The sequence below is a fragment of the Phytophthora infestans genome, genomic scaffold (assembly GCF_000142945.1).
Source record: "Phytophthora infestans T30-4 supercont1.2 genomic scaffold, whole genome shotgun sequence".
NCBI lineage: Eukaryota > Oomycota > Peronosporomycetes > Peronosporales > Peronosporaceae > Phytophthora > Phytophthora infestans.
This window is the reverse complement of record NW_003303757.1, coordinates 1,718,663-1,790,265: the sequence shown is the minus strand read 5'-3', so window position 1 is coordinate 1,790,265 and position 71,603 is coordinate 1,718,663. Positions and strand designations below refer to the sequence as shown.

The window sequence follows — 71,603 nt, the reverse complement described above, 5'->3', positions numbered from 1 at the left end:
GTGCCGCTACGATTTATCGGCAAAACTGTATGAGCTGCTACGCGCTTTGTTGTGAGCAGGACTGATCGTCTTTTCCGGCAGTCCATGGGCATCACCAATCGTGATTGTGATGAAAACGAATGGGCTGGACATCCGGCTCTGCATTGATTACAAGATGGTGAATGCTATCACCGCAATCATGGAGTATGCAATGCCGCTAGTCGACGATCTGTTGACCGATCACGAGTGCTACATATGATTCTGCTCGCTGGATGCAGCAAGCGGCTTCTAGGCGGTCATGATGACCTTGCGAGCACGTAAAGTGTCGGCGTTTGTCTGCGCACTCGGACACTTCGAGTGGTTACGCATGCCCTTCGGGTTAAAGAACGCGTCGATGATCTACCAGCGCATGTTGACAACGTGCTCTGGGGGTTCGTTCAGCCAAAAGGAGGTTGGGTTGAATACTCGGAGATGACGCGTTTAGCTGAAGAACAGACCAAGGAACGTCGTGGGCCAAGCACCGAGGGTTCGGTTCAAACGAACTTCGCGGAAGACCGCAAAGCACCAGTGGAGGCCGACCCTGTACTACAGCTCGTCAACAGTCGCTGACATGTTTACGAACGGAGAATCATACGAATCATCGCTGGTACCTGTGTTTGGTCGACGATCATTTGTGGATGACATTTGCTTTGGTGGCGAGGATTTCGACGGCTGCCTGGCGACGCTGGACCGATTGCTAGCAAGAATTACACAGTGTCGGATCAGCATTAGCTTCACCAAGAGCATCTTCTGCCAACCCAAGGTGGACTTTCTGTCGCATAAAATTTCGCCAGAAGGTATCAGAGCTGACCCCAAGAAGCTTGCCGCTATCACCGAGCTTTCGTTTCCAACGAGTAAGAAGGGCATGCAGTCGTTTCTTGGAGCGGTTAATTACTACAGCCGCTTCATTCAAGACTTCGCGGTCTACGGTGCGGCGCTGTATCAGCTCAAGGATGAGGACTTTGCCGTTGAAGGTTGCCTTTCTGTGGCACGTCGTTCCTTCGAAAAATTGAAGACGAGTGTTTCACATTCACCCATCCTCAGGCACTTCGATCGGTCGAAAGAAGTTCACGTCATGCTCTTTGCGAATGAATGGGCGTCGAGCACTACGCTAATGCAAGAACATGAAGGCAAGCTACACCCCGTACGGTTCCTCGGTCGGGTGCTCAAGGAGGCCGAGATGAACTACCATCCTGCTGAGAAGGAAGTTTTGGCGTTACTTCTGCTGTTGAAGATCTGTTACGTCCAGCTGGCAGGAAAGACGCTACATGTCTATACACGATTCTCGACGTTAGAGTGGGTACATAAGTCGAAGTCTCTCTTCGGACGCGCGGTCCAGTTCGCAGTGCTGCTATCGCAGTGGCACCTTAAGGTACAGCGCGTGAAGGAGAAGGATGTCGCCTTCGCACAGCTCCTCCAGTCAAGCATCACGAGCTTCGTCGACCTGGAAGACTCGCTCGCGCCGGTGGCACCTCCACACAAGGGTTCCTCGACTATTCGAATGGACCCCGCGTTGCTGTACGCCAAGCTTTCCCGTAATTACAGCGGATTCGTCATGTCTTTTGACGGATCAGCGAAGACAGAGAAGTACGGTGGCTACGGGAGTTGTTCATGGGTGCTGTGGAGCCTTCCTGAGTGGAAGGTAGTGATTGCTGCAAACGCTTATCTCTCGGCCACCACGGTGAATGAGGCAGAGTACACAGGAATGATTAACGGTGTCAAGGCTGCTATTGCGCACGGTGCCGAGGATTTAGTCATCGTTGGTGACTCAAGGCTCGCGAATCAGCAATCACTAGGGGTGATCGCATGCAGGAAGGAAACTCTGCTAGCGCTGCTGAATATTCACAAGGAACTCGCGGCCGAGCTTCGATCAGTAAAATATCTTCACGTTGTACGAGAATACAACGCTGCCGCGGATTCGTTAGCCACTGAAGCGCTGGAATCAAAGGTCAGTCGTGTCATCTTAGCTGAAACGTGCAAGTCGAAATTGGCGTCGCTGAATCGCATCCAGGAAATGATCTACGAGCCGGATGAAGACTCGGTAGATGTTTCGTCACGTGGAGCAGAGCGTCAAGTACATGTACTGTCAGGCAGCGAGTCTTCAAAGTGGAAAACTTTCGAAAATTTCGTGGTTGGTTACAGCTCACCAGAGCGCGATTATGGTAATATTGCAGTGATGACTAGGCGACAGACGAAAGCCAAGAAACGCGTCAGGTTTGCGGATGAACACTCGCAGGGGGTCTCAAAAGCTCAAGAACAGCATGAAGAACGACGAGAGACGTCCACCGAAGATTCAATCGGCGAAGATTTGCCAGACCATCCTCTCAAGACTGTACCAGCGGCATTTCCCGATGCGGAAGATGTTGACCCGGTAGTAATACAGCGGGAACGGCGAAGATGGATAATGGCAGCACAAGAGGAGGAGCAGAAGTGGTCTAACATCAAGAAGGTGCTTCAGGGCCAAGCAGAAGAGCTGAATTACAAAGAAGCTCGAGATGCCTGGAAGTATGCTGACCGGTTCGTGTTATGAGAAGACGGGGTGCTTCACTATCTTGGATTGAATCGTCGGTACGACCACGGTTGGCAAGAAGAGACCAAGCTGCGGCTTGTGGTACCGACAACGAAGATTCAAGAGGTCTTGCAGAACTGTCACGACTCGCTGGAAGGTGGACATCAAGGTGTGGTTACAACGTTCCATCGCGTTAAGTCCGATTATTATTGGATCGTCTTGTACGCTGACGTGGAGAAGCATGTGAAGTCATGTCCGGATTGTAGCTCGAGTAAAAGCCGTCCGCAGCGTCGTGGATACTCGCCTGGCAACGTACTAGCTGAACGACCGTTCCAGATCGTCTCGATGGATTTTGTGATCCCGCTACCGAAATCTCGCAAGGGCAACAGAGCGTTGCTCCTATTTCAGTGCTCGTTTACGGGATTCGTTATTGCCAAGGCTATGTCAGATACAACGGCGCTGAGCGTTGCTCAAGTATTCGAAGAATGGGTGTACCGACGGTTTGAAGCCCTCATCATTGATCAGGCACGACCGCGACCCACGCTTCATGAGCGAGGGGTTCCAAGCATTCGTGGAGATGATGCAGTCAAGGTCACGAGCTACTTTGAGCTATCGGTCACTAATGGACAGCAGGAACGCTCGGTGAAGTCGGTGATGGGCTCCGTACATGTGTACGCGGAAGGTCCTCTACAGCAAGACTGGGACGAAATCACCGAGAGCTGGTGTTCGCTATTAATACTCCTCAGGACACTACGAGGAAAGAAACGCCGTTCTACCTCGTTCGCGATTGGGATGCGCAGTCGACGTTGCGGGCGATGTTGTCATCACTCAAACGAGGACTCGGTAGACAGCCTGATGCACTGGCGTGGCGACGCGAAAGCAATCGACAACACGAGGTTGCCCTCACTATGGCAGAAGCTTATCAGGCTGTAGAAATGGTGCGACGGGCAAAAAGCCTAATGATGCCCTGGGTCCACTGCAAATAGCTGCTGTACCTCAACCAAGTGAAAACGGACACTCGTTGGATCCTCCAGAAGCTTCAGAAGAGATGGAAGATCCTGCAAGAGCCCCACCGAGATCTCTTTTAGAGATTGGGACCCGGGCGTGGTTGTACATGGAACGCGTCAAACCGGGCTTGACGAAGAAATTAGCTCATCGGTGGCATGGATCTTTTCGGATCAAGCATAAGGTGGAAGAGTTTGCGTACGAGCTGGAACTGCCGGACCGAAGTGGGTATTGCTTCTACCCAGTGGTGCATGTGTCGAGCATCAAGGCTGACAACGAATTCAGCAGTCGACCGAGCGCTCGGTTGGTACTAGACGCGACTAATGAAGCAAGACTAGATTTTGACGAGGGGTTGTTGTCTGAAGACAGCTGGGAACCAGATCAAGTTGCCGGTGAATATGAAGTCAAGGCCATCCTCGACGACAGAACATCACTGTCGACGAGCACGGAACGTGCTGTACGCGAGTTCAAAGTCAAGTGGGTTGGCTACGAAGACACAACTTGGGAACCAGCATCCAACTTGTCATGTGGAGGTCTGCTGTACGATTACTTGCGAGCCAAGAAGAGCGAGAATCGACTGCAGATGGCGCAAGTTGCGGACGAAGACTAGCGTGACTGGATCCCGTGTGATCTGTCCACAGGGCGATGCAGCCTGTGGTATCAGACGAACCAAGCTACTGCAACAACGATTTGTATATGCATTTAAAGAACGACATGAACATGATTACGCTGTATAAGTGGATTAAGAATAAGAAAATATGAATGCCGACAGAAGTGCGACCACTGAAAATGAAACCTCGCTGGACCCCTCAACAGCTAGCTGGGATGTCGGAGGACGTTGTGGAATATGCAGCGAGGATTCAAAGTGACTCCAATTGCCTGGCAGCGGTGGCCAAGAGTGTCAGCGTAGTTGAGTCCTCACTCTCTCTTCTCCTCTTCGTCGGGAAGCTGAACCTCGCCGCATCCAGAGCCTGCGAGCCCTCGGCGCCAGCTTCAACAGTAGCAGCAGTCAGAGCAGGACGTGAAGTAGCCGGTGGCGAGTCAAACAGGTCGTGCCTGGTCGGAATGAGTTCAGGAGGAGCCAGAGGCGGATCAACGACCACGCTGCAGTACACATCCACAAAACGCGTACCGCGAGGATTGAAGAGCTCCGGATTGCACTGGCATGGGAAGTACGTAGTGTTGTACGGGTGCTAGTGTGGCGCATTCATTCATCCGGTACGCCAAGGCTGGCGAGCGTCAAGCGCCGGTACTTCAGAAAGCCAGTCAGAAGTCCGTGGAGCGAACGACAAGTTTTCGATAGGGTACCACGGCTTCGACGGCTCCAAAAGCAACTCGGGGCGAATGAACGGCGGGTCAAAGGAACCAGAAGAAACCGAGTCACGACTCCACGCCATGTACTGCTCACGGTACTTGTTGCGGAGACGATCGGCACGACGGTCGCGCTCACTACAGAGCTTCTTCAACAGAGCTCTCAGTACCTTCAAGAGCTTCTTGTCGTGAGCGACCTTCTTGGCTTCCTCGACGAAACCCCGCTCGATACCAGCTAATGGAAGCCAGTGGAGACGCTCCCATAACACGAACCCGAGGTAGCCCTGCTTGCCGCCGTCACCCCGAAGATTCGCCCAGATCATCTTGAGGCGGATCTCGATTGGGGCACGCTTGGAGGTGGGGACGCTTGGGACAAAATTGATGGTGTCGAAGAGAAACGCCTGGAGGGGATAGAGCCGCCGGGGTTGCTGGTACGGATGATCGGGATTCGAGTAGTCGAAGTACGCTTGGAGGCCTTCCAACGTCGTACGGACGACTACTTCACCGGCTGGTTCTGGCAGGGTCATGCTCAAGAGACGTTTGAAACACTTCTTGGCACCTGCAACGGTGAGCCCCATGTCCAGGTACGGGAGAATCCACGGTGGCAAGATGGACGAAGCCGGCACCATAGGGCGAGCACCAGGCAACACGCGGTGAGGCAACGGCTGAACCGACCGTGCGCCGCGGCACCGAAGTGTAGGTGCCCGTAATCTTGCGCCCAGGCCCAGCGTCGAGAGTTCGAGAAAACGGGCGAGGAGACGCCGGAGCAGAGGTGAAAGATGGTGGCGCTTGTGAACTTGGCGATGACGGAGGAGGCGGACCACCGATTATAATCGGAGAGGTCACCATCGGCGAAGAATTTAGCCGCGGAGAAGTTGGAGGCCGAGCAGGACCAAGACCGCTCCAGTTGCCGTCGGAATCTTCAACATCGTCGTCGTCAACTGTACTTGAATGCTCGGTGGGTGGCGAAACATCACCGCCACCACTTGTATCACCAGGAGGATCATCCACTGAAAGTTCATCATCATTCATGTCATCTCCACGATCATCATCATCATTACCATCGTCATCAATCTCCATCGAAAAGTCAGTCGAAGAAACACTTGGCGAGGCAGCTGTTGGAACAGTCGGAGCCGGCTTTGAGGACTCGGAGGCTTGTGGAGCAGCTTCAACAGGGGCAAGCCCTGCTGCAGAAACTACTCTCGAGACTTCTACCGTCTTAGAAGTCGCAGCAGACGACGAAGCAACCTTGACCGGAGGGGCGGTTTATCCGATTCTTCACATTCGTCACTTGAGCCGAACATGAGTCGAAATTGGTCTCACGCAAGGCCTCTTCGGCGGCTCGTATGTCCGCTGGAGAAGGGGGGACCGTCGACGCTGGCGGCTTGGCTACGTCGGGAAGACCTTGAAGTAGAGGCGAAGGCGCGTCAGGATGACTGGAAACATCGTTGTGAGCCCCTGAGCCCACGTTTTTACCCGAAGCCTCGGTGGCAGTATCTTGAGCCGACGGGACCCCACTTGAAGCAACATCCACCATGCCCACGTCACTCTGGTCACCGCTGAGGTCAACAACAGCGGGAGTCGAGGATGACGCTGGCGTGCGAGGTGGTGTCCATGAGCGAGGAGACGATGGCACAGACTGTGACCGAGTCTTCAAATGACGCCGGGGCGACTTGGCAGGGGAACGAAGGCGAGTCTTCTGGTGCTTCTTCTGAGCCGCCTGCTTCCATGCCTTCGGGCTGAACAGCGAACGACATGCAGACTTGGGGGTTGAAGTGTCGGCAGGTGGCGCGTCACCGAGACCAGCGGCTACCATAGACGTACTGGCCTTGTCCGTCGGGATGGGGGCCTTGTCTTCGTCAGGATCGTCCGACTCGTCGTCCGACTCCTTGCCACCTGGTCAAAGACGCTTGTGGGGCTTCCCATGAGCCACTTGATGAGCAGCCTACGCCAAAGCTGCAGGAAGAGCTTGAGAACCATTCGAAGACGCGGCAGCAGACTGTATGCACTGCAAGGCAACCAACGTCTCTTAGTCCAAGTCCAGAGCTTCCAGATCCAGCTCACCCGCAGTGAGACCGGTCACGAAGGATTGTGAACGAACGTTAGTTGCTGAGCTCACAGTGGAAAGAACAACATGAGGAACGTACCATCAACAGCCAGACGCAGTACCTCGGGATCCATCCCTGCCAGACTCACGTGTGCACAGAGAGTACGGTTTACTTGGCGGAGGCGGTGTTGCGAGCTTGCTGGTTCTCGAGGACCTTGAGCGTGTCGTTGTCGACGTACTTTCCCTTGGAAAGCTTGATTAAGAGGAGATGAAGTTGGCGAGCCTGTTCGGTGTTCGCGTCAATCGAAGACTTGTACACTTCGCGTTCACGGGCCAGCTTCTTGTTCAAGGTGGCGATAAACGCGTCCCGCGCTTGGAACGTTCACGCTAGACTTTGTCCCTTATCTTTCCACCTCATGGCCCCTTGGGGCACCATTCAGCGGATATAGACAAAAGACCAGGTCTGGTCTCACAGTGCAGACGCTTCAAGTCCTCTGAATGTTGTTCCATTGTGGACTGGGCACTCGCGAGCATGGCATCGTTCTTGACGTTGGACTCGCGCAGAACCTTGACGTCCTTGTGAAGCGCTTCAACCTCGGCGTTGGCAGCCTTCAGGTACACGTCCACGTTTTCCCGACCCATGAGAACGGGTGCCACCGAACGTACGGCGGCAGCAGCCTCTGCCTGGGCAGCCCGCAACTGACGCTACAGGCTGATAACTCGGTCGGGCAATGCCGACGGCGCATCGGGAAGAGGCTGTACGGCGGCGAGGACTTCGTCAAAGCCTAAGGCGGTCTCGAGGCGACGTTGAGTGTGGACGTCACCGTGAAGAGGAGACGCAACGCTGCGCTGCACTTGATGACGAGCCATCGCAGTCAAGTACGGAATAGTCGAAGTCATCATATGATCAACCGACGCTTCTGTACTCTCAGCCCAGCGCAACGAATCCTCGGTGAGGGGTGGAGAACCGCCACCAGGCGCAGGCGGATCAGCAGGAGCCATCGACGTGGATCCAGCGACGACAGGAAGTGCCGCAGGAGCTGCAGCAGGAGGTGAAGAGTCCGGGGCAGGAAGCGCCGGAGGTCCAGCTGACGACGTTGCCGTCGAAGGAAGTGTAGCAGGCTGGGTGGCGTTCGAAACCTCGGTGTCGCCCTCGTGAGAAACAAGACGAGTAATGCATGGTGATGAGCAAGGTGCCGATGATTCAAGAGGAAGATGAGTTGATTTACCTCCAGCTGTTCACGTTCACGTCGTCGGCGAGAATTAAGACGCTGGAGCGCGTTATTTACGGCACGATTGAGGCGCTTGGATATCCTGCGACTGGATAGTGAAATATAGAATGAAGAAATGTCACAACGGGCACCAGTACCGTGGCTTCCATTGCGACAGGGGTAGTTGTGGTGTAGTGATTTCTCCAGAGTTGCGGATAATCGCCCGTCGGCAAAGATGCGGCACTGCCCAAGATGTTCAAGCGACGAACCCTTGGTCATGTGATGTACGGTGACTTCAAGGTGCAAGAGACTCGGCAGCGTCACTACCGAGCTCTTAACGGATATTGGATACGGTCAAGATGTCACTAAATCCAGGCTGTCCTTTTTATTAATAATGGACTGTCCGGATTCGCATTCAGCGGCCAAGAGCTGATCATCTATGGTACGAACCCTCGGTGGCGGTTGGGATGAGTTCGCGGAAGACTCAGCGACCCTTTGAAGCCACGTTCACCGTCTGGGACAGGGCACGAGCCGTTAACCCCCCCCACACACACACACACACTTATACGTTGTTTTTGACAGCATGAGTGAAAAAGGTACAATGTGTCCGTTTTACTCACATGTTGTATATACTACTTTCTCCGGGACGAAATAAGTGCAACATTGTACTATCCACACCTTTCAGATGATATGCTCTCCAGATCGGTTTGGAGAGGAACAACAGATCAAAGATCACCGTGTATATTTATAGGTCGATAACAACTCCTTCGTGTAGCACAGCTACAGCGTGCCTGAACGTTAAAGAATCACACGGTAGTGCCTTTGGAAGCATCCCAAGCTTCCGCAGCTTGCTCTTGTTAATGTGGGGCAGCTTGTAGTCGTTTCCCCCACCCACCTTCATGAGGCACTTCATCACTCCGTGCAAATTCAGGAAAATATTGTCGAGCTTCTCAGGATTCAATGCTGCATAGGATCTCTGCACTGCTGCTATAAGCTCGTCAATATTGTAGCAGTCTTCTTGGTACTGCAGCGCCTGTATTGACGAAAAATATCCCAGATCGAGGACGTTCAGGTCGGGGGAATTCGGCGGCTGAAAACTCAACAAAATCGTCCATCCACCCGAGGTTCCTGCTTCGACGATATCAGGATCGTCAGCTGAAACGTGGGGTTTAGCGTTGTCTTGCTGTATGTAAATTGGATTCCGCCGGTCGTCTTCAGGCCATTTTGCCTTGATGGATGGTATAACGTGCTCTATGAGGTAGCGTCTGTAAACTGCTTTGGTCACGCTCTCCAAGTTCTTGGTTTCAATTGTTCCAGCGGCACGATTACAACTAGTTCGCTGAGCAACAGTGTTTTTAGTGAAGTCCCAAATGCCTATCTTACCGTCAAATATAACCTCCCCAGTTGTATTATATCTGTGAAAGATAAATTATAAAGTGTTAGAGTTTACTCTCGGCAACTGATTATAGGCAGTGCTTACCTTGGTCTAGCCACCGCTGCCAAGAACATGGTCTTGCCAATGAAGCGCTTGCTCTTGCGTTCGCGGTGAGGCACCGTCTCGCCCGGCAACACGTAGAAAACTTTCTTATCTTTGTCTTCATTAAACCACTTCTCGTCGACGTGCATAACATTGTACATGGGCGAGAAATAAGACCCAAAAGGCCCATGTACAACGCTTTTGATTGCGTGTCGTAGGCGTTCGCGTTTGTTCTTCGCCGTCAGCAACGGGTGGATGGTGCTGGAGTTCCGCAGCAGCTTACCTTCCTTTAGCGCGTCGCGAATGACCGAACGAGACACACCCACCACTTTTGCTAAACTGTCTTGGGTCATGCGGCGTCTGAAAGGGACGTCGGCTATCTGCTCCAGCAGTGCGGAGCGGTCCTTCTTCTTTCGGCCACACGCCCCGTTCTTTCTGCTATGCACTCCCGAAATTCCCGATGTTTCTCTTTCTTTTTGAAACCGTGACCAAACACGGCTGATTGTGCTCTTGTCGACGCCAAAATGGTCAGATGCACGGGTCAAGCAACCCCAGTCAGGTTTCCCCCGCACGCTGTGCATGAGGATGAAGAGGACGACATCCTGGCGTTCTCGCTTCGTTAGGTTTGGCCTCGAAGTGGCCCCAGTTGAGTCGGCTGCGTTGGTCATGCGGCTTGGAAATGGGCAGTGTCTGGTGTTAAAGATGCTGAAAATTGTGAAATGGCAAGCTGCCTGCGGTACATTTCCGTCGATAACTCTGGCGTCTGAGCAGCGTTTTTCGCGCGCAAACCAGCGTTGGAAAGAGGTGATCACACCGCGACGATTCCGCCAATCAGCGCTTCTAAAGCGAGTCTGTAGGAAAAACCACGTTCTTGACTAGGGAGACTGTTACAATTATTACCAACGAGAGGAAGTACATGTTAAAGACACTGAAATGCACAGGGCTAGGTGGTAAAATGCAATAAACACATCATTTATCCGCACAAAACGCACACCAACGGTCTCATGGAAACTGACCTTGCCGTAGCCGCGAGCCACTCATTCTCCTCATTCTACAAAAAGCGGTTTGGTGGAAAGATGGCCGCACGACGCAAAACTCGACGGGAGGCTGAGGCGTTTCTTGCTCGGCTGGAAGGCAGAAGTCTACAGGACCGCCACCGCTCGGCTGTAGAGCACAGGGCGTACTTAAACGGGGAGCGAGCGACGGATGCTGTTTTTTAAGACGGAGATGGTGCCATTGCGGCATCACCGGCGGTCACCAGCGCGCCAACGCCTTCCACGAGAGCGCCAACACCGACGTTGAGTGAACCTTCAGCTACAGCGTCCCCGTCCCCCTATCGTGCTGCACTACCACGCTGCCCACCGATGGGCAAGAATGCTGATTAACTTGCAGCAGCCAGGAAGAAAATGAAAGACCGGCTTGCAGCTAAGGCGTCTACAAAGAAGAGCCCAGGTAAAAAGAGAATGCCCAAGACACAGCGTGCTGCTTTGGCCTCGAGAGGAGAAGAAGACGAAGGCTGCACATACAATAGACCGTGCTGCGGTGGTGGTTGCTCGACGTGTGAATGAGAAGGCGAGGGGGCGTGCGTGAGTTGCGGAAGAGGAAAGACGAGGCGTAGAAGCTCGCGCTGAAGCCCTCCTGGTTTTAGCAGCAGAGAAGAAGAAAACGAGAGGCTCCAAGAAGCAAGCTACCAAGAAGCAAAAAACGGCCAGTCCTCACGTTGTTGACTCAGATGGGGATGAAGCCGCTGACGATGAGAGTGTAGCGTCCGCAACAAGGTACAAGCGCATATTTGATGATGTATATACACCACGTACTAATACGAACGATGTTGTATGTTGCGTGCAGATCGCCTGCTCCATCCACCGAAATGCCAGCAGCGAGACGTCAACTAGTAAGGTATGTGCCATGGTGTATATACAGCCTGTGAAGAGTTGAGCATGTTGTATAGGAACATTTGTTGATGTGGTTAAATCTTGACAGGTCACTGACTATGGGTACAACGGACCCAGACCCGAGCTCAGCAGTAGCTACGGGTGCTTCTATCCAAACTGTGATGATGGCGCGCTCAACTCAGACTTGGACGGAGAGGGTGGGGACTCCGATGACTGGTACATCGAGGATGACGGGTTGGTTGCAGAAAATGTTAGCATCGAGGACGAGGACAGCGATGCGAGAGATGAGGCTGAGAATGATGGCCGATCAAGTGAAAGTGATGATGGCTTCTTGGATAGCATTGCTCTACTCAATCGCCAGAAGAAGAAATGGCAGAGACAACGTCAGCGGGATCATCTCAAAGCTTCCATCGCCAATCTTTCTCGCAGTTGGGAAACAACGACGATAAATTGGGATTCTCTTACCTAGGAAGAGATGCAAGTCCTCGCGAACGTCGAAGCAGCACTGAAGAAGATGCAGGCTGATGGCTGGGAGTTTGGTGCGTATTTGTCAAATGGTGTATATACAACATTCACTAATAGTTTTCTTGTTGTATGTTATGCCTAGACACTACGAAACACCCTGAAAGGCTGGATCCGTATCCTGGACTCTACAGTGGTGGATACGGACCTACTGAAGCAGTGTTGGAAGCTGCCGAGTCACCTTTGAGCCTGTTTTTCTTCTTCATGCCTCGTCGACTGTGGCGTCGGATTGCTACTGAAAGTACTTGTTATTATCATCAGCATCTCAACGAGCGAGTGGTTAGAATTGTTGGCACCCGAGTAGAAGGCAGTGAGGGGTTAACAAGAGAAGAAACGCTTCTCCAGGAGACGAAGAAGCACAAGAAGACAGCACCTGAGGACGCTGTTCACTGCATCGGTCTGCTAAGTGCGAGGATGCTTTGCCCTCACAAGCGTCGGTTTGTTGATCATTGGGCTACGAAACCTATAGGCGCAGTCTCCAAAGGCACGTTTGGCACGTATAAGGGGAAGTCGCGCTTTGAGCGCATCATGCAAAACCTCCATTTCACTGACAACACGGACGCACGAGCTGAGACGGATCGCGCATGGAAGGTTCGCTCTGTTGTAGATACACTTCAGCACACATTTGCACGTGGCTACAACGTTCCTCCGGTGCTCTCATTTGACGAAGCAATGATCCCTTCAAGACGTCGCCACAACGTAACGAGTCAATTCATGAAGGACAAGCCCCATAAATAGGGGCCGAAACTGTTCATGACTTGCTGCGCCACTACTGCATACTGCCTACGGTACACGAAACGCTGGTTTTTTAGGCTAAGTATCTCATGTTGTATTTAACCACTTGTAAATTAATTTGCACTGTGTTTTTACAACATGAAGTGTTCTGTGGCACAGATCAGCATACGGACGAGCTTGGAGGAGACGCGCATATCCCGATCTCTGCTGACCCAAACTCTGGCCCTGCTGCAGTTATCAGAAATCTGGAAGCAGTGCTTCCTGGTCAAAAAAAAGGTGTCTACCATACCGTGGTTACAGATCGATTTTACACGTCGATCCAGCTAGTGATGCAACTTCTGGCCCGGAATGTAAACATCGTTGGAACCATCCAGACCAACAAGAAAGGATCCCGCCAAATCTAATCACTTCGGATGCCACTCGTCCATCTCATGTCGAACGTGGCACCAGCACTATAGCTGTCGCGAAGTGCTGCAATCTCCTACAAGTCATGCGCTGATGGGACCGTCTTCCAGTGTACCTTCTTTCCACCGGACACACCACTACAATCGAGTCATGCGGTATGTTGTATTGGTCTTTGTAATGACGATTGGATGCTAGCTTTTATTGGTATCTGTCAAAGGACGGCACTTGCCCGGTGGCCGGAGATCCATTATTTCTTGCCCATCACCCATGCGAGACTATCACCGTTGGATGGGCGGGGTAGACATTCACGACCAGCTGAGACTGCAGCGTTACTCGCTTCAGCTATCTGTTCGCTTCCGGAAGTACTATAAGACGATCTTCTTGGGCCTTGTCGACATCGCTATTGTGAACGCATTCATAATCTACCGTGAGGCACGGAAGCAGGTAGGTGAGTCCGCTGCTGATCATGCGGAGTTTCTCTCAGAATTGCAGGCGCAACTGTTGCAGGTCACGTCCGCAGATTTCGTTGAAGAGGTATATGTTACATGTTTGTTAACTGATATGTTGTACATGTTGTATTTCGCTAACTTAGCTTATTATCGTGTAGATATTCTCACCAGTTCCATCCAAGAAAAGGCCAAACGTTTCAGCTGAACACAGATTGACAGAGTTTTCTGAGTGAACACAGGTCCGTGAGGGTGTTCGAAGGAGGCCTCAGCATCAATGCAAGGTCTGCTCAATTCGGAAGCAGAAAGTTGGTCAGCGGAGTGCAACTAGGTTATACTGTGAGGCGTGCAGCGATGGTAACAGACGGTAAGTCGGTGACGATCATTATTAGTGGTGTCTCAACTAACTGTACTTGGTATATAAATGCAGTGTCTACCTCTGTGATCGTATTCGGTCAGGCCATTACCCAGGAAACACCATGACATGCCACCAAATCTGGCATGTCCTGTGAAAAAATGGAGAGAAGCGACCTCATCCTCGCGTGGGGCGCGGCATTCAGATGCGTAGTCGAGGGAAGAAACGTCGGCGCCGCTCCAGCAACGAGATAGACAGTGACGACAACGGCGATGAGGAAGGAGGAGAAGAAGTTGTCGGCGAAAACGGTGCAGAGGGTAGTGGTAGTGAGGAGTAGTGAACAAAAATGTACGAATTAGTCGTGCATAATCCAATGGCCTTTGTAAAGAACGCAGTGTTCAAGCATAGTCAATACAGTTTTGGGTGTAGCTGGTTCAAAACTTGTAAAAGGGGCACTCAGATCATGTCTAATATAGGCCCTGTCAGAACTTCTTCCTGTAGCGTGGGTGCCTTTGCCAACATGCTGCTACATAGCGCTGCGAGGCCACTCGCAATCAATGTATGACCAATCTCACAATCTTTCCGCAGTACAGAAAACTGTTTCGTACTTACAGGGGGTAATACAAAAGTCAAGTGTAGAGTGTCTTTAACATGTAGTATAAACAATATATGGGGTTGTGGATAGGGGGCAAAATTAGCCGTAAGTGTGTGGGGGGGGGGGTTAAAGATGCTCATGCGACGGTGCAGACGACGCTTGGCGTGCAAGAAGATCCATAACGGATCATTGTTCACTTGATATTTGTATACTTGATTAGGACTTCTTATTAGGAATAAACTCGAAAGGGTAAACATAAATACAGAACAGAATTTCCACTCAAGCACACAGAGCGACGTCCGGCTTCAAGGTAAGCATCTGGCTTGTTTGAGTGTGTTATGCCTGTCGGTGAACTCGAAGCTCTGTAGCGAGGGCTCATCCGGCAAGGCCAAGAGACTGTGTGTGACGGGGTCACACAGCACCTTGCGCTAGAGGAAGTTAGCTTCCGAGAGTATACAAACTCTCAGTGAGCGGCAGTTCACAGGTCCCCTTTTATCGAAAAGGGAGCGAAGTGACCGATTTAAGGTAGAATGTAAACTGAGTATATTTGTAGGTAGATAAAGCTTGGGTTTTATACAAACTATAAGTCACCTATAGAAAAGCAATGTCATCAGCCAATGGTTGGCTTTGGACGACCTTGGTACCTTGTACGAAATATCCCGAAGTATGACGTGTCACACTTCATGTAACTAGGGGTACACTTAGGGCTACGTACCCCGTTACATCCTCCCCCACTTAGGTTCGGTTTACCGACCAATCAGAATAAAGAAGTGTTCGTCACAAAATTTCATTCTCAAAGTCGAAAACCATCGACTTGGCCGCGCGAGCGCGGCGGAGGCTCACTTCACAGTTAGAGCCTCGAGCAGCGGTCTGTGCGCTCTTCTTCTTGGTCTCCACTTCGACCGTTTACCATGCCTCGTGGCACTGCAAAGAGCGGTGCGAACACACGCTCCAAGGCTGCTGCCGGAAAGGCGCAAGCCAAGAGCACTAAGCCTCACGGCAAAGGCTCGGCACTTCAGGAGGCTACTCAGGTGGCCTCCGAGGCGATCGGTTCATCGGGAGAAGCGGCTGTGGGCAAGCGAACAAGCAAGCGCCGCAGCCCGTCGCCCTCGGCCTCTCCAGACAATCGTCCGAACCCTCGGTTCGCTGAACGTGAGTTCGACTCTGGCAGAGAGGACGAAGCCGGGTCCGAGAGCACGCACGATGCTCCTGCGGGCTCTGCGGGAGGGTACAGCCCAGTGCCCAGCGAGCACAAGGACGACAGCGTGCAGTCGCTCGCAAGTGATCAAGGTGATCACAGTCCCAGGACGTCTGTGCGCTCTGAGAGTCCGGTTGTCAAGGCTAAGTGCACTTCCAAAGCTGGTGGCGATGAGGAAGAGAAACCTCGCAAACGTCTCTCGCTTGCCGAGAATCTTGCACGTGCTAAGGCCTCTAAAACAGAAGGCGCCAAGCCCTCTAAGAAGCGTACAGCTTCGTAGTCTCTACTCCGCGAGGAGAAGGAGACTGGTTCTCCCATCGGGCCTCTTCGGTTCCTCGGATGAAGAGGACGAGGAGGAGGAGGAAGAGGAAGAGGGTGCTATTCCTGAGTCCCGGGGGATCTCTAACGACCTCGACCAGCAGCAGGAGAACTTCCAAGCTGCCCAGCGTGTACGTGGGGGCTCGGTGGTGGCACCCGTCAGCCGGGAGCTGCCATCAACTCAAGAGGGTATTGGCCTCCCGAGGAGAGCTCTGGGGCTGACCTCTTCCTGGAGCTTCTCGTCCCTCCTCGTGGCCTTGTGGGCGGCCACACCTTTAGGGGCATTTACGAGCGTACCCTTGTTCAGAAGTAACAGTTGTTTGTCGACAACTTGGAGGCGGCTCGGTGTCTGCTTCTCGCGCCACACCGTGTCCCTCTCAAGGCCTTTACGACTTGTCGCAAGAAGCCCGAGAAATGGGGTGGTCTCTACCCTCTTTGGGGCTACCCCTGGGTTCTGCCCGAGAGCTGCCCCACTTGGGGTTCTTGTGGGGACAAGTTCTGGGCGTGGGTGGAGTCTCTCAAGTACTCACCCACGGAGTTAAGGCAACTTCATGAAGTTCAGCTGCTGTCCCGCATCCTGGACCAGCGTGATCTTCGTGTTCGATTTGCCCACATGGTCAGCAAGCGCATGCCAAGGGATATCTTGAAGCGCGCGGCTTCTAGCGCTCACGATGAGCGCGGGTACGGAGTGTCGTCAACGTCCGTACCCCGTTCGGGCAAGAAGCCCCGGACTACTTATAAAGCTGCCGCCGCTTCTGTTCCCAGATTGCGACAGCCTTCGGGCAGTCAATCAGGAGCCGTTCAATCGGCTCCCACGAGTTCTCGGAGTGGGCATAACCCCTCCACTTCACGAGGAGCTGTCGCTTACCGCGACGCCGTTGCTCCTGGAGGATCCGCTCCACGTGGAAGTGGACTTCTCCATTCCGGTTAAGCAGGGGCGGAGGTGCCCTCGTACGAGTACGAGTACTCGGCGCCTCCCGAAAGCCACTCTCGTCCGAGTGCTTCTCCTGCGGGTCCGACACAGGGCCCTGAGGTTGACCGCCTCCGTCAACGTATCCTCGTGGTTGAGATTGCACTAGGCCTTGAACCTGGCGGTGATGCTGCCGCCCAGGCCGGGAATCAGGGCGAGCTCGCTCGTCTTGCGGGCCGCCTGGACCTGTTGGAGCGTGAGGTCGCGAGCCTGCATCTGCGGGCGGATCGCCGGGCCTCTTCGACCGATCTGGACGAGGCCTTCCGCATGATCCGACGGATCGAGGCTCTGTTGCCACGTCCGGATCCGCCTTCGACGCACTCCCAGACGTACGCGTATGGTGCGTACCCGGCGTACTCAGCGTACTCGGCGTATGGCTCCGGGGTCCGTTCTTACGGAGCTTCTCCTGCGTACGGTCTAGACTGCAGCTTTGCCGTCCAGACCGAGGCTTGGGCGCCTGCTCCGACGCCCTCGTCGACGTCTGTGGCCGGCCCTCGCTTCGAGGAGCTGGACCAAGGTGGGTCTGCGAGTCAGCAAACCCCTGCGGATCAAAGTACCGCTTAAGACGTCCAGCATAGAACGTCGGGTGCGTCGTCATTGACTTAGGCAAGTCGATGGTGTAAGACGCACCATGGCTAGCCAGGACTACAAATGGTCCGACGAAGCGGTGATTTAGCTTGTTGCTGCCGACAGAGCTGGCAGTGTCAAGAGGTAGGCTCCTCGTGTCTAGTAACACTAAGTCCCACACGTTAAATACACTTAAGTTTCCTCTTCCATGTTTGTCGGAGTACTCCTTTTGTCTATCCTGGGTCGCTGCCATGGCATCGCGGACTGCTGACAACGCTCAGCTTGGTATCCATAAAGGATTCCACTTGTTTCCGCAGCGAAACTGGTCTCACATCCGAGACCTGGGAGGAAAGGGCTTTCCGATCCTCTCCCCCACTTAGAATAGAGGAGTCAGTGTCTCCTCGAAAAGTGAGAGGCACTCTGGGGTGACGAAAGCCGCTCAAGTAGAACGGCGTGAATCCCGTGGACGTGTGCACCGCGTTGTTGAGCGCAAACTCAACAACTGGAAGCTGTGTCGACCACGTTCGTGGTGCCGCCGCGCACACACTGCGCAGAGTGTCCTCGAGCACTCGATTGACGCGCTCTGTCTGGCCGTCTGTCTGCGGGCGGTCCGCAGTGGACATCTGTAGACGAGTTCCCAGTAAAGGAAACAGCGTTTTCCAAAACGCAGCCGTGAACCGCGGGTCTTGGTCCAAGCCAATCGTCTCCGGGAGACCGTGATAACGGAACACGCCATCGACGAACAACCTTGCGGTTTGTTCGCCCGTAACAGTGACGGGAACCGGAGCAAGATGTACCATCTTGCTCAGCCGACACACGAACACCAAAATTTTGGTGTTGCCGTGTCCGGCGGCGGGAAGCCCAAAGATGAAGTCAAGACTCATCGACTTCCAACAGTTAGCCGGTACGGGCAGGCTCTGCAGTGGAACCGAAGAGTGCCCTGTGGGTTTGACCCGCTGACATGTTTCACATGTCTTCACGTATCGGGCAACCCACGTGTACATGTGGGTCCACCAGAAGGCCTGAGAGACCGACAGAAAGGTCTTCTCGCGGCCCAAGTGGCCACTGGAGGGCGCGTCGTGCGCCTCCGCAAGGATATCGATCTTCAGATCCTCGTCGTTGGGTACGACCACCCGTGGAGGTTCATTGGGCTCCACCCGGTAATTGAGGAGGCGATCCTTCAACTCATATCGGTGGAGCCGTGAGCGCTGTCGCGACGAGAGCCAGTCGGACTTCGCGCTCGTTCCTGCCGTAAGGAACTTGACGATAGGTGCGACAGCCTCATCGTCCCGATACGCCACGCGTATCCGATCATATAGATTCGTTGTCACCCGTGTGATGTGGGCCAACACGTAGTCAGGACGCCGAGAGAGGGCGTCCGCAAGCACGTTGAGCTTGCCCGTCTTGTACTCGACGTGGAAGTTGTACTCCGCGAAGAAGGACAGCCATCTCGTCATTCTATGGGAGAGGTGAGGCGAATTGGTCGCCGTCCTCAAGGATGCGTGGTCTGTGTAGATCACGAAGGACCGGGAGCCCAGAAGGTGAACACTAAACTTCACAAGGGCATATTTTATTGCCGGAAGCTCCTTGTCGTGAACAGGGTAGTTCCGTTCGGTGGCTTTGAGCTGCCTGGACTGGAACGAGATGACTCGTTCATGTCCAGCCGTGTCGGCCTGCAGCAATGCACACCCGATGGCATAATCGGAGGCATCGCAGACGACGCTAAACGGCTTCGTCTCGTCCGGCAGGGCCAGGACAGGAGACTCTTGGAGACTGGCCTTGATGCTGTCAAAGGCATTCTGGTTCTCTTGCTCCCAGTGCCAGTCGACGTCCTTCTGAAGGAGGTCCGACAAGGGCTTAGCAAAGCCCGCGTACCCTGCGCTGTACTTGTGAAGGTAGTTGGCCAAGCCCAACCACTTTCGAATATCCTTCTGGGATCGGGGCGTTGGTCATGCTGCTATGGCCTTGACCTTGTCTGGGTCAGCCCGAACGCCTACGTTGCTTACGAAGCAACCGAGAACGTTAATCTCTGGTGACGCGAAAACGCACTTATCGATGTTGGCGTAGAGCTTGTTCTCTCGCATCACGTCCAACACCCGACGGAGGTGCCCTAGATGCACCTCCATGGCCGTCTTGCCTCCCTCGGCACGACTATGGGCGAATATGTCGTCGATATACGTCTGTACGAAGGTACGCAAAGGGCGGAACAATTGCGTCACCAGGCGATTGATCGTCGCCGGGGCGTTAGACAAGCCCTGTGGCATGACGAGCCACTCCCAAAGCATGCCGCTTGGGGTGCTCACCGTGGTGAGCGGGATGTCGCTCTCTTGCATCAGGGTCTGGTAGTATCCGTCTACTAAATCCAGCACACTGTACAGTACACTCCCGGCCATGTTGTTTAACAACACATCCTTTCGTGGGATTGGTGTTTGGGCCGGCACCGTTGCGTTGTTCAGCTTGTTATAAGCGTGAACTAGACGCCACTTTCCGTTCGGCTTCCGAACGCAGAAAGTTGGCGTCGAGTGCGGGGACTTCGACTCCCGCACCATGCCTGCCTTCGCTTTCGCAGCGAAGAAGGCATCAATGACCTCGCACTGTTCGCGCGGAAGAGGCCATTGCCTCGTGACACAATACTGTGTGCCAGGCACGAGATCAATCTCATGCCGTACACTTCGATCCGGTGGGAGCTGGATCGGTGGGTGTTTGTTCACCACGTCCGCATACTCCGTCACCAAAGGATACACCGGATCCTTGGGGTTCTTAAGGATCTCAGAACCCAAGCACGCCTGACGCTGCTTGTTCAGGTCTTCCAGGACGTTCTCGTCCAAGACAGAGGAGGAGTTCAGCTCCTCCCGAGTGGTCTCAGGTCTCATGAGCACCATCTCGGCATCCTTTCCAGCCTTGAGGTTGGCCAGGAAAGACCCGACCGTCATTTCCTCGCGGTTCAGTATGTCTGCAACCTCTGACAACGGTTCCAAGTGGACACCAGATGCCTTAACGGGTAAACCGGTCTCGCCGTTGAAAATGTGATAACACTCTTCCACCGGCCTTGCTGGAGGAGTCCGGGCCCTGGACTCCGAGTCGCTTGAAGCGACGTCGATCTGAACGGAGTTCAGATCCGACTTGTGGCGGCGGTGGCGGCGGCGGTGGCGGCGGCGGTGGCGGTGGCGGCGGCGGTGGCGGTGGCGGCGGCGGTGGCGGCGGCGGTGGCGGCGGCGTCGACGGCGGCCGTGACGTGGAGCTTCGTTACCCACGTCTGGGGATGTCGAAGCGCCGACATCCGGGGCACTCGTGGCCTCGTGTGGTACTGTGGTACCCACACAGGAAGCGTGTTCGACACCTCCCTCTTCAGTTAAGGTCTGGGCGACCGCGTGTGGAACTCTGTTACCCACACAGGAAGCGTATCCGACGTCTTCCTCTTCAGTTAAGGTCTGGGCGACCGTGAGTGAAACTTTGTTACCCACTCTGAACACGCTGTTCTCAGTGTTTGTGACAGCTGCAGCTGTCTGCGGAACTAAGTTACCCGCTTGTGGACCTAAGTTACCCACTTGGCCAGCGCCTCCTCTGGGCGCTGCCACCATCAAAACATCCTCGGAGTCGTCATATACGTCGACGACTCCCAAGCATCTGCCGAATGCTTTGGTACCCTGCCAGCCCTTGCGGGCGCCCCGGGTCCTGACAGAGGTGGGAACATGACTCACCAATGCTCTGTCGGACTGCTCAGGGCGGCTGGCACCGATTGCCTTGCCTCGCCAGTCGATCTAGGGCTCGTGCTCCTCAAGCCAGGGCATGCCCAGGATCATATCGTATGGATCCATGTCGAAAACAGTGAGCTGTTCGAGGCTGTCAAAGTCTTTAAACTTGACGGCCAGATCCACTTGGGCGTTGGGGACAGTGACGACCTTCCCGTCGGCCAGTCGCACTGACACCGTCCCGTTGCCCTTGCTTTCTCTCAAAGCATCGGACAACTTGTTGCTATTACGAGCAACTGTCTGGCGGCGTGCGAAATTCTTCGACGCCCCAGAATCGATCAAGGTTCTAAAGGGATGATCGTATCCCCGTACACATCCGTGTACTACGAGCAACCCGCCGCTGCTCTTCGCCGATTCGAGAGATCGAGGACTCTCAGGGGCTAAGTCCCCGTGGTACGCGCCACCCGCGCACCCATCACGAAGACTTAGTTCTTCCCCAGTATGGTGCCCCGCCCCTACTGGTTTCCGGCGTTCCCCTGTCCCCGGGATCCTGGCTTCTGCCAACGACCCTTGAGGACGGGCTTGGGGAAAGACCGTCTGCGGAGTCTTTCTCGCGCTTGAAGTGGCCCATCTTCCCGCAGCCGAAGCAGCGGATGTCACGCTGTTCGGCGGACCCGAGTTCCATGGGAACTGGTCCGTTGGGGCTCGTTCGACCGGGAGTCGACAAGGAACTCCCAAGCCACGCTGAGACCGGCGTACGCGCCTGGCGATGGCTGTACTCTTCCTGAAGAGCCACTTGAATCGCCTCTTCAAGGGTGTTTGGCTGCACCCGGAACAGCTGAGTGCGCGCGGGGCCCACTTGAAGGCCGTCCATGAACACAGTCGTCTTGATGTGTTCGTTGAGTGGGTTTCCTACTAGGGACGCCGTGACCTCCCGTATTTCTTGGACGTACTCATGCAGCTCACGCCTCCCTTCCTAGCACGAGAGGAAGCGCGAGCGCTGGCGGTACTCGTAGTTCGCCGGGAGGAACGCGGCTCGGAGCTGTTCACACAGCTGAGCCCAGGATGTGAAACCACCAGGGGATGTTGCCTCCCGTGTATACACCCAACTCTTAGCACCGTCGCTAAGGTTGGAGTGCAAAAGCAACACGAAGTTGCTCGGTCGAGATCAGAGCCGCGTCCATCGCGAGCTCTACTTCTCGGACCCAGAAGTGAAGGTTCTCGTCTTCCTTCCCTTCATACGGCTTAACCTTTAGTCGTATTGGCTTCGGGTGAGCCGGATTTGCTTCCGCAGCCGGAGCCTGCAGGTTCTCCCGCACATGCGCGATGAGCTCCTGTTCGTACGCGTCAAACGCATTGACGCGCTCGAGCTGCTCGGCCGGTGCTGACACCACCAGGCTCTGCAGGGCCTCCATCCCGAAGATGCCTGCCATCTTCCGAACCGACTCGAATTGTGAGTCGTTCATATGGGAGAAGTCGTTCCTATCCATGGCAACGAACTTCGGAGGTTCAGGTAGTCTACCCGCGATGGCGTGGATTGACTACAAGTGCTACCAAGTGTGACGGGGTCACACAGCACCTTGCGCTAGAGGAAGTTAGCTTCCGAGAGTATACAAACTCTCAGTGAACGGCAGTTCACAGGTCCCCTTTTATCGAAAAGGAAGCGAAGTGACCTATTTAAGGTAGAATGTAAACTGAGTTTATTTAAAGGTAGATAAAGCTTGGGTTTAATACAAACTATAAGTCACCTATAGAAAAGCAATGTCATCAGCCAATGGTTGGCTTTGGACGACCTTAGTACCTTGTACCAAATATCCCGAAGTATGACGTGTCATACTTCTGAAGTGTGACGTGTCATACTTCTGAAGTGTGACGTGTCACACTTCATGTAACTAGGCGTACACTTAGGGCTACGTACCCCGTTACACTGTGTGTTTTCGCCGATTACTATCGGGAGGTTTTACGTGACGGCTTATTGTCTATTTGCACGACTGGGGTTGCTTGTATTGAATCCCTTTTATTCTTCCAACCGAGTGTTGAACACTCGGTGCCCTCGTGAAAGGCTTACCCGTGCCTGGTCCCCTTCCGCTGTAGGGACCACAAGGATTCATAACACCTGCTAGCTTTGCTCGTGCTAGTAGCGTGTTCTTATTTTTACTGGTTGGCCTTTATAAGTTTCAAGGTCCAGTCTGTCCCGGTGCAAGGGCAGAACTGGGGTCTTCAGGTCCGCCCGAGCGATCGTTTGCTATCTTAGTAGACGTATTGTTGTGGGAACGTCCTAACTACATTTGTAGCTAGAGTTCACGTGGGAATTCCAACACCGAATGGCGTTAGAGCACCATAAGCTTACAACAATACAACAGCGTACAAGCACCCTTATATGACTCGTGCACCCTTCTTTCTGAAGAGCACCTTTAAACAAGGAAATAAATTACCAAAATATCAGCAGACAGAGGCGAAGTTTCACGATAGGAACAGCATACAGTGGCGAAGTTTCACGATAGGGACACAAATTTACAAAGTCTGTTATCTGATTCCCGCGCCTTTCCGAGTTTTGTCGTCTGATTCACGTGCTTTTTTCATTAAGCAAATACCAAGGACGATGGATCACCAAGTCTTGGTGCTCCAGCTGCTACGTTCCAGAGCCCAATAGCTTCAGGAGATGCAAGACAAGATGCGTATGGTGGTTGAGGCACTCAATGAGCTTCAGTATGCTCGCGAGGAGCTTGAAGCAATGCTTCTACGCGAAACCGAAGTCATAGACGAGTTAAGTGCACGCGTCGACGCTGTCCCTTGGTCAAGTGGTTATACTCCGTCGTACGGAGTGCTGATGGGACAAGTCATCAGGATCCTAACGCGCGAATCAAGAAACCAGTGATGTGGTAGCCTACGTTGAATCTTTCAGCAAGTGAAGGTGTGCACATGTGAACAATGCTGATGAGTAAAGCAGCTTTTTTTTATTGACGTTGACAACATTTATACACATTGCTATATGCAGTTGTCTTGCTCATTCTTTGGTGAGCAGTTTGCTAATTTCTTGGTTCGTCCTCTGCATGTCGGCTACGCTTTCCTCACTGGGTTAGGTCCGCTTTGTCGTACACAGTAGCAGCCACATCAGTCTCAAACGCATAAGACGCATGTACGCCTCCGTGATGCGGTGTCGCTTGAATCGGTGTGCGTTGCGCACAAAAGCGTAAGCCATACCAACAACCATAAGTCCGCAGCTGATGCCGCCAGGCTGGGTTGGCTCATTAATCCACTTCTTTATAATCTCTTTTGGAAATGGCTCCTTCGATCCACTTTCCGAATGCCACTCCTCCAGGTAAGGCCGAAGCTTGTCCTTCCATGTGCTCTTCATTTGTTTCCTATACATTTGCTGGTGTAGGGGCTCGTAGAAATGTACACGCAGTGTAGTGGGGAAGGAAACTTCCACAATAATCACTCCCCAATGAATTCTGCTGAGATGCATCGGTAGAATCACAAACGGCGTCTCAGAAAGCCACTGCTTGGGTGCCGTGGGTCATATCATTAAGGACGACAGCGCGACACAACCTGTCAATGTATCTGCGATCATGTTAATAGCCATGTCGATAACCGCATCGTTCACCATGACATCGCGAGCAATACCAGCCGTAATATCGATAAAGTTGATAAAAGAAGAACCAGATTTGGTCTTCAACATTGTCATCAACGAGAGCCCAGAATACTTCGTTCGCACTGCCTCGGCCAGGTTTTCGTGCGCTTTGGCAGCTGCAGAGTAGATCAATCCACTAGGTTTAGTCTCCAGTGAAAATGGTTCGATCGGGTGGGCTTGCACTAGGCGCCATTCTTGCTTTAGCCACTTCATATCCTCCATTGCGCCTCTCGCTTTTAATTTGAGTACGCAGAACTGCTTGATTTTGTGCAGGTAAAAACTAGAACACACACATATAAGAATGATTAACAAAAACACTCAAATACGGTGATTAAAGATACAGCACCTCTAACTCTCAGAAGTCATTCTAGATCTTCGCGAGTTTTCCACGTACCTGTGTAGAACGAGACAGTTTGACCCGAAAGAAACCAATAACCCCCACGGCGCGGCTTCATCATCTTGCGCCAGCATCTCTCTCTTTTGCACCATGACAGCATCGGCCTTTTTCAAAAGAGCTTCTGGTATGACGAACGTGTGATCCATGGATTTGCTGTCGATTACTTCTTTGGCGACTTCGCACGTAGCCATACGAGCTTGAATAAACTTGTATGTCATCTGCACGGGGTACTGATCCAGAACATTCAATACCTTCTCCACATTTGGGCAGTAATTCGCCCATTGGATGATTTGAGACAGCGTAGTCGTGACGTCGGCGGAGACCAAAACGGGAGCAAACTTGGGCTGTTTCGTGATCCACCCTTGCTTAGTTTTTTTGTCCTGGGTTTGGAGGGGGTAATTGAAGGACTTCAAAAGAACTTGATTTAGACTCATCTTGAGCAGTAGGAAGGATCTTCGCGACACTCTTGACAGCAGAGTGATCATCGACTTGACATTCATCTTTCCCTTCGCATCTTTTGAGCTCAGCTTTGGATGATTTCACCCGATCGGCCTCGTCGTCCTCGGGCTGAGAAGGAGACTCCGTGCTTTCTAGACTTTCATCATCTCGTTCACCAGCATTCGCATCACGCACAAATCCAGCAATCGATTCAGTCTTCATAGACAGCTCTTGGTCCGCCTCCAGATCCGCCATTACGTCAGCGCAATCGAGCTGGTCGAAGAAGCTATCGGAATTGCTGTCCGTCTCTAATCCATTGGAGGCATCGTCAACAGAGGAGCTCTCACCACTAGTGTCCCCAGATTCTGTGTCAACCACGCTCACCATTTGTTCATTTCTTCGTAAAAGTCGACGGTAGATAGCTTACTGAGTTTATCAATAAGCGGTTGAAAAAGCGCTTGAGCTCGTGCGTATTTCTCAGCATCCGATAATACAATCATATCCGCTTGTTCATCTCTCCGTAGGCGCACGTATTCCACAGAGTTTTTCCCTATTAGAGAAGAACCGAGCGCTAATGGTGCTGCAGCGATTTGGGGCGCCATAACAGGAGCTTGTCTTGCTTTCACCAAATTAATTACTCGCCGAAGGGGCCCCAAACCCTTTTCAAGAGAATCGTACATTTCGTCTGCTTTTGCCATACTCCACCGACTTGCAACTGCCCCCGCTGGTAGTTGTTTGAATCCGTGAGCTTTGCGAGCGACCATCATAACATGTTGGCACGGTAGGCGACGACTTTTGTAGAACAGACAGTTGCATGACCATTCTACCTTTGCTTCTTGTCCAGGTAGCTGCACCTTCCAATCCGCTTGCGTTGGACCGACCTGCACACATTTAGCTTCTCCCTTGTTCACCATGAACACATCCCACTGTGCCGAAACTTTCGCGAGACTGTCGTTCGATAAGTGGGCTGCAACAAGATGCAAAAAGGCGGAACGGATCCAACTCTCCGGCTCTGGCTTGAGAACTTGCGAAGAGATGTCAGCAAATGGTACACGACATTGACCTGGTTCTGTAATAAACTAGCAATTGTCCGATCAATTCTTGTCTTTCTGCCAAGAAGTCGTTTCAATTGATTCCAGTTGCTCTCGATTCTGTTTGTGGTCGTATTTCCAGCCGTAAAGTAGTTTGCACGCCCATGATAGGACCACATCTCACTACACCACTCCCAATTATCTTCAAAATGCTTAAAAAATCTTTGGGCAGGACTTCTGGCAGATGTCAGGACACTCGCCCTTACAAAAATTTTCAAACCCGTCTCTTGATCAATTGAAAGCCTCTGTGGTCGTGCTGTACATCATCTGCTTCATTGAGAATTCGACCTCGTTCCTCTGAGATCCATTGAGGCCATACTTGGCGCGCTTTACGACCTTTTTCCAGTTTGCCATAGTGTGGAACTGACACAATAGCACTGTTGCTTCGGGAAAGCATTTCTCCAGAACTCTCCACTCTTTAAAGTCCTTGTCAATCACAAAAGTCTCGACCGCGGACCACTGCGAGTTCTTTTGCTTGAAATACTCCAAGGTCATCTCCATCGTCTCCATCTTTTCATCGAGTGCAATAAAATTCAGAACTGGTACACCACGACCTGTTACACTAGTGACGATAAGACTTCCTACAAACCAAACGGGAGGTCATAGCTTTAAAAATACCATATTATTAAAGATAAGGTTGCACCACCTTAGATAAGGGCGCAGCAATAAATAAGTACTTACCAAGATGAAAACGCAAGTTGTTCGTTCCGTACGTCCAATCCATACAGAGCGTCTCGCCCCACTGCTCGAAAGCTAGCTTTTGCACAGCTGTCTGTATCACTGCTCCACTCGTGATGTCATTTTGATCTCGAAGAACGAGCACATCGTGATCACCGAAGCTCGCCAGTGTTTCCAGCATTCTAGACAGCTTCTTATCCGCAGGCGTGCTCTTCAGAACCTTTCGCACTATGATGCGTGTTTGCTGGGGCGTTACGTGCCTCTCCAAAGCCCCTGACAAAAAATGCTGAATGTGATGTGATCCAGTGTTGGCATCAGCAAGAGCTCCGACTTGATCGTACACCAGACTATGTACTGGTATTGATCCAGCCCCGAAATAGCTGGCATAGATAGATGCATTCGTGCGATGATTGTGCGTCCATGTCTACACCAAAAAATATCGTTATCCACTCGATCATGCGCCGACAATGAATAAGCTGCAATACAGACATGTTAATCTTACCCAGTTGCGTAGAACGATTCGCCACTTTTCAGCTTGCCCTTCTTCTGCGATATTCAGCGATGCAGCTGTGAACCGGGCCTTGCATCCAGTATAGCGACTTGGAGTACTTCGTTGGCCTTTACCGCGGGACTTCTGCGGGCATCCGTGGGTGCATCGAAACACTTTGTAGCTGTAATCCATTGTTACAGGTATTTGAAGATCACTCATGCTAAAAGATAATGCAGCAAATATGTTAGTATATGCTTCATAAAACTGGAACAATAAGACTTACGAGTTGTGTTTTTTTCACGGTCCGAGTGTCTCGGGCTCTAAATAACAGATAGTTATCACAGCTATACTTCTCCAACTCGTCACTAAGCTCCGTCCACGGCGAATAAACAAGCCTCTGCATTGGTGGGGTCTTATTCACCACACTCACGCGAGATCTTTCCAAGGAAACGCGCTCTGGATATGATTTCGTGCGTCGGACCCGAGGCGTGCGATCAGTATTCGGGTCTTGGAGGTCCAGCTGCACGTTTTCGACATACGCGTCTTCACGTTCCTCGTTTGTTGGCGGCAACGACTCAGTATCCGCCACGCTCCCGTCATCAGTGCCATAACTCTGCACGCCGGGCTCGCGTCGCCTACGCTTATCAGATTTTCTCGCGCGACGGGATCCTATTTTTCTTCCTTTTCGCGTCTTTTGGTCTGCCTTGAGAGCTGCATCAAATTTGTAAGCACCAATCCGTCAGTAATCGTACAGTGGTCTTATCAATACGAACTCGAGCACCAACCCCTTCTTTTCCGTGCGCTACCTCTAGCATCTGTCCATACCAGCGTTTAAAGCAATGTGTTAGCGTTTATAAGAAACTATGCAATTCAAAACAAAAAACGCTCACCAATCTCGTTCAAAAGCTCCTGCAGCGTATCGCTCGAGTAGCTTGAATCCCTGGGAGGCTCGAAGTCGTCGTCTCCATCGTCATCTACGGAAGACGAAGCGGGGTCCGATACGAAGTCCCGTTCGCTGTCATCATCTTGATCGTCGCCTCCGGGAGATGAAATGAGCTCGAATTGGGCGGGAAATTCATCTTGCAAAAATGCATGTCAGAATAGCTCAGTTCACCGCACAAATAATTTAAAATAAGTACCGTCAGTCATGCTTGGGGCGTCTGCTTCCGTGAAGTGGTCATGCTGCGCAGAGATCTCCTGTCGTAGGGGCGTCGGCGTATCAGTCGTCGGGGAGGAAACCCGCCCGGAAACGTCCGCGATGCAGTGTTTGACGCGTTGCGCGTTTTCTTAAATGAGGCCTATAAATCCAACGGCCAGCATTAATCGTACTTCAAAATGTATGTACTGTACGTATCGATAATTTTAAAGAGTTAAAAAATTCACGTGTAAGTTTTGCAACTCTTAAAATATAACAATTAGATTAAGGGTGCGCAAATTTTTAAGGAGCCCTTATTGGTACCTTTTATGAAAATTCCTTATGGTGCGTGAGCTTCTTCGTCCAACACCACATCGGCGTCGCTGCGTAGGGTAGAAGGGCAAGTAGTTTAAGCTTGGAATCAAATTATGCAGAGGTATTAATACCATTTTTGCCTTAAATGTATTAATAGCTTAGGCGATATCTATCTTACCCCCCTAGTGGAGTCTGGTGTCCGTCTGTCCGTCCGAGGGTAGGGTTCTAAAATGTAACGCAAATACGCGCATTCTACTGGCTGCCGAGCGCAGCGAAGGCGGCCTCGATTCGCTAAAAAGCTGTCGAGTGCAGCGAAGGCGGCCCCCATTGGCTAAAACAGGCATTGTGCTTTGTACACACTGTATGTGGTCTACACATCGTACTTAAAAGCACCGTTCAAATTTCATTTTGCCCTCATTTCTAGCTGCGGAGCGCCACGACACGCATAGGGCGCTGCCTGTGTACCCCCCTAGTGGAGTCTGGTGTCCGTCTGTCCGTCCGAGGGTAGGGTTCTAAAATGTAACGCAAATATGCGCATTCTACTGGCTGCCGAGCGCAGCGAAGGCGGCGTCGATTCGCTAAAAAGCTGCCGAGCGTAGCGAAGGCGGCCCCCATTGGCTAAAACAGGCATTGTGTTTTGTACACACTGTATGTGGTCTACACATCGTTCTTAAAAGCACCGTTCAAATTTCATTTTGCCCTCATTTCTAGCTGCGGAGCGCCACGACACGCATAGGGCGCTGCCTGTGTACGCGTTAATTAGCATTAGTGGAAGGCGCCGATGAGCACACACGTACTTTATCGTTGTAGGATCTGTTGAAAAGAATTGTAGGCCCTGGGGACCTATAACTTGGCTTCGATTGGAATTTTAGTACTTAATGGGTATAATATGATTTTTTTTAGCTTCGTAGTACTTCTGTAATAATTTAGCTTACAATAGTATGATTTGTATTACTATTATAAAGCTCTTTCATATTTGTACTTGCAGTTATTTGTAGTAGTAGTACACATAATAATTATATCAGCGTTTGATAATAAATAGCAAGTGTATTACTATTAATATTAATGTGAAAGCTTTAAAATATGACTATTGTGGCTTACACCCTGCACCCCACACTGCCCCCGGAAAAACGTATCATCTTCCTTTGTATTTGCGCGCGTAGTGTGCGACCTTAAGATATTATGTGAACTTTCCAACAATATACGCTGTGTACATCAAACAAAATGGGAACAGCTATTGTGATTCAGCTAGCGCGGAGGCACATGTCTAAACAAGGACACGAAACACGAAGGGATACCGACCTACACTATGTACACGATGGGATAGAAGAGCAACACGAAGCACGGAAGGCCATGGACGATGATAGAAAACTTAGCCGATGCAAACCACGAAGTTTTATAAGTAGCGTGAAAGATGAAAGAGCACGCAGCCATGAAAATGACAGATGGACAGAACATGACAGGAACGTACGGGCCACGGAAGGGAACTAAATAGATAGACACCCCAGCATGCTGAAATGTACGGCTACAGAAGCGCACGCACGTTCGAAGCACGTAGCGGTAAGAGTGCCCTGACAGCAACTCTCCCATAGCACCACGGAATAGCACGGAGCACGGTCGACGGACCAGGCATGAAGCCGCGGGAGACCAAAAACGGGAAATCATCGAGCATTAGAGCACGATATCAAGGTAGAACCGGATCTCACCGAGCCAGGGAGCACGATAATACGGTAGCTAACAATCACACGGACGACAGACCAGCCACGACACCACAAGCTAGCACGATAGCATGGGCTGTTCCACTAAGCCATGGGAGAACGCAGCCGCTGAGATATAGACGAAAAATCACCGAGCCGCGGAGAACGATACCAGTGTTGAACCTGAGCTTACCGAGCCACGGAGGACAGTACTACATTAGAGCTAGATTGCACGAACGGCGGGCCAGCCACGAAATGGAGGGGGGGCTTGGGGTGACCACGATTGTGGAGGACGATGCCGTTGTAGAACACGATAACACCGGCAACGCAGATGCAATACGCGAGCACAATACCATAGACAGCAAAACCATACCGCAATTATACGATGGCGTTATAACGCGGTCGATGGAGCCTCACCAGACGAGCCCGATACACGAATGCTGGAACAACACGACTGCATGGAGACACCAAACCAAGGATTAGCACACTTCGGCTGACGATGGAAGGCCAACGGCCACTGTACCACAAAACCGGTGCAGCCTACGTAAACCCTAAACCCGAGGGAGTAGTTAGCAGCCACAAAGAGGTCGTACTAAAGCGAATTAACCCAAAAGAGAGAGCGCTTAACCACTAGGCAGCGTGTGCCACGGGTGAGCAGGAAACCACGAAGCCAGGAAAAGCACGGAAGAGCACGAGCCGTTGAGGAACACGACATCCAACCTGTAGTTTGGGGTAACGAAAGCGTACCAAACCACGATATTATACGGGTCCACATGAGTCTACGGAATGGTAAGTGGTTAAGTACACGAAGCCAAGACCTACTGGGGTGAGCGACGCTAACAAAGTACGCGACACCAAGAAGCACTTAAATTTGCGGCCACCACATCTCCAACAAACCATGCCACTCCGCCGCGTAGCGGCGGCGAACGGCTAGTCTTAAACATCTACTGCAGCAACCTGTCTGTCCGTCACACTAAATTGTCGTGCCTGTCACGCTTTTCCGGACAAATCATTGGACAAAATTAATGAAAATAACATACATGATTGGTAAATAAACTGGATTTAATGACGATTGCTCAACCATGAAACAGCCGGTTTTTATAAATCTGAATTCGTTTATTCGCCACTAGATTTTTCTCAGCAGCACCACAATTTTATTTTTGCGAGCCCACAATTTATTAACCGCACCACAAACACATTATTGCGAGTACATGTTAAATGCATTTCGAATAGACAGCAGTGCGAGTCTATCCGCCGTTTCTTGGACGACCATGCCTATTACCAGCACGATTACCGACAGAGAGCATTATCGTCGCTTTGCATTTTTACGTACGCAACAGCTGGAGATTACAAACGGACCACCATATCGTGTGTCAACGTCAATCAGGCACTTACACATATAGGTTTTAATAAAGGTCGGACCTCAATTTAATAATTTCAAACTCTCATTATTCAATTACCTTTATGGTTCTTCGCCGCACACGTGATTTCGACTGCAACAGCTACCTCGACGTACGTCCGGTCCAACGTCCTCGGTACAGCTATCACGAAGAAATTGCAGACCTTCGCGCTACGCTGGACCGCGCTCGACATACGATTGCGTATCTTCGCTCTAGAGTTAACGCTCTCGAGCTGTTCGATTCGGACAGTGAGGGCTACGAAGACAGCGATACCGACGACGACGATGAGCCTGAACCATGGTTCATCGAAGATTATGCCGAACCCAAAAGAAACGTTGACGAGTGTGTCATAGATTTAACTTCTGATACCGAATAATTCGGTCTAATCTTTGCCCTTTTCCTCTTAAATGAAATAAATCTTTGCCCTTTTCCTCTTAAATGGAATAAATAAGCTTTGCTCTCATCTTACTGTCTACTTTATTAATTAATTACTTATTTATTTATCTTTATTATTTTATTAAAGGATCGAGCGGGTTCCTTTCTTAGCGGCCGGATTCTTCAAGCTATCGAAACACTTGCGCATACGCCGGTGTGTCACGTTTAACGTTAGGGGGCTGCAATGGTCATGTGAGTTCTCAGTGTCGACTCCCAGTTCTAATTTTGCCTTCGACCCCATGGTCAGCCAAGAGGAATGGAGAGCTTTGGAAGCGAGGTACGCTACGCCGCCGGCCGTAGAGGATCGTCCGGTCCGCGTACGCAGAGTCGCCAATAGGAGGCAAGCGCGGAGTCGGCTAAATCGCCGCCAAGTCGCCCGTGCGCTTCAAGCTGTCGCTGATTCGGCTGCGGACGTATCTGTTACTCAAGCTGAGCGAGCTGTGCTGGGTCGCCGGTACGCTTCGCCCCTACATTCGGAGGAGAGCCCTGTCAGGCGTCACCGCTTGCAGAACCGCTCTCGGGCTGAGCGTCGCGTCGACGTTGCTGCTGCACATCGAAGGGAACGGATAAACATCATTAATGTGAGCCGGGAAGCTCTCCTCCCCGAGGCTCCTGATCCGTTCGATACTGAAATTGGCCGTCTAACAATCGAGCCACTTCAGCTGCACAACAATGCTGCAAATACCACCGTAGGTGTAGGGCCGTCTGAAACTCTACACATCCCCCAACCGGCAGGTGGTACCGGACGGGTCAGGCGACGTCGAACAAGGGCTGAGATTGAGGAATCTATGCGCGTAAATGAGCATGTAAACAGGGCGCCAAACGGTGTGGAAGATTCGGAGTCTAAGCGCCGGCGTTTGGCGAGACTGAACCAACAGCGACTTCGACTCAACAAGGCCTTGGCGGATCTGCGTACGCACGAAGCTGAGGGAGAGACTGGCTCACTTGCTGCGGTCGCTGTACAGAGAGTTACAAATACCGAGCGGCAGCGCACGCATCGTGCCAGCCTTTCAGATGAAGCTCGAGCAGTGGCAAGGGAACATAATTCAGAACTCCGTCGCGAAATTCGCGAGCACATTACGCAAGACGAAGCAGGTCATCTCCGTGAAATCGATCGTCAACGTCACGCTGATACCCGTTCGGCTCAAGCCATTGAAGTGCAAGAGGCGGCGAAGGAGGCGGCACGAATTCGACGGAAATGTGTGCGCAGGGGGCATGCACTTTGTAGCCACGACGTATTCGATAAATCTCGGGTCTCAGGGAAGAACGTTTCTGATGGCCGCCATCGGCTTCCTGGGATCTATCCGTGTGGTTGGTGTGGAGCCTGGAAATGGCCAGGTGAATCTCAAATGTCGTGTTGCCTCGCAGGCAGAGTACGACTACGGGCTTTGAAGCGAGTGCCTCCTGTGCTTCTACAGTACTATGGGGATCGCGAGTTCAGGAAGTATATTCGGGCGTACAATCAAGTTTTTGCTTTTACCTCTATCGGGGTTACTCGCAGTGATTGCCGTGGGGTTCAAGGCGTTAGAGAAGATACTTCGGTGCAAGGACAGCGAGGGGTGTACACCTACAGAGTCCAAGGGGCTATGGGCCATTACTTGGGTTCTCTGTTACCTCGCATGGACCACAGATCCGGTCAGTTTTTTCCTGCTAAGTTTGCGCAGATCTACATCGTAGATGATGATTTAAGGCAAAGAACGTTGCGACGAAAGGGTATTTTCACGGAGCTCGACCATGAGAAGCTGACGACTCTAGAGCTAATGATGGCCACGTACAACCCATTTGCCAAGCAATACCTCAACCACGGAGAGAAAATCCGAAGAGATATGGCAGAGGGAAACGACTACATCAACGTTGTGTACCATCTATATGCTGACAAGCGCAGAACGGGGACTACCAATCTTCCTACTGTGAGCGAGGTTGGTGCCGTAATGGTCGAGGATGGAAACTTTAACAAGTATCGGGATCTACAGCTGTACACCAAGCCGCACGGACTCTTGCGTATTTTCGAGACCAACCCAATGTATGATCCGCTACAGTATCCCTTGCTATTCCCGATGGGAGAGCACGGTTGGACATTTACTGATACCTACGCCAACGGACAAAAGTATCGAGATAAAACAAAGATGTCTCTGCGAGAGTTTGTTGCGTATCGACTATTTCCGAAAGATGACGATGGGGCCGCTTTACACCACGGTGGTCGGCTCTTCCAGCAGTGGTGTGTCGACCAACGAGCGAACGTGGAGCAGGAATTTTTGCGGTGGGTTTCCAATAACCAACAGACACTAAGGGTGGAGCTTTACACCGGCGTAGCAGACGCATATCTGGATGAGACTACCTTGGTTTTAGGTGAGGGCGAGGGGCTAATTTCCGAGTACAATCGAGAAACTCGCCGTTTACAACCCCCAAGGTCTACTCGCACTACAGAACAGCATTTCTTAGAGCGCGTTGGCAAGAAAATCATTCTCCCAGCGACATTCACTGGTGGGCCCAGGCAGATGTACAAGTCTTATCAGGACTCAATGGCGATTGTTCGCGAATTCGGAAAACCGGATATATTTTTAACGATGACGTGCGATCCGGAATGGGAGGAAATTGTCAGCGGTATTCCTGGCGGCTATACCGCACAGGACCGTCCTGATTTGGTAGCCCGGGTTTGGCAGCTAAAACTCCGCGCCCTGTTGAAGGATTTGGACGAGGGAGTACTTGGTCGCGTCCAAGCTCGCATTTACGTTGTTGAATTCCAAAAGCGAGGCCTCCCTCACGCGCATATCTTGATCATTTTGGCGGACGAAGACAAACCACGGACACGAGATATCATCGACAAAATGGTCTCTGCAGAGATTCCCGACGAAGTCAGCAACCCAGATCTTTATAAGACAGTGATGACGTGCATGATGCATGGTCCATGTGGACACTTAAATCCCCAGTGCGCCTGTATGAAGGACGGCAAGTGCTCCAAAGGATTTCCAAAACATTTGGCGGAGATTACACGAGCAAATGTTGATGGGTATCCGGTCTACAGGCGTTGCCGTCGGTCGGAGGGTGTGTTAAAATTTCGAGGTTGGGAGTATGACAACGCGACGGCAAACCAATGGGTTGTACCTTACAATCCGTACTTCTCGCAGAAGTACAACTGTCATATCAACGTGGAGATTTGTACGGCTATCACGGCTGTGAAGTATCTATACAAATATGTGTACAAGGGTTCCGATAAGGCAGTACTCACGGTTGAAGCCGTGAGGGGGGATGGTGAGCAGATGGGCAGACCACGCGACGAGCCAAATGAGGTGTTGCGGTATCTCAATGCACGGTACATATCTCCTGTTGAAGCTTGCATGCGGCTTCTTGACTTTACCGTTCAAGGAAAGAGTCATTCCGTCGAGCAGCTCACAGTGCATCTGGAACAGAGGCAGATGATTGCCTTTCGGACTAGCGACCGACCTGAGACCGTTCTCGCGAATGGCGAGCACACGATGCTTACTCGCTTCTTCGATTTGTGTGCCAGCGAGGCCCCGGAAAATCAAATCGCAAAAACAATGCTTTACCAGGAGGTACCGAAAAAAATCAGTTGGAAGGATAAGCAATGGACCCGTCGTACCAAATTTCAAGCATCGCTCGGAAGACTGATTCACGTGTCGATACGGGATGCTGAGCGGTTTTTATTCGCGTGATACTGTGTCATCGCAGAGGTCCAACTTCATTCGAAGATTTAAGGACGGTAGGTGGCGTTGTTCACCCGAACTATGAGACGGCTGCCCTGCATGCCGGCTACCTTCAAAACTACGAAGAGTGGGTTGCGTGTATGACCGAGGCTGCCGCATATCAAATGCCCTTCCAGCTTCGCCAGTTGTTTGCTACGCTTTTGGTGTACTCAATGCCTACCGATGTTCGCGGTTTGTGGAATACGTTCTACAAGGATTTGTCTGAGGACTTTCTACACAGATACCGCAACCTGCTCGATCCAGTTCGGGGCTCCGTTGTTATGTTCGAGACGCTGAAAAGTATTAACGACCTTTTGCGAGTTAGCGGGTACTCCGTTCAGGATTTTGATCTACCTCAACTCAGCGATCATCCAAGATTAGTACTCCAGTCTCTTCAGGAAAACTCACTCATTCGCCGCGAGTTAACAGGATACGACCGGGCTACGTTGGAGGAAATTGTGCGCGCTGGAAGTCGACTCAATGCTGGGCAACAAGCAATCTATGGCCAAATCACTGCCGCAGTAAGCGATCCGGCGATTGGTAAAAAGCTGTTATTCATTGACGGACCTGGGGGAACAGGAAAATCTACCTTACTTCGACACATACTGGCAAGGGTGCGGCTCGACGGCAAAATTGCTCTAGCAGTTGCGTCCAGCGGGATCGCGTCACTTCTTCTTATGGGCGGGAGAACAGCACATTCCACCTTCAAGATACCACTGAAGTTAGACAAGGACTCGACTTGCTCTATTTCCAAACGATCACATTTGCGAAAACTGATCGAGAAGGCGAGCTTGGTTATCTGGGATGAAGCACCGATGACCCATCGGCATGCATTTGAAGCCGTGGATCGGACGCTACGAGGCATCCTGGGCAACCCCCGCGAGCCTTTTGGGGGTAAGGTGTTTGTTCTTTCTGGGGATTTCCGGCAAATTCTTCCGGTTGTAAAGAGAGGCACGCCTGCGGAAACAATTGATGCCTGTCTCAAGTCATCCGACCTTTGGCCTCATTTCCAACAAGTGCGGCTTTGGGAGAACATGCGCGTCCAAACAGCGGATAACCTGACAAGCGCTGACGATATTGCTCAATTTTCAGAGTTCTTGCTAAGGGTCGGAGAAGGGAGACACGAAATCGACCGGGTCCTGGGCGGAGAGTTCTTGAAACTACCCCGTGATATGCTACTGGATAACCCTCCGGACGAGCCAGATGAAGATGCTGACATTGCGCCTGGTACAATTCCAAAAGGAATGGCCAGAATGATTGATTTCATGTATGCTGATGTGAACGATCCTGATGTCGCTACAGACGAGTACTTCGCCAACCGTACAATCTTGACGACAACTAACGCATTGGTCCACCGCATCAACGAGGCGGTTTCGGGTCGACTTCAAACGACCGCGCATGAATACCTATCTGCTGACTCCGTCGAAGACGATGACGGAAGTGTCTTCGAACAAGAGTTTCTTCATTCCGTCAACATTAACGGAATCCCGCCCCACAGGCTCATCTTACCCCCCTAGTGGAGTCTGGTGTCCGTCTGTCCGTCCGAGGGTAGGGTTCTAAAATGTAACGCAAATACGCGCATTCTACTGGCTGCCGAGCGCAGCGAAGGCAGCGTCGATTCGCTAAAAAGCTGCCGAGCGTAGCGAAGGCGGCCCCCATTGGCTAAAACAGGCATTGTGTTTTGTACACACTGTATGTGGTCTACACATCGTACTTAAAAGCACCGTTCAAATTTCATTTTGCCCTCATTTCTAGCTGCGGAGCGCCACGACACGCATAGGGCGCTGCCTGTGTACGCGTTAATTAGCATTAGTGGAAGGCGCCGATGAGCACACACGTACTTTATCGTTGTAGGATCTGTTGAAAAGAATTGTAGGCCCTGGGGACCTATAACTTGGCTTCAATTGGAATTTTAGTACTTAATGGGTATAATATGATTTGTTTTAGCTTCGTAGTACTTCTGTAATAATTTAGCTTACAATAGTATGATTTGTATTACTATTATAAAGCTCTTTCATATTTGTACTTGCAGTTATTTGTAGTAGTAGTACACATAATAATTATATCAGCGTTTGATAATCTTACCCCTCTAGTGGAGTGTGTTGTCTGTCCGTCCGTACGTCCGTCCGCGGCTAGGGTTAATTCATGTAACGCAAATGCGGGCGTTCTACTGGCTGCCGAGCGCAGCGAAGGCGGCCTCGATTCGCTAAAAAGCTGTCGAGCGCAGCGAAGGCGGCCCCCATTGGCTATAATCAACATTGTGTTTCTTACACATTACATGTGGTCTACACATCGTACTTAAAAGCACTGCTTAAATTTCATTTTGCTCTCATTTTCAGCGTCGGTATGCAAGGCCACGCAAAGGGCGCTGCCTGTGTACGCGTTAGTTAGCATAATTAAAAGGCGCCGATGAGCACATACGTACTATATCGTCGTAGGAGCTGTTGAAAAAAATTGTAGGCTCTGGTGACACATATTTTGGCCTCAATCGAAGCTTTAGTACTTATTAGTTTTAGAATGATATTTAGGCTTCGTAGTACTTTTCTAATAATTAATCTAACAAAACTGTTTTGCGTAGTACTATTATCAAGACATTTCATATTTTTGCTTGCAGCTATTTGTAGTAGTAGTCCATATAATTATTATATTAGCGTTAGATAGTAGATCACAATTTTATTGCTACTATCAATAATGTGAAAACTAAAAAATAATATTGTGGCTTACACCCCTGCACCCCACACTGCCTCCGGGAAAAAGTGTCATCTTCCTTTGTATTTGCGCGCGTAGTGTGCGACCTTCAGATATTGTGCGAACTTTCCAACACTATATGTAGCGTACATCAAACAAAATGGGAACAGCTATTGTGTTTACGGAGGCACGTGACTAAGCAAGAGCACGAAGCCCGAATAAACATCGACCCACCCTATGTAGACGATGGGATAGAAGAGCAACACGATGCACGAAAGATAGAAGCCTTAGCCGATGCAAACCACGAAGTGTTTTACGTAGCGTGAAATATGGAAGTGCACGCAGCCATGAACAGGACAGAACGACAAGAATATGACGGGAGCGTACGGGCGACAGAAGGGAGCTAAATCCATAGACACCCCAGCATGCTGAAAAGCACGGGCTACGAAAGAGCATGCAGCGGTAAGAGTGCACTAACAGCAATTCTCCCATAGCATCACGGTAGAGCACGGAGCACGGTCGACGGACCAGGCATAAAGCCGCGGGAGACCATAAACGGGAAATCACCGAGTATTTGAGCACGATACCAGGGTAGAACCGGATCTTACCGAGCCAGGGAGCACGATACTACGGTAGCTCATAATAGAACGGACGGCAGACCAGCGCTGACACCACAAAATAAAACGATGACTTGGACGGTGGCCAAGACACTAAGCCATGATAGAAATGCGGCCACTGGAGCTGTAGACGCGAAATCACCGAGCCACGGAGCACTATATCAGCGTAGAACCTGAGCTTACCGTGCCACGGAGAACAATAGCGCATTAGAATTCGATTGCACGGACGGCAGACCAGCCACGAAATGGAAGGGGGCTCGTGGTGACCACGATTGTGGAGGACGATGCCGTTGTAGAGCACGATAACATGGGCAATGCAGATGCAATCCGCGAGCACAATACCATAGACAGCAAAACCATATCGCAATTACACGATGGCGTTATAACGCGGTCGATGGAGCCTCACCAAACGAGCCCGATACACGGGTGCTGGAACAACACGACTGCGTGGAGGCTCCAAACCACGGAAAAGCACCCTTCGGCTAGAGTACCAGCTATGGGAGGCGAACGGTCACGAAAGACTGAGTATCAGGAAGCCGGTGCAGCCCACGAAACGTTTGAGAGCAGGAAATAGTTAGCAGCCACGACGCAGTACTAAAAAAACATGAACCCAAAAGAGAGAGCTCTTAACTACTAAGCAGCGTGTGCCACGGGTGAGCAGGGAACCACGAAGCCAGGAAGATCACGGAAGAGCGCCGGCCACTGTAGAACATGAGATCTAACCTGTAGTACGGGGTAACGGAAGCGTTCCAAACCACGATATTATACGGGGCCGAATGAGACTACGGAAACGCAATTGGTTAAATACACGATGCCAAGATCTACGGGGTGAACCACGCTCTCAAAACACGCGACACCAAGAAGCACTAAGGTTGCGGCCACCTCATCTCCAACAAACCATGCCACTCCGCCGCGTAGCGGCGGCGAACGGCTAGTCTTACCCCCCTAGTGGAGTCTGGTGTCCGTCTGTCCGTCCGAGGGTAGGGTTCTAAAATGTAACGCAAATACGCGCATTCTACTGGCTGCCGAGCGCAGCGAAGGCGGCGTCGATTCGCTAAAAAGCTGCCGAGCGTAGCGAAGGCGGCCCCCATTGGCTAAAACAGGCATTGTGTTTTGTACACACTGTATGTGGTCTACACATCGTACTTAAAAGCACCGTTCAAATTTCATTTTGCCCTCATTTCTAGCTGCGGAGCGCCACGACACGCATAGGGCGCTGCCTGTGTACGCGTTAATTAGCATTAGTGGAAGGCGCCGATGAGCACACACGTACTTTATCGTTGTAGGATCTGTTGAAAAGAATTGTAGCCCCTGGGGACCTATAACTTGGCTTCAATTGGAATTTTAGTACTTAATGGGTATAATATGATTTTTTTTAGCTTCGTAGTACTTCTGTAATAATTTAGCTTACAATAGTATGATTTGTATTACTATTATAAAGCTCTTTCATATTTGTACTTGCAGTTATTTGTAGTAGTAGTACACATAATAATTATATCAGCGTTTGATAATCTTACCCCCCTAGTGGAGTCTGGTGTCCGTCTGTCCGTCCGAGGGTAGGGTTCTAAAATGTAACGCAAATACGCGCATTCTACTGGCTGCCGAGCGCAGCGAAGGCGGCGTCGATTCGCTAAAAAGCTGCCGAGCGCAGCGAAGGCGGCCCCCATTGGCTAAAACAGGCATTGTGTTTTGTACATACTGTATGTGGTCTACACATCGTACTTAAAAGCACCGTTCAAATTTCATTTTGCCCTCATTTCTAGCTGCGGAGCGCCACGACACGCATAGGGCGCTGCCTGTGTACGCGTTAATTAGCATTAGTGGAAGGCGCCGATGAGCACACACGTACTTTATCGTTGTAGGATCTGTTGAAAAGAATTGTAGGCCCTGGGGACCTATAACTTGGCTTCAATTGGAATTTTAGTACTTAATGGGTATAATATGATTTTTTTTAGCTTCGTAGTACTTCTGTAATAATTTAGCTTACAATAGTATGATTTGTATTACTATTATAAAGCTCTTTCATATTTGTACTTGCAGTTATTTGTAGTAGTAGTACACATAATAATTATATCAGCGTTTGATAATAAATAGCAAGTGTATTACTATTAATATTAATGTGAAAGCTTTAAAATATGACTATTGTGGCTTACACCCTGCAACCCACACTGCCCCCGGAAAAACGTATCATCTTCCTTTGTATTTGCGCGCGTAGTGTGCGACCTTAAGATATTATGTGAACTTTCCAACAATATACGCTGTGTACATCAAACAAAATGGGAACAGCTATTGTGATTCAGCTAGCGCGGAGGCACATGTCTAAGCAAGGACACGAAACACGAAGGGATACCGACCTACACTATGTACGCGATGGGATAAAAGAGCAACACGAAGCACGGAAGGCCATGGACGATGATAGAAAACTTAGCCGATGCAAACCACGAAGTTTTATAAGTAGCGTGAAAGACGGAAAAGCACGCAGCAATGAAAAGGACAGAAGGACAAGAATATAAAGGGAGCGCACGGGCCACGGAAGGGAACTAAATATATAGTCACCCCAGCATGCTGAAAAGCACGGCTACGGAAGAGCACGCACGTTCGAAGCCACGGTAGAGCACGTAGCGGTAAGAGTGCACGGACAGCAATCCTCCCATAGCACCACTGTAGAACACGGAGCACAGTCGACCGACCAAACATGAAGCCGCGGTATACCATAAACAAAAGATCATCCGAGCATTGGAGCACAATATTAAGGTAGAATCGGAGCTCACCGACTTCCAGAGCATGATACTACGGAAGCTAAGGATCGCACAGACGACCGACCAGCCGCGACACCACAAAGATAACACGATAGCATGGAAGGTGCCGCTAAACCATGGGAGAGCTCAGTCGCCGATCTATAGTCGGGAAATCACCAAGCCGTGGAGAGCGATACCAGTGTAGAACCTGAGCTCCCTAAGCCACGGAGGACGATACTACATTCGAACCTGACTGCACAGACGGCAGACCAGCCACGATATTACAAAGAACACGCTAGCATGGACAGTAGTTCAACCACTTAACCATGGAAAGCCAAGCAACCATGGGAGCTATTGACCGAAGACCATCAAGCCACGGAACACCATACCAGTGTAGAACCTGAGCTTACCGAGCCACGAAGGACAGTAGTACATGAGAACACGATTGCACGGACGGTGGACCAGCCACGAAATAAACGAGGGGGCTCTTAGGGCGACCACGATTCCACATTGTGGAGTACGATGCCATTGTAGAACACGATAACATGGACAACGCAGATACACAACGCTAGCACAATACCATGGACAGCATAACCACACCGCATTTGCACGATAGCGTGATACCGCGGTCGATGACACTTCATCAGGAGATCACGATGCACGGGCGACGGAACCACACGACTGCATGGAGGCACCAAAGCACGAAATAGCACCCTTTGGTTAGAGTACTGGCGATGGGAGGCCAACGGCCACGAATGCCTATGTATCACGAAAGCGGTACAGCCCGCGTAAACGTTTGAGAACAGGGAATAGTTAGGAGCCACGAAAGAGGCTGTACTAAAGTGCATAAGCTCAAAAGAGAGCGCATATCCACAAACAGCGTGGACCACGGGGGAACAGAGAACCACGAAGCCAAGAAGATCACGGAAGAGCGCCGGCCACTGTAGAACATGACATCCAACCTGTAGTACGGGGTAACGGAAGCGTACCAAACAACGATATTATACGGGGCCGGATGAGACTCGGAAAGGTAAGTCGTTAAGTACACGAAGCCAAGACCTACTGGGGTGAACGACGCTCACAATACACGCGACACCACGAAGCACCTTAAACTGAATACCACAGCTCCAACAAACCATGCCACTCCGCCGCGTAGCGGCGGCGAACGGCTAGTCCTAAAGTATCAAGGCTAGCACGGTGTCCGTCCGTCCGTCACACGAAACGCTCAGATTTTTGAGCTTTATCATTGGCTGTCGAGCGGAGCGAAGGCGGCTGTAATTGGTTAAAACTAAATTATGTAGCTTACATCAGGAAATTCATGGGGTTCACAGAGCACATATGGAGATTTGCACCAGGCTATCCATTATCCGATGGCGGCATCGTTTAAATACTACGAAGTTTTAATTTGTACTATTTTAATATGGAATGTTGCTATTTTAGTATTTGAGTGCTACTTATTCTCAAGTGAAATAGCCCCTAAAGACGCTTCCTATGCTGCAAGGTGCTTAACGTACACGTGTGTTTTCGAGGCCATACTATTAATACACAAAACATTATGTTCTTTTTAGTTTCTGCAAGAAGCAATGAGTAAAAGAATAACTACAACTGTTTTGTTGTAAAAATATTAAAGAACATTTCTGAATGTGAGGTAGCTGCCACATGTACAACAGAAGCTGGCCGTAAGAGCAACGCTGTGCTAATAAACGTTGTCGCTTGAGCCACACATATAGATAGGTTTAGATTGAGCAAAAATACTAATATGTGCTGATGACAATTACTACTGTAAGAGATATCCGATAAGGTATCCGAAGGCGGCATCGTTTTTATATTACGAAGTATTTACTTTTTTAATAATGCATGTTGCTTTTAATATTTGAGTGCTAAACAGAGAGGGCTACTGATTCTCAAATGAAATAGCCCCTAAAGACGCTTCCTATGCTGCAAGGTGCTTAGCGTACACGTAGGAATGCGTGTTTTCGAGGCCATACTATAATATGCGTAATACTATGCTCTTAATAGTTTCTGCAAGTTACTAAAATAATAGCTACAACTGTTTTGTTGTAGAAATATTAAGAACATATCTGAGTGCGAGGTAACTGATTGAGCTGCCAAATAGCAGTACACGTACAACAGAAGCTGGTCGTAAGAACAACACTGTGCCAATAAACGTTGTCACCTGAACCATAAAGATAAATAGTTTTAGATTGAATAGAATGAACTCATATGTGTTACTGCTGTAACCATTGTTTTCTAAGAGACTGTAAGCCATTGTTTTCTAAGAGTTGTTAGGCAGCAAAATCCGATACTACTTAACTGGCGGACGTGTCGCCGACAGAGGCGTAGGTTACGATTTTAAATGGAGCGGCAACACACCAGCAAAACACGAGAGGTGTTAATTATAGTTGGCTAAGTAGACCCCATAAAGAAACGTTAATAAACTTGGAGCCTAAATGACGTCCAATAATCCTGGAATCATCGTTAAACTATCAAACTGACTGAAAGCACTACTGTACCGTCAACAACAACAACAGCAAGGCGTCTTGCGACACATTATCCAAATGCTTTACATGTTAATCATAACTGGTACAGAATCGAGTGTCTATTGACTAATTCTGAATCAGCACAAAATGAACGCTGCATCCATAAAAAATATTACAATTTAAATATTTTTTAGCTTTCATTGAGTTGTGTGTGAAGCAAGCTCAAATAGGCAGTACAAGCGGATAAGTAGTGCAAGCTGGACAGACCATTTCTATCATGTGAGCTAAGTTTCATAGCGGCTCAGAAATGGTCCGTGATATCGAGCACGACGCTAAACTAAACATATTGTGAAGCATTTGTATAAATGTTATTTGAAGCGCAGGTGGTTTTGGGTGGAAGATGAAGATACAGTGATAGCCAGCAATAAAAAAGAGATTGCATCGAGAATCTTGATTCAAGATCATTAGAATAAAAATTTCTTAAATCCGATAAGCACAATGCTGACCCAAATAAATGACATTAAAAAAACCGATTTAGATACACATAAGCTCAGCGTTTTTTCAATAGTTATCCCGCCGAAGCGTAGTGGAGGCGGAAAGGCCAAAGCAAGTACACTGTAGAACTAAACCTAAATTACCGCCGCGTAGCGGCGGCGCTCGGCTAGTACTCAAGAAAGGCATTCCCGTCATGATGATGAGAAATCTAAACCCGGATTTGGGGCTTTGTAACGGTACGCGCCTGAGGATCGTTGATTTAAAGCCACACGTCATTCACGCAACAATCATGACGGGGGAGCGGCGGGGTCAGCATGTTCTAATTCCGCGGATTATTTTTGTCAGCGACGATGATACTCGAGAGTTTCCGTTTCGCCTACGTCGAAAGCAGTTCCCTGTACAGCCAGCGTTTGCAATGACTATCAACAAGGCCCAAGGTCAAACCCTTATGAATCTAGGGCTATATCTTGCTACACCGTGTTTCTCACATGGCCAGCTGTACGTCGCCCTATCAAGGGTTACATCACGCTCGAATTTTCGAGCCCTCATTGAATATCCGGAACAGGAGGAGGAAGATGGAGTCTACACAAGCAATATCGTTTTCCGACAAATTTTTGACATGTAAGCACATTTTTTTACATTTTACTTCGTTACATCATTAAAACAATTTAATTTAAAAAGTAAAACATGAGGCACCGGATTGGGAGCGAATTATAAAGTATCGCTGCTATTTTCGATTTAGAAATAATTGTTTGTCCCACCCCTACTCCCCACCCCGCCGGAGCGAAGCGGAGGCGGAAAAAAAATAAAGGGTGATTTAACAAAAACTACCGGCGGCGCTCGGCTAGTCACACTTTAGCAGTTTCACCAACTCACAGTGTAACGAATTATGCAGACTGACGATATGGACCCGTTACTTGGTAGGCGGCCAACATCATGTTCCACTTTTCAGGTTGATGCTAGGTGTTACTTGTGCTTGATAGAAACATCTTTGTCGTGTAGGCTGCCTAAATCATCATCGCCTCGTCTGAGATGAGCTCCTCCGCAGGCGAGTCGTCAGCCGTCTCCGATTCATCGTTGTTGTCAAAGACGAGGTCGGACAGCGAGCTACTGAGCTTTTTGTATGCTTCGTGAAACTTAAGGCACTCGCCGCTTGTACGCCGGAACTCCACCACACAGAGCCCTGGGACCTAAACAGCAACAATTACAATACAACCATCTCACGTCAGCAAAATCCCATTCACTCTCAAGTCGGCAGCCAAACACAGACACGTAGCAAGCAAGCACCAGAGGCAAGGCAACAACAGCAGTTTTGGTGCTGCTAGTACGGCCACTTCAGCTGCCGCCTTTCGACTCCGCAAGAACTCCTTACATTGTCTAGTGAGTAGATGCGCACAGCGAAGCCCACGTCCCCCACGTCTGCAGCCATCGTGGCCTTTGTTTTAAACCGGTCCTTGTGCGCCACAAAGCGCGCCGAGTGTTCCGCCAACGCCTTCTCCACCCGCGTCTGCAACTCTGGAGCCGTCCGACTTGACTGAAAGCTTGTGTAAAGCGCCACACTGGTGGACGGATACGATGGCGCCTTCTTTGAACTTACCTCTGCAGTCGCAGATTCTGTGGTCGTCGGAACGACCATCGATCGCTCAACGTCCATGTTGAAAGGGTCGAATTCTTCATCCTGCTTCTGTAGCCGCTGCTTGGAGGCCGCAAGCAGCTTCTCCTCACGCTCTTTACGCTTCTCCTCATCCACTTGCAGCTTGCGACTCATCAGCTCTGCACGAAGATCCTCGGGCGCTACAGCCCTTTCCTTAAACCACGGGTGTGTCTTGATCTCTGCAAGAGTAACACGTTCCTGCGGCTTCACGTGGAAGATGCGCGTCATGAGCGACATAGCGCCCGGTGAGAACGTGGCAGAGCGAGCGTGTGCCGCCCAAAAAGCTTCGTGTTGCTTAGCAGCACAAGCACGGAACCACCAGTCCTGGTTGGTGGCAATCTGGAACGGTGGGAAGCCCGCCAGCATAATAAAAAGTACCACGCCAGCCGACCAGACGTCTGCAGGTTCTCCTTCATACGACAGACACGATAGCACTTCTGGGCTCATGTATCCTCTGGTGCCGCATTGCGTGTATAGCTCAGCCACAGCTCCATCGGCTCCTTCTCTCAGACCGGAGAGCCCAAAGTCAGCGATTTTTAGCGCAAAGTTCTCGTCTAACAGGAGATTTTCTGGTTTGATGTCGCGGTGGTATACCCCCTGTGCGTGACAAGCCTCCAGACCGGCTACGAGCTGCTGGAAATAGGCGCGCGCGATGTTCTCCGCGAAGCAGCCAGTGTACATCATGAAGTCGAAGAGTTCTCCACCTGTGGCCAACTCCAGCACAATGACAATCACTTGCTTGCTCTTGCCGTCCTTCTTAGGGTACGACGCGTCGTCGTGAACAGATAGGAGGCGCAGCACATTCGTGTGGGAAACACGAGACATGGCTTCCACCTCGCGGTAGACGTTGATCATGCTCTTTCGGTTGAGCTTAGCCATATCGACAATCTTAAGCGCTACGCGCTGGTGTGTGGCAGTATCCACGCCGAGCTTCACCTTGCCCTGCAGGCCCGAGCCGAGCGTATGGAGCACCTGGTACTGCGCCAGCATTCGCGGCTGCTGCTGCGACGAGGTGTTGGCATTGGCGGATTGTTGTCGTTGTTGCTCCGGGTACTGTGCGGTGTCCATGCTGGCAACTGGTGCCGCGGAGAATAGCACGGATGTCATAGCCAGCACTAAACCGAGGTTGTTCTCTTCCACGCAGGATGCAGACTGGATCAACCCACACGTCAAGGTCAAGGTGATCTGCGCCGCAGATATTGGTTGAAAATAGCAAAGCCGGATTCAGGAATGACGGTAAATTTCAGCCCCCAATCAAAAGCAAAGACATTTGGTTGAAATATAAGTACAGTCTGTGCCTCATTACAATAAAAGCTTCCGTCACAAACAAGGTGCAACACAAGGGACAAACGATGGCGAAGGTGGCGAGCGTTGTTCACGCCGATGATGATGTTGCAGCCGAGATAGATCAGCAGATCGAGGCATCGGTGCTGCGCACTGCAGAGATGTTCGCACTGACCAAGCGCAGCGCCGCGTCGGCCTACGACTACGCGCCCAGGTACGGCCATATCCCAGCGAATCGATGGATGGATGCTTTGTTATCTAACTGTAATCTTTCACCGTAACTAGCAAAAAAGTGCGTGTACGTACCAAACTGAACGACACGTACCTTTTCGAATTTCCCAGCGCGCTGCTGGAGTTCAAGGCCGTGGCTGAAGCCGTAGACTCGACACCACCGCCCATCGCCGCCGCTACTCGCATTGCTCCTGGCCCTGCCCCAGCAGCTCAAGCTGATGTGGTCATGGGAGGCCACCCATTACCGTCGGTGCCTGATGTTTCAACTGCAATTGAGGACACTACTGCAGCAGAGAAGCCTTCGTTCGTGGATCAAGTGGCGAAAGAGGCTGAGGAAGAGCTGGCACTTAAGAAGAGGAAGCTGTACGTTCGGTAGATTCCGTTATAGTTGCCTGCGTTGGCTGATATGATCGGTATTGTCTATGAAATGGCGGTAGTGTGGCGTCAAACGTCGACAGAGAGGCCTCCTCGGCGGTTGTAGAGTACAAGAAGCAAACAGCGACAGCGGCTCAGTTCGGATCGAGCGTCATTGTCCGTCGTCGTGCAACACAGGTGCCCAAACCCAAGTGGCACGCTCCGTGGAAGCTCAAACGCGTGATTGCTGGACACCTTGGATGGGTGCGCTCGATCTCCGTGGACCCTACCAATGACTGGTTTGTTACGGGCTCGGCTGATCGAACTATCAAGGTTTGGGACTTGGCCTCGGGGCAGCTGAAGCTCACGCTTACAGGTCACATCAACGCTATCCGTGGATTAGAGGTGAGCCCACGTCATCCATACCTCTTCTCTGCTGGAGAAGACAAAAAGGTGCTGTGCTGGGATCTCGAGTACAACAAGGTGATCCGGAGCTATCACGGACACCTGTCGGGTGTCTTCTCATTGAAGGTGCATCCCACGCTGGATATCCTCGTCACTGGTGGTCGCGATGCCGTCGCCCGAGTAAGTCTCGGCCACATTTCCAATTGGAATGAACCGGACAAAGGTGTAATGGCTTGCTTTTATGTGGCTTGCTTTGGCAGGTCTGGGATATGCGAACGAAGAACCAGATCCACGTGCTTTCTGGGCACCAGGGGACTGTGTGGGCCATGGAGACGCAAGCAACGGATCCGCAGATTATTACGGGCTCCAGTGATAGTACAGTCAAGGTATAGTCACGTGTTTGGTGATCTGTATTGCATACGTCCTCCCACACATTTTATGTCGTATCCTGTTTGTGTGTATGCGTGCTCTTTACAGTTGTGGGATCTTGCGGCTGGCAAGGTGATGACAACGCTGACTAACCACAAGAAGGCAGTTCGTGCTGTCACGAAGTCTCCTACCGTAAGTTATTTAAGCTTGACTGGCACGTCTTCTGAATTGACAACGATTGTAACTTTCTATCTCGTTGCGGACAGGACCACACGTTCATGTCGGGCGCCGCAGACAACATGAAAAAGTGGGAGGCGAAGGAAGGTCGCTTCCTGCGCAACTTTTCGACGCACAACGCCATCATCAACTCGATCTCGATTAATCAGGACGGCGTGATGGCATCGTGTGGAGACAACGGGTCGATGCGCTTTTGGGACTACCAGACGGGCTATTGCTTCCAGAGCGACTCGACGAAGGCACAGCCCGGATCTCTGGACAGTGAGACAGGCATTTATGCATCCGCATTCGACAAGACAGGCCTGTATGTGCACGCATGCAGTTGATGGAAGTGTGATTATATGTATTTCAATTCTGACAATTTTGTGTGATGTGTGTCATTTGCAGCCGATTCATCACGTGCGAGGCGGACAAGACCATCAAGGTATGGCAGGAGGACAGTTCCGCGTCGGAGGAATCGCATCCGATTGACATGGCTGAATGGACCAAGGACTTTACAGCCCCGAAGCGATATTAAGACACTGGCTGAAGCTCCAAGCAACGCGGTGCATCATCTTCCAGCAACGCAAGAAACAAATAAAGTTGCCTGAACGGAGAGAAATATTTTTGCGTGCCTTATGTTGCCCATTTTTTCGGATCTGCTTTTCATTTTGTGAAAATCAATCGAAAGCCTCATGACCAGCGCGACACCCATGAATCCCAAAAAGATGAAGGTGAGCGAGCTGCGTGCGGCGCTGGAGTCGCGCGGGCTGAGCTCTAATGGGCTAAAGACGGAGCTGATTCAGCGCCTTGAGCTGGCGCTGGACGAAGAGGAATTCGGTAGCGAGGCGCAGGAGATGGAGGCACTCAAGGTACCGAGTCCCAAGAAAACTAAGAAGGCCGAGCCAAAGAAAAAAGAGGCGCTTGTTGCGGAGCCAGAGGCGCCCAAAAAGACGAAGCTCAAGACGCCGTCCCCTGTAAAGAAGACGGCGCCGCCAGCCACGGAGTCGGTTCCCGCTGACAAGGAGACCAAAAAGGAAGAGACTAAGGAGGCCGGCGCTGGATCGGAACCGAAGTTGGTCGAAACAGAGAGGGGATCGGAGACCATCAGCGTACTGGAGATGGACGCTTCTACCAAATCCGAGACGGAGGAGGAGAAGCGTGCGACCCGTGCGGCCAAGTTTGGCATTCCCATGAGTCTCGATGATAAAAAGGTGAGTGGAAATGGCTGACGGTTGGAGGCAATGAATACTAAATCCCAGTGTAATGCTTGCTTTAATGTGGCAAGGCTCAACGCGCGAAGCGATTCCACCTCCCGAGCGCAGGTGTGCCTTGTGTTCGTATTTGATGATGGGAAAAGAGTTAAGACATGGCTAATGTTGGGACTGGTTGACTCTTGCAGAGGTGGAAGAGGAGAGTGCCAAGAGGCTTAAACGAGCAGAACGATTTCACTTGGAGACGACAAATGCGGTATGCTGCTGATGCGTTGGATGTGCCCATTACTGCTGCGATGGTGGCACTGACCCTCGATAATTGACCTCTAAGTTTGAGAAGAAGAAGGACGCGCGGGCTGAGCGTTTCGGTCTAAATGCCGAAGAGAAGCGACGTCTGGACCGTGCCAAGCGCTTCGGCCTCGAGACCAGCGAAGTGGTGCGTGTGTAGCTAATCTCTCATTCTTGCAGCATCGCAGTCATGAGCGACACTGAGTCAGTGTGACTGACACAAGAATTCTGTTGCTCTTTTGTGTTAACGCCGCCTTGCAGTTCGAGGAGAAGCGACGAAAGCGCATGGAGCGCTTCACAGCCGCCACAAAGTGACGTGCCACCCCAATCCGACGGACGTGGCAAGCCTCGTAGAGCCTTACAGTCCCAACGCGCCACCTTCGGGAGAACTCCTTTAGAGGAGTTGACACCTAGTTCAAGTTTCCAGTTACGAGTCGTCAGTGCAGCCTTTGTGAGCTTAGTGGCTAGCAGCTATACCGGTAGCTTCCTCGTACATATGCAACAAACGATGCAGACAGAGAGAAAATCTCGGCGTGCAACCGCTGTGGTCGTCCACTTGCCATTTTCGTATCATCGTTCTTCACAGCATGGATATCGTTTATGTGCGACGCACAAACCGTCTCGGATAGGCTGAAATTGATACCGAAATATGATCCAGCCAATCACATTATGTCATGAAGTAGGCAGCGTTGGAGGGGGGATTCAGATTCTTCCGCTTTGTCACTTCAAGCCTCGCCGACCGGAGAGCAGCCCCGCCCCTCCTTCTCGTCTCAGTCGCTCGGCCCCCGCTCCAATCTTTGCAGCGCCTTACACCTCGTCTGAATCTCGAGCGTGCCGTCTTTCTAACGCGCTGTTTCTCGCTGCAATCTACGCCGCCGCGACCAAAAGCCATGTCAACACCCCCTCCGATTGCTCGCCAGGCTTCTAAATCCGATGCCGACGTCGAACTACTTCCCGTGGAGGTAGGGCAGGTCATCTGGGTTCCTGGTACCGAGCGTGTGTGGGACAAGGCCACCGTCATGGCCATCGGCGGCCTCAAGGTGACAGTGCGCACTCAAGCCGGCAAGATCCAGCAGGTGGATCGCGGTCTCGCTGTGCCGCAGAACCCTCGCGAGGCTGATGACATGACGTCGCTCTATTACATTCACGAGGCAGGTGTGCTGCACAACCTGGAGGAGCGTTGCAAGCTCGACGGCGGGGATGGCACTGGACAGAAGCCCTACACCTTCATGGCCAACGTGCTGATCGCCGTCAATCCGCTGCGGGATCTTCCTAATCCTCGTATCAGTGAGGTGGTTAACACTGCCGGCAGCTCGCCGCACCCGTACTCCATCGCCGAGATGGCTTACCAGCAAATGGTCTACAACTCAGGCACCGATCAACCCACCAACCAGTCGGTTGTCATCAGCGGTGAAAGTGGAGCCGGTAAGACCGAGTCGTCCAAGATCGTGCTGCGTCACTTGACCACGCGTGGTCTGTACGGCAAGAAAGCGCGCGGCGAGGAGATTGAGAATATGTCCAAGACCCGTCAGGAGCACGGTACATCGCTGGACCACCGTCTTATTGAACAAAACCCCATCCTGGAAGCATTCGGTAACGCCAAGACACTTCGCAACTACAACTCGTCACGTTTCGGCAAGTTCATGAAGCTGCAGTTCACGGCAGACGGCGATTTCAAGCTCGCTGGTGCTCTGGTGGAGACCTATCTGCTGGAAAAGTCGCGTCTTGTGTACCAGGTGGACGGAGAGCGCAATTTCCACATTTTTTACCAGCTGCTGGCCGGCGCATCTTCTGCTGCGCGTCAAGAGTTTGAGCTTTCGAAAGCTGAGGACTTTTGCTACTTGAACCAGAGTGGATGCTACATTGCCGAGGAAACGGACGACCACGCGTGCTTTGGAGCCGTGGTGCGTGGTCTGAGCTGTGTAGGGATCGATGAACAGGTTCAACACGTGATCTTTTCGGTGGTCGCAGGTCTGCTGCATCTTGGTAACATTGAGTTCGTCGAGGAAGATACGTCCGAAGGCGAAGCTGCTGTGATTGAAAAGGAGTCCGCCAAACGCGCTATTACCACGGTGGCTAGACTGCTGGGCGTCAAGGAGGACGATCTATGGAAAGTGATTATGACGCGCGACATTGTGACCCGCGAGGAGACGTACACGGTTCGTCGTAACGAGCAGGCTGCCGTGTACGCGCGTGACGCCATTGCTAAGGCACTGTACAGCCGCATGTTCGATTGGGTGATCAAGCAGGTGAACTCGTCTCTGGGTCACGATCCTAACCCGCTGCCGTACATCGGAGTGCTCGACATCTTCGGTTTTGAGTCGTTCCAGCGCAACGACTTCGAGCAGCTGCTGATCAATTACACGAACGAAGTGTTGCAGGCGACATTTAACAACCAAGTGTTCATTGCCGAGATGGAGTTGTACAAGCGTGAAGGTATTACAGTGGGTAGGATCAAGTGGCCCGATAACCGCGAGTGTGTGGATCTGATTGCCTCGAAGCCCAGTGGTATTTTGTCGTTACTGGACGCCGAGGCTATGAACCCGCAGCCTAGTGATGCCAAGTTCCTGCGCACACTGCACTCGAAACACTCAAAGCACCCGTACTTCCCGCGTCCACACCCGAAGGACATGGAGCATATGTTTATTGTGAGGCACTTTGCAGGCGCTGTGAGCTACACAATCGGCGCGTTTATCGACAAGAACAACGATTCGATTCCTGCGGATATGTCGAATCTCTTCTCTGGCTCGTCAAACAAGCTGGTGCCTGCGTTCTTTCAGCAAGAACCCGACAACAGCCGCCCGGGCAAGAGGAAATTGACGAAGAGTGTGGCGGCCAAGTTCTCGAATCAAATGCAGGAGCTGGTGGACACTCTCGATGCCACGCGCTGCAACTTCATTCGGTGTATTAAACCCAACGCTTTGATGCGAGTTGGTATGTTTGATCCTCGTTACGTCGTGGGCCAGTTGCGCTGCCAGGGTATTATGCAGACTGCTCAGGTGCTCAAGGTGGGCCTGCCTACGCGTGTGAGCTACAGCGAGTTGGTGGGCGCTTACAAGAAGTTCATGCCGTCTGATGCTCAGCGGCTGTTTGCGAACCAGAGTGACCCGACGCTTATTACCGCAATCCTGTGGGCTTTTCAGGTACCGATGGATGCATACAAACTTGGTATTACGAAGCTGTTCTTCAAGGCTGGTAAGATCGCTGTGCTGGATTCAATCTTGAAGATCAACTGGGCCACGGAAGGCCCGCATATTGTGTCACGTATGAAGTTGTGGCTGGCTCGTCGTCGTTGGCGCGTGGGCCTGGCGAAGGTCGTTGCCCAGAACAGCTTCTCGAAGCTGCTGCGTCGTATCCAGTTCCGCCGCAACTCAGTCGTGCGCATCCAGCGCTGGTGGCGTGCCTTGTCGGTGCGTCGTGACTTCAAGAAGAAGCGTTCCGCTGTAGTGGTGGTGCAAGCTCTGTTCCGTGGTATGACGGCACGACGTCTGTTTAAGTCGAAGAAGCAGGAAATGCTTGCTCTGGCGGCTGCACGTGCTGTGGAGGCCAAGCGCCAGGCAGAAGAGGCTAAACGTCGTGAAGAGGAAGCTCGCATGGCTGCTGATATTGCTCGTCGCGAGAGCATTGCTCGTGCTGCAGCCGAAGATGATCGTCTTCGTATGGAGGCGGAGGCTCGTGCTGCTGAGGAGGAAGCTATCAGACTGGCCAAGGAAGCCGCGACTGCAGTTGCAGAAGCTGAAGCTGCTGCTGCAGAGGCAATGGCTGCCGTGGAGCACGAACGCCAGGCCGAGCTACGTGCTATTGCGGAGGCGAAAGAGCTTGAAGAGCGAATGGAACGCGAGCGCGAGGAGGCAGAACGTCGCAAGGAACAGGCTCTGCTGGAGGCTGCTAGCGTCAGCGCCAGTCTGCTGAGTGGTCTTGCTCAGGTAAACAGTGTGCAGACGCCTGCTGGTCAGGTGCACGTAGTGGAGATCCCCGACGATGTTTCGCAGGAGAACCGCGAGCAGCTGCAGCAGTTGAACGACCTGCTCTTGAGTGGAGCTATCACTCAGTCCGAGTACGACGAGCTGGTGCCGTTCCTGCTCGAGAAGCCCGAGGAAGTCCCGTCCGGGGCTGCTCTCACAGCCGAACAGGAGGAATCGCTTAGTCGTCTGTATACAACGGGTGTCTACGGCATCCAGATTCGTTGCCCGGCTTGCGGTGCCACTAACAACACGGCCAATGGCAATCACTGCGACGAATGTGGCTCTCTGCTTACCACAAGCGATGAGTCGGCTGCTGCGGCCGCTGACCCTGGCTACTACGGATACCGCGGCCAGAATCGTCAGCAGAGAAGTTTGTCGACGCTGACGGCACCTCTGGGCACGTTCTCCACGGAGAACGGTCGCATCGTGATCCACGACGGATACTTTGAGGCGCAGATGCACCGAACGCAAGTTCTTCAGGACGACAACTACACGGAATACACGGTGTACGTGCTGCGTTGCCAGTGGCAGCCGAGGGACGGGAGCGAATCGACGACGTGGCTTGTGTCTCACCGCTTCAGCGTCTTTGAGAAGCTGCATAAGGATCTTAAGCGAAAGATTCCGACGGCAGTAGCTACGATTCCGATGTTCCCACGCAAGCACGTTCTTGGGGGCGTGTTCAAGGGCAAGACGGGCAACTCAAGCGCGATCGTCGAGGAGCGCAAGCAGGGTCTGGAGCGCTACGTAGCACAGGTGCTGGAGTTGTGCGCGCGTCTTCCTGAGAACCTTAATGTGCCAGAGCTGGATCGTTTTTTGAACGTGTCGCGCCAGGTTGAGCAGTACCGTCGTCAGCTAATGTCGGGCGGTGGTGACGAATCTGGTGCCGCAGCAGGATTTGGCCGTGCGCTGAACGTGAACGCTGGTGGCGCTGAAGGAATGGCTGCTCGCGAACAGGCTCGCTTGCCAACGGAGCTTCCCACGCCGCTGGATGAGGAGGAGCTGTCTCACACGGAACAGGCGGTGGCCCTGCTGAACGCATCGATTCGAAGTGCACGTGGCGACTTGCGCCGCGACCCTCAGGTGCAGCATCACCTCAAGGTGTGCGTACAGCTTCTGCCGCGTTTGCAGATCTCTGCAAACCTGGACAATCCGTTTGCTAACGTGGATTTGATCCCGCGGGCGATGCAGTGTCAGGAGGACCTGGAGACGACCATGGGGCTGTACAACGACTCGCTGCTAGCTGTCACGGAGACGTACGCGCTCTCCGCACAGGAGGGCGGCGGTGTGCAGGCACCACCTCCATACGTTCCTGGCCAGCAGAACTCGTACCAACCCAGCTACGGTGTTTAAACACTGCTGAGGTAAGGTCGCAAAAGTCGCGCAAGGCATGACGCAGGAAGCCGTTGGTAGCTTGCTTGAATAATGAAGTTCGCGGACAGACAGCACGTGGTAAATGTTTGCATGTCTTAGCTGCACGTTTCCAATACATTTCATTTCGAAATCGACCGCAACGCGTAAATTCGTAACAGTTTACATAAGCTTTCACTAGAAACAGAAAAAAAAACTGGTGTTGCGCTTGATGAGAACTCCAGGTTGTCAAAACCACGAGATACTTTACGCGGCACTTGCAGGCACGACGTTGCGCACTGGCATTTGCTGAGCTTGGACGTGTGGTTCAGACTGCTGAGCTCCCTGTCCTTGCTGTTGGGTCGGTGCTATCCCTGACGCAGCAAGTAGGGCATCATTGTACATCGCGACTGCTTGTTGAAGATCTTCTTGGCACTGCATGGCACGCGGGATGAGCTCTGTGTCGGCGAACGGGTTATCCACATCGGCAGAGCGTTTTAGTCCGGGTGTCAACTGCACGCACATGTCCAAATGATGCTGGACAGTGCCGTCTCCACGAACATCTCCTCGTGCATTGCGCACTGCGTTAGCAAGGAGCCTCACAGCACCTTCAGCTTGAGCAAGTTCCGTCGCATCCATAGGCGGGGACATCCATTGAGACGCTGTCATCGCTGCGCCTGAATAGGCTGGGAAGGACGACGTCGCTGATGTCGCGGCTGTAGATTGAGACGCGCCAACAGGAGGATTCGCACTCACACCAGAAGCAGCAGTGCTAGAACGTTGTGATCGGAAGATCTGCACCTGGTGTGAGATATCCAAAAACTCGTCCAGCTCTGGCACTGGCTGTGCGATGGATAGATGTGCGCACATCTCGAGCAACCGCGGCAAGTACGTCCCAAGTCCCTGTTTCCTCTTCTCCAGCCGGTCAGTCAGGTGATATTTGGCAGGGAATGGCGGCAGCGACGCCGACGTGGAGCGTGCCAGCCTCCTCTTGAGAGCCTTGTGCAACTTCTCGAAATGGCTGAAGCGTTGCGACACATACCATGTCGCTTCGTAGTGTTGGCTGCTTGTACCTTCGGTAGGGCGAGGCTGCCATGTACAGCACATTACGAACACCTGACAGGCATTTCCTTCCGCTGTCGCGATGATCTGAGTGTCCTGCATGGAGCACGAGAAGAAACCGTTGTGGATCACTACGCGTCCGTCTTCCACCGCGCTGAACGCACCACTAGGCGGCGTCATGGCCGTCACAATTGGCCAGCGCTGTCTCGAGCTCGAGCTCGCTCTCACAGCCGCTGCAGCCGATAGTTCGTCGGCGACGGTGAGGCGCGAGCTGCACACGTAGCAGCGAGGACCGCGCGACGTGTCATTGCTGGTGCCGCATGCTGGACAGCGTAGCTGTAGTCCTGTAGAGGCTGACGCGACGGGAGTGAGCATCTGATACTGTGGTGGGGCTTCGATCGGCTCTGGGGCTGGCGTGTTCACATTGTCAGCGAAGCGAACGGTGCGCTGGGGACTGGAAAGATGATCGGTTGATGAGGCGGGCCGTTGCGCTTGGGCTAGGGCCACTTCGAACGCGGCGTCTTGCGGTTGCATCGAGGTTGGGGAAGCCAGGAACGGCAGTAGTTCGTCATATTCCTGGCGGGACAGCGAACCGCTGACTAAAGAATCGTTGAGACTTCGGAGCTGCTCGCGGCGCTCGGAGGATGACGCGTCCGTCATACTGGAAGTGTAGAGAGGGCAAGAACTTCTTCGCTTGCCTGGCGTTGGACAGCCTGATTACAAAATTAAATATATCGCGTGGATACCGCTCACAAACTTGTTTATTCAAGAGGAAAAGGAAAGTTCAAGAGCGGTATCCACTTTTCGAAAAAGAAAAGAAAACTTTGACACCATACCGTAAAAATTCCGACCGGGGTTCCAACCGGTACCGGTATAAACGTCTGGAATAAAATCGAACTTAGCCGTGATTCAAAATAAAAAAAATCCTGGTCTCTCAGGCCACACATTCATTCTCCAAACACAATCGCCACCACGACGGCACAGAAGATGGCGCGCGGAACGCCGGCTGTACTGCGGCGACAAGCCCTCCTTCGACCCCCCGAGCGCACCGCACGGCTGACCAAGACACGCCGCCTGCCGCTCCCACTCTTGCCGCTTCCAAAGTCCGTTGCTGTGATGTAAAATGACCCGGTAGGGCGGGCAATATGCTGCCGAAGGTGTATAATCACAGAGCGGTGGTACTTGCGGTTTCCCTCGGGCTCTTTACTACTCGTAGATATGGTAAGTGTGTTCTAGATCATTACTTGAGCCGGTATGTGTCATCTAACTTGTTCCTGTAGCTATGCTGTAATATATTGTGAATGTTTTAGTGCGCGAAATGAAATCAAGTCTATCGGATGTTTACTATCGGTGCTGTGTAGTCCGTGGTTGTGGGTGATATTCTTTGTTTTTATTCGACAGACTAACAGCCAAGGCGCTTCAAGCGAATAAATTCTGGTAAGGCAGCAGTTGGAGTAGGGTCAACCACGTCACCGCGCTCAACACGGTCATAGAACTGGGCTAGATGCGCGTCGAGCTTCCCGGCCTTATGAAGCTTACGAAAAGCTTTCAGCACCGTACCGGATGCAGCTGCTGAGGACCCATTTTCTTTCAAGAATGCTAGCGCATTTTCTTGGGCCTTCTCACCCAGGGCCAGCACCTCGCTCTTGAACGCTGGAGACGCTGCATCTAGTGCGAATCGTAGTCGGTAAGAAAAGCATCATGTACCCTGCGGTGTGTCTAAACTCGTACAGCGTTGCCTTTTTTACAGATCGCGCGGCATATACACGAGACTCCGCCGTAAACCAAGCGAGCCACGTGGCTGCCAGCGACTGTGCTCCCTTCTTTTTCGATCGAGCTGCTTTGACTCCAGGCTGTGGTGGTTGTGGAGGTGTTGTTGCGGAAGATGGGTCGATCGTGGTTGCTGCTTGCGTTGTCGTGCTGGCTGTCGAGCGGAGCTGGCCTTCCACTGCTACCAAGCGTTGTTCCAGATGCTTCTTTTGTAGAATGAGGACGTCGATCTGCTTGGTTTGGTGCTGAACCAGATCCGACAGTGAATCAAGACGATCTTCTCTATCAGGTGGTGCTGGTTTTGGCTCAAGAGGTGGTATGAAGGCACGGCGGACGGTGATACTCCACGCTAGCAGCTCGGATTCAGTGACGGAGCGCGCAGTCATTGCCTCTCGCATCTTCGTGACGTATGGGCTGCGTTCACAGAGGCGCAGCATATCAGGGTAGTGCAAGATAAGTGTGGCAGTCAGGACTTCGGCTACGTCTTCGTCAAGGTTGAGGGCTTCGTCAGCAAAACCCAGAGTGCTCGAGAATTTCAGCGCCTGGAGTTTGAGTGCCCGACAAAAGACCGGTGTGTCAAGTGCTGCAAGTGAAGGCAAACGAGCCCCATCCTTAGGTTTCCACCCGCTCAAGACTCGAGATACCTGCTGATCCGCTTGTGGAGCTTCGCTTCTTTTTAAGAAACTGAGGAAACATTCGTTTGCATGGCGAGCTCTGCATCACCAGCGCTACGGCTATAGCGTTGAGAGGGCATGTTAGAAAATTGCTGGGATCTTTGAACAATGACATGCCCTGAAGTACTGCTGTTTTAACGCGCTTAAAGCGAAGGAATAAAACACCGCCTACATTATTAAAATCTAGTTAGAGCGTGAAATTGTTTGTCAGACCAATTAATGCGTACCCGGGAGGATATACAGTTGCTGTTTCTCGACTTGTTCTGCGTCCGAACTACGACCGTACAAGTACCACATCATAACAACGAGAGCGGAATCAAGATATTCGCTCTCATTTGATGCCGTTGTGTATAGTATTCGCACAATTGCTTCTAAATCTTGCTTTGAGCACGGGGGAGCAACTCGTTTGTTATCACTTTCTTCTCGATTTGTGCAGTACCTTCCGAGTCCCGATAAAATCTTTTGTAGCTGGGGCTCTTCTAACCCGCTCTGTAGCGGGTATTTATCTGCCAACCAATTTTTTACGTTTCCATAATATGCAAGACATGTATTCGTAGCTAAAATTTTGTCCTGAGACCTTGCTAGTGAATATGCATACTTGTCTAGCATAATACGAAGCAATTTACCCGTCTTATCAGCATCGATGAGCTTGTGCGCGGCTGAAAGTGTCATGCTTTCGGCACCCAGAAACGTGATGAAGGAGTTCAACGCTGTCGTTCGCGCCTTCTTGCTGTTACCAAGGGCCAAGGATGCTATCGACATGACTGATACGCCGCAATTTTATTCTGTACAGAAACCCCTACTGCTGGTTACCGTCAGAAACTTCAGAATATTCTTAGAATATGACTTTATATGAAAGTCAGTATATCCGATAGACAATATTATTCAAAGAATCCAACTAAATATGGTCAGAATGGTTGGAAACCTGCTCCTATCCAGATGATTCTTCCATTGGTGTAAAATAAGTGTTTTGTTAACGAGGATTGGTTGATATACGGAAAATGGTGTTAGTATGGGGCTGCATAGACAGGTAACGGTTGGCATGTAGTGAACATTATACCATATCAAAAAAATCTCCGACCTCCGACGAGCTCCGACGGTAGAGAAGGGACGAGATCGGACTTAATAGAAGTTAAAAGGTAATTGTGGGTAGGGTAATTAGAGACCATGTGCAGATTTGTCTATGCTTGAAATTGCCGAAACGGCACGTTTATAGGCGCACTAACAGGCCCTGAAACAGTCTGTGGGCAGAGAAATAGGCAAAAAATAAAAACGCATGATTTTAAGCAACAGAGCCTTGTGCACTACAGGCTGCAATTTGAGAAATGAGGGCGCCACCCGAAATCGGGGTCCACTAAGAAGAGCATTAGTAAAAATTCCGTTTTTACGCCTGCGCGTATTTACCCCGACACGTGGCCTCCTACCAAGTTGGTGGTCAAGAGTGGCCGACAAACAGATTTTTCTGTCATTCACGATTTTTCAGCCGTCAGACGCAAGCCATTAGTGAGTGTGTTCTTGCGTGTTTGTGTGTGTGTGCGCGTGTGCGTGCGAGTGTGTGTGTTGTGTAGCCGTCTTGCGTTAAACTCTGTGTGCTATGATGATGGAGGTTAACATTGCTGTTCCGTTAGGAGGTTAAGCTTTGTGTTCTATTGTCAGCGGTTAACATTGTTGTTCAAGTCTCTCTACTCATAACACTTTCTAAACTTGTAATACGAAGCCGTTTGCGCCTCACTAGATCTTGTTTATTTTATCCTTCCGTGATGTTGAGCGTATCGTCTTCCACAGCCTCGTCTTCGAAGAACTTCTTGCGCACAAGCAAGCGGCGCTCCTTCTCGAACGCGGCGACGATGTTTTGGCTCAAGTGCTCGCGTGGCTCCCAAGTTGACTCCCACTCGACGAGGTAGTACGTTTTGCCCTTAACGCGTTTCCAGTTCAAGATCTTGCGGACGTAGTGGATCTTCTCGCTTTCGCTATCTTCGTCACCGTCCACCTCGTCATTGTCGACAGCAGAAGGAGCCAGCCACTCGCGGATGTCGTCAAGCTTTGCCCGCTGGATCTTGCGCTCAGCCAACGAGGTGAAGACGACTTGAATTGCTCCAGGAAGCAGGCTGGTAGAGGCGACGGTAATGTTCATGGTAAGTCGAAGGTGACGAATAGCTTCATCACTAACCGGATCTTGCAAGACTTGGCCACAGCGATGCACAGGGTCTTGAACTCTTTCGCGGAACTAATGCCGTTCTTGGTTGGCTTCTTGGTAGGCATCCGAGGCTGAGGTGTCAAGGTTTGAGAACAAAAGGAAGAGTGAACAGCAGAGAGTGCAGCGCGCAAAACTTCGCAAAACATATGACTAGATATGACCAGAAAGGTGGGTGCTTTTATTAATTACTTCATGGTCACTAACCCGATCGTGTTGCAAGTATGCGGAGGAGCAGGATCCACGATGAGACCTTGAGCTTGACGTTGTAGGTACTTACCAATGTGCTCATTCAGTTGGCCAGCTTTGTGTAGTTTCCTCATGGACTTCAGGACGTTTTGCGCTCCGCGGGCAGTGACGTTGTGCTGCTGTAAGAACGCCAGCATTGCCTTCTCAGCAAGGCTTCCTGTTTCAAGAACATCGTCGCGGTAGCGAGCAGAGTGCTTGTCCAAGACAAAGCCATCGTAAAGGAACAGCTTCAAGAACGCAACGACCTGCTTGCCTGTTGAGCGTGTGTGCTTGGTTTCAGCATCCGTCAAGCTCCACATGCGCGGTTCTTGAGTGTACCACGCGAACCAGACATCCTTCAAGCTTAGAGCTAAAGAGGTACGGCGTCGCTTTCCTGGAGACTTCTTCTCGCTTGAGTCCTCACTTTCTTCTGGTTTTGTAGGTGCGCGTGTGTGTTTGTTTCCGATTATGTCTTCCATTACAGTCAACCGAGCGTCAAGCTTCTTGTTGACCTGGATTAACTGCTCAATCAATGCTGTTTGCTGAAAATATACTGGATGCTGGGTGATGTCGTTTGGGTTGTCTTGTGCAAATTTGCTTTTAGAGTCCTCCGCAGTACTTGGGTTGCTACTGAGGTACGCCGACCAAGCAAGCAGATGATTTACAGTGAAGCCTTTATCCTCGGCACAAGCTTCCAAGCGCTGAATTACAAGACCGGACGTCGATAGAGTCTTCAGTGACGGATAGTGCCGCAGAAGGTAAGCCATGAGAGTGTCGTGTACAGCCGCGTTAACGTTGTACTGCTCGGATTCCATTCCGGACGAAGACGTGAATAAAGCTGAAGAGACCAAGCGAATACTTTGCCGGGTATGAGAGTCGAATACATCAAGTGACAGCAAAGCGACGGAGTCATCTGGTCCTCGATTGCTCAACACACGAGCCACCTTGTGATCTTCAGCTGGGGTGTTGAAGACGTATGCGAAGGCCTTGTTGGTTGCCGTCATGTTCCACGCGCCTCTGTCGAAGATCCACTGCACACACATGCCAACACTATTCGCATGTTGTGCGCCACCGCGTCTAAACGAATGTGACGTCAAGCGCTGGACAACACCAGCTTCAGGCACTATTCTCGTCAAGACGCGATTCACGTAGCCGTGGATTCCAGTAGTGTCGTCAAGCGGCTTGTTCTCATCTGTGGTGGAGTTGAGTGGAGCGACAGCTTCTGGGTTATCGATCAGATCGATCAGTGGTGCTGCCGGAGTCAGGGAAGCTTCGGTCGCCACTTGTTGTTCAGGGAGGTGGTTTAGCAGCGCAGCCGCCGGTGCCGATTGAGCTGCAAGAGCCACAGCGATAGCTAGCAGCGGACACGTGGCGAAGTCGTCGTCGGGAAAAAGGGAGAGACCTTGTTCTTCGGACGTCTTGACACGGATCAGCCTCAGGAAAAATATTCCCCCCGAACCGATGGATAAGTTCACCTTCCGGAGTAGCGAGATGTCAGAGGCTCGACCAAACAGAAACCAGAGCAAGCACAGCAGCGCCGCGTCTTGGTAGTCCGAAGCTGTTACACCATTTGAATAGAGGTACACCATCATCTGTTTGAGTGCTTTCTTCGTGCATGCAGGTGCCTTTTTCACAAAATTGCCAGACTCTCGCTTCATGCAATAGCGCTCCAGCACTTGACCCATCTTCAGGAGAACCTTGCCGACAGCATCTCGATGCTGTGGAAACTGATCGAGCAACCAGTTCTTTGCCTGTCGGTAGTACTGCATGACTGAGTGCCTAGCCAACAGGCTGCCCTTCCGTCCTTCCTTGAAAGCGAGATCCATTCCAAACTTGTCCACCACGGCCTCTAAAACGCGGGGAGCGTTGTCGCGCTTCATGCACACCTCTAGGTACTCCCATATCACCCCTTCTTCCTCAAGAAACGCTTTGAACATGCGTGCCGCGCCTTCCCGTGCGCGCTTCGTGTTTGTCGGTGCGAGGTCGCTCAGACTCATCTGCGTCGGAGGGGTCGGAGCTCGCGTGCTATTTGCAAAATATGCTAATGAGTGGAGGTTTGTATGCCGATATCAATAACACAAGAGGGGCCTCCGACCCGATATGTCGGAGCTGCCTCTTATCGACCTATACTGACCCTACCCTGCTTTGATTAGTCAAAATATTGGCACAGTCGATGTATTATTCGTCCAAATACGCGCTATCCTTTCTGATTGGCCATTAATACTAATATTTTATTCAAGTATGGTCGGAGAAATGATGATATTCATCCATATCAATCGTGTTCGTAGAGACGGAAGTGGGATCTATTAAATAATACTTTTTTTAATAACATGTTATTACAGCTCGGTTATTATCGTAATACCGGTACTTTCAGTACGTTAGTGGTCCACATAAAACTTGCACCGTTACGATCAGTGTTCTAAAAATACCCACATTTTTGAGGAAGACCGGGTGGGTGTGACTTGGATAAGTGGGTGGATGGAACAAATACCAGGGGGGGGGTTCAACGATGACGTCATAGCTCGCACCTTACAAACTTCTTGTATATTGTAAACTCCAACAAATTTTGTCCTTAGAAAGAGGACTAAATAAGATACAAGATCGTCAAATGCCAATTAATTTTGTCGTTTTAAGGACAGCAATATTATGCGCAGTTTTGACAAACCCCCTTGTACATGTACATTTTGGTTTTCCTGATACGCACCAACTCACCGTAATTTGGGCGGGGATAATTCGATCCAGCTAAACGAGCATTCATGTAAACCGACACAAACTTTAAAAAGTCGTGTCTCCTGAAGAATCTGTCAAGTATGCTTTAGTTTTTTACGTTCTAGTTCTAACCAAGTTCTTCCGTTAACGCTACATGTAGAGACCATGATCTAAACGTCGAATGTGACGCCGCTGCTCTACGGCTGCTCGGAAGTGGGCTGCAATTCTGATGGCGGCGGATAGAGGGTGCATAGGAAAGCCGCGTCTGCAATGAGTGCACGTGACTCACAAGTAGTTGCTTCGGAAGCCCTTTTGTCGTTCCTTTTCATTTAGGAAATCCAATAAACCCTCCCCTACAAAATTATGGGTGGGTGGGTCGTTCAATATACCCAAAACCCAAATAAACCAAAATCCAATATGAGAACACTGGTTACGATTTCCGTCCAACTGTCCGTGGTGCTTCTGTCCGTGCTGTTGCTGCCCGTGTTGCCGCCGCGCCGGTACCTTTAAGGTCGTGCATTTAGCTTCCCTGTTGACCACGGGCGTGGAACCACTTATAGACCGTAGATGCAGCGTTACCCGTTGTTGGGCAGCCAGTGATTAGATGTCGAGTCGCCGAAGGCGACGAACAGTTGGCCAGAGGCCAGACATCTGCTGAGCAGAATGATGTGTGACAACACACATAATGACTTCCAGGAATTATAGCAATATAAAGTTCTAGAGTAAAACAGATCCCAAGGGCACTAGGGCACGAATTCATAAACGGACCACTACGTTGAATAAAAGTCGCTCAATTATTTCTCGCTTGACTTCCAATAAATGGTAGCTATTTCGCACTTGATGTCAATGCAGCCTAGAGAGATCTGAATTCTGATCTAGCTAAAGCTATTGTAAGGTTTAGTAATGATATTCAGGACAAGCAAAGTTCTAATTGCGCCAACCTAGTACGCCGTGCTTCTGTCTGAGGAATAATCTTCATCTTCGGGAGGCATTTTTTCTCATAGTGGCATCGCCGTTTCAACACGAAGCTGTCGTCTTTCTCGATAGCGTCGGACTCTCTTGTGTCTCGCATTATCTCTGTTCCATCCAATTGTGTACAAACGCCGTTGATAGTTTGCGTAGTTGGCCCCATCATTGGCACGGAGGGGGTGCACCCGCATGTAAATGTTCGTCAAAGCCACGCATGCTCTGAAGTATATTTCGTAATTGCGCTTATGCCATTGATACTTGCGGAGCAGATAGCCCACATCGTGCACAACCTACCAAAGTAGTTTTCCACTATGACGCGGTCATGTGAAATTGCGGCATTGATCACCTCTTGCTCAAGCGTAAGTGGTACTGATGGCCGGCGTCGAATGGGGTGCAGCATGCGATGTGTTTCCGCAAGACCTTGGTAGCCCTTATATGCGAGGATTACCGGATACTCGGCCCGGAACGGGTCCGCGTCTTCGAGGTTGACCTCGTTAGCCTTCTTAGTTACAGCGACTTTATGAAAATCCTGGTTGTCCCTAAAGACTGTAATATCTACAGCCGACCCGTGATAATGGTGAGAGCAGCCAATCGCCAGTCCGGTAGGAATGATTGACAGCTCTATTTTTAAATCCATGCAGTTTGTGTTTGGCAGAATAGTACCCTGCAGTTCATGCTGGGAGCCGCTCGGCACGTTTCTTGTTGAAAGGTCATGTCCACGGCGTATCGAGCAGAGCGATAAATTTGGAACATATGCGAGCTTCTTGACTGTGTACGCTTGCTCTGCATCGACGACACACCGTCAGAAGAGAAGGGGTGACAAAAGGATGAGGAACCAAAAAATATATATTTTCAAAAGTGGGTGCTTTGATATGGAATGAGTTTGCTAACACATCCCACTGGCCACCGTTCTTCAGGACAAAAAGGGTCATGAAGAACACGTCCACCCTCGACTTCTTGCATTTGCTTCCCCGCCCGACGTTCCCGTGAGTAGACATATAGCCACTAAGCATCCTCCAAATCCGCACAATCTCAACCGGCGCGAAATTGCACAACTTGATGACGCCGTTGGCCCCCACCGTATTCACGAACGTGTCCAAGATGGGATGCAGAGAGTCTTCCCCCCCCCTCATCCTGAGGAACAGGGTCGTTGCTGTGCCGAGCGCACTTGGCTGCGCGCTTGGAGTCCAATTCTTGCATTGTTAAGAATGCTGTTCTTGCATCGTGAGCGGAAAACTCGACCGGACGGGCACGAGTTGGAGCCGGTGTCACCGAGCGTGACAAAGTGGTTGGTGACGCATTTGCAAGCGAGGGTCGGATCGAGGAACCAGGGTGTGACATGGTACTAAAGAAGAATATTCAAGAATTCGTTAGTAGCTAGGATCAAATACATGACACTGTGAGTCTTAGCGTGGTGTAGACACGCATGCCCGATATGGGTAATCATATTTTAAGGAAAACTGATTTCTTATTATGCAAATGAACGTTTCTGTGCCTCTCGCTCAAAATACCCCTGCATTACTATGTCGCTGGAGTATCAATGTGAGAAATGCAGTTTCCGAAGTGCTGATTGGATATCGATGTAGAGGTCTAGTGCACCAGCAGACAGAGACGGTCTGCCAATCAAACACGAGTGCGATGAGAATTCGATGACAGAAGGGGGATGCCGGCCGAGGATGCAGTCTATTATCCCGGCCACCAAACCTTGGACAAACTTTGGTCCAAAAAAGGTAACCCTTCCCTTCACAAAACCCATAACGATAGTTAGATATAAGGGGTAAAATCGGGCGTAGATTCCGATTTTGAGGTCTATTTTTGCGTATCTGCAACCATTGATCTCCCAATCGGCCGTTTAAAAAAGGCTCTATATCTTGCAGAATTGTTTGCAATTGTGGGCTTGGCACGTACTAACATGCATGCATATTCATTGGCAGAGCCGGGATAACAGGTGGGGATTTTCAGAACCGGATGGATAAATTCCAAATATTACCGCAATTTGACGATTGTTAGAAAATTATAAACTTGTTAAAAAGAACCCGTCAAAAGAATATCTAGAGTGTAAAGAACATACAACGGGTCACCCGTTCATATTCCTAATCGGCTACAGCTTCATTGTCATCGACGGCGTCATCCTCTTCCGTGTCCTCGTTGCTGCCCTCTGGTTCCGATGCAATTTCGCATTCATCCTTTTGCTGCAGATATTTTGTCTCGTATTTCTGTGCGTGTGTGTATGCATTTACCCACGTATCTGACGTGAGCGATGCAAAACCTTCGTAGATTTTACAGCGTAGCTCAGGCATATCTGATGCTGGATTGTCGGCAATGTTATAAATTCTTAATACAAATAACGTTAAGGTTTTAATTTACAAAAACAAAATAAAACACTCACCGTGGACCTCGACCACTCTTCGTATACCGCAGCTTGTCCTCATCAACCCACGATAAATTGGCGACATGGTGCAGGTTACAAAAAGTCTCGTCGAGATAAACCTCGGGGCGCACTGGAAAATTGCGTCTGTTCAGGTTTAAAACTTTTTTTCTCAAATATTGCGCCCTGAACGCAACATTTGCCGTCGTTTCTGCCATAATATTGCGAGACCTTCCTTTTATAAATCGCATTCCCATCCTCCTAAGCACGCGACGTAGTGAGCGCACTGATACCACAATGTGGTGCTCTTCTTTAAGACGCTGTGCTAACTGTGGTGCTGCAACAGGTTTTCCGCTCTTGTTCATTCTTGACACCGACTCACGCACGAGAGGCTGTATGCTTTCTCCATGTTTCGGAGGCCTCCCAGATGGTTTTGGACCTTCCATCTGTCATAATTAATTTGTCGACCACTGAAATGATAAATATCAATAATAACTGAAATGATATGAAGTACAGCCTACCGAGGTGAAATTCTTGTCGTGGTGCTGCTCCCAGTGCGCCCATATAGCTGAAATGGTGCCCGTAGCAAAGCCTAAACACTCTTTGACATGATAACGAACTCCTCCTTTCCATAGATGCGGTGCAGAGGCCTTCTTTTGGCGGAGGAACTCGTAGGTCTTCACAACCAAGTACTTCTCAGCAGCAGTCAATTTCTTACCGGCGACCATTTGAAAAGTAGTGAACATTATTAGATGCTGTGAAGTTCTTACGAGAATAAATAGACACCAAGCTATCTATTAAGGGGACACACAACGAAATCGGCTCTACGGTTGCGGAGTTACATTCCTCTAATTTAAGATAAAATATATTACCATTTTTGTCCAAGCCTTTTTGGCCGGGATAATAGTACGATCTCACTTCTTCTTCTGCCCCAGACTATCACAAGACTAAAGAATAGGTAGGTAGGAGTAAAATAGATAAACTGTGTTAGGAGCTACTACAGAGTTTAATTCAATATTTCAAGTAAGATGAACAAGCCTACTGAGTCCAACTTGAGCAGGCTGCCGTTCTAAGGGAACAAGGTGCACTTCGCTGGCTGGATGGATAAGTTCGTGGCTCATCTGACTGCCAGGAGCGATGTCTTCGCTAATTTTGAGCTCCATCATAATCCAGCAAAGCCGCTGACGAGCTACGATGATTGCTCAAACCCCAGCCGACGATCACGCCTCTGGAAGGAGAGCGTACGCCGGAACGCGTGCAGGCTCACGATCTGCTGGAAGCGCTGGTCAGGGGGTAGAAAACCTACATCAATGATCTTCTGAACCCGCTACCAAGGAATTTCGCTGACGAACGGTTTATGCGTGAGCCTGTCCATATGATCTGGAAGGCCGATGAGAAATGTTGCTGTCTCAACACTGCGTCCGGCGTCGTAGAGCTGGTGCAGCATTTCATGAGAGTGGCCAACTCTGACTTCAAGAGCGTTACGCTCCTGTTTCAGCAACTCAAGACTGCTCGCGAGCAAGCGAACAGAAACAGCGTCGAGGCTGGTTGACCAATTCATTTTCGTACTTAACAGGAACTGTGACATTTGGTGTAAATTTTTATAAAAACATAAAACTACCCATTTTCAACTAGAGCTTAAAAAACTTGAATATCAAAACTTAAAGCAATACTGAGCTCACAATACTCCTGAATGAATCGTCATTTTAATGGCTCGAAAATGGAGATTCTTCATCAATTCGAAAGCTATTCCGTATCTTTCAAGCGCTCAAGAGATAGTGGAGACACCCCGCTTTTGTATAGAATGCTTAAATCGCTATTTTCACTTAGGTTCGTAAGCTTCATTTCGTTTGAAACCGTCTCAATATAAAAAAAGTAAGTCCTGGCTATTCTACCTGGCCATCTGTGAGCTCAGGCATTGAGTTCCAGCCTGGCGACTTCACGGTCGAAAACGTGGAACAGAAAATGGTCGCTATCTTTGTCACCAAGAGCAAAGCGCAAATTATGGCGCTGGACAAGGGCGTCGCGGCGAACCATGTGTAAGCCGGGACAGCCAAGCCCAAGGCAAGTGCACTGGGAAAACGAAAGGCCACACCTGAGCCCATCACCGATGTGTACTACAACGTGGGGCATAAATCGTGCCACTATTGTGCTGGAGAGTTCAACGACATGAATGATGTCGGTCCCATCTGATTGCCGCCTGACCCAGGCTGAATTACGACTTTAGCCTTGGTGTCAAGCGCAGACACATCTTGAGCCGCGGCAAACAAGTGAGTAGTTGCTGGTTGAAGCTGGAACCAATATACAAGTCAGCTGCCAAGTTCAAGAAGCCAGCCCGCAAGCAAATCCCGGTATAGGACTGTCTACCGAAACCGGTAAGCGCGTGCGAGACGGTGCAGGCAGGCGGTCCGCTAAGGCCACCTCCGGTCAGCCGACGACAATAATGACGCCCGGATACGTGGCGGCTCATGGCATTGAGCCAACGGACACCGACGAGTCCATGTCGTCGTTCGACATGCCAGTCAACGCGGGACAAGTGATGGAAGGGCCAATCGCTGATGGACGGATCGCTGAAATGGCGGTAGGCGTCAACA

At 50.9% G+C, this 71,603-nt stretch overlaps 5 protein-coding genes across 5 annotated transcripts; 3 read left to right on the top strand and 2 right to left on the bottom strand.

Annotated features, from left to right (window-relative positions):
- Positions 1-46,580: 46,580 nt before the first annotated feature.
- PITG_01480 (CBL-interacting serine/threonine-protein kinase, putative) lies at positions 46,581-48,581 on the bottom strand (the record flags this gene model as incomplete). The annotated part of the gene is made up of 2 exons (XM_002908096.1): positions 46,581-46,898; positions 47,081-48,581. 2 exons carry the CDS (start codon positions 48,467-48,469, stop codon positions 46,716-46,718), a joined length of 1,572 nt encoding a protein of 523 aa, XP_002908142.1.
- A 133-nt stretch (positions 48,582-48,714) lies between these two features.
- Positions 48,715-50,769, top strand: PITG_01479 (pre-mRNA-splicing factor prp46, putative; the record flags this gene model as incomplete). The annotated part of the gene is made up of 7 exons (XM_002908095.1): positions 48,715-48,860; positions 48,932-49,240; positions 49,315-49,816; positions 49,897-50,022; positions 50,114-50,197; positions 50,272-50,546; positions 50,630-50,769. 7 exons carry the CDS (start codon positions 48,715-48,717, stop codon positions 50,757-50,759), a joined length of 1,572 nt encoding a protein of 523 aa, XP_002908141.1.
- A 147-nt stretch (positions 50,770-50,916) lies between these two features.
- PITG_01478 (uncharacterized protein) lies at positions 50,917-52,217 on the top strand (the record flags this gene model as incomplete). The annotated part of the gene is made up of 6 exons (XM_002908094.1): positions 50,917-51,231; positions 51,367-51,435; positions 51,510-51,546; positions 51,624-51,691; positions 51,767-51,877; positions 51,985-52,217. 6 exons carry the CDS (start codon positions 50,917-50,919, stop codon positions 52,036-52,038), a joined length of 654 nt encoding a protein of 217 aa, XP_002908140.1.
- Positions 52,218-52,613: 396 nt separating this feature from the next.
- PITG_01477 (myosin-like protein) lies at positions 52,614-57,620 on the top strand (the record flags this gene model as incomplete). Its single annotated transcript, XM_002908093.1, has 1 exon — positions 52,614-57,620. The coding sequence occupies one exon, from the start codon at positions 52,614-52,616 to the stop codon at positions 57,036-57,038; it is 4,425 nt and encodes a 1,474-aa protein (XP_002908139.1).
- Positions 57,303-58,811, bottom strand: PITG_01476 (uncharacterized protein; the record flags this gene model as incomplete). Its single annotated transcript, XM_002908092.1, has 1 exon — positions 57,303-58,811. One exon carries the CDS (start codon positions 58,755-58,757, stop codon positions 57,303-57,305), a length of 1,455 nt encoding a protein of 484 aa, XP_002908138.1.
- Positions 58,812-71,603: the final 12,792 nt, after the last annotated feature.